Source organism: Lathyrus oleraceus, chromosome 5, assembly GCF_024323335.1.
Source record: "Lathyrus oleraceus cultivar Zhongwan6 chromosome 5, CAAS_Psat_ZW6_1.0, whole genome shotgun sequence".
In the NCBI taxonomy this organism is placed as follows: domain Eukaryota; kingdom Viridiplantae; phylum Streptophyta; class Magnoliopsida; order Fabales; family Fabaceae; genus Lathyrus; species Lathyrus oleraceus.
This window is the reverse complement of record NC_066583.1, coordinates 246369250-246441338: the sequence shown is the minus strand read 5'-3', so window position 1 is coordinate 246441338 and position 72089 is coordinate 246369250. Positions and strand designations below refer to the sequence as shown.

The window sequence follows — 72089 nt, the reverse complement described above, 5'->3', positions numbered from 1 at the left end:
GAGATATACTCAAAAGGGTGAAGGAATATCAATACCAAATATTAGATAAAGATAACCAACAAAGAGGGGATTACATCTATCGGTTACTGGGTAGAAAACCACAGAAGAGAGTAACCGTCATCAGTTAGGATGAACAAAGTCAAAGGTTAACTCTGCAAGGGGATAAAGTGGGGTTTACAACTACCGGTTACTGGGTAGTAAACCACAGAAATAGGACTTACAACTACCGGTTACTGGGTAGAAGGCCACACAAACTCCAGCAGGGAAAAGATGGACAATTACTGGTTACTAAGCAATCATTCCTCTAAAGTGCAGGGGAAGTGCAGGGGAAATAACAAGAGGAGTCAATCTAGGAACAAACTAGAGAGATACAACGAAACAAGACTCAACCCAATGAGGATATAACTCAGGGGAGTAATTCCATCCCAATACATGTTTTGGAAGGAAACAGAAATAATAGTCATCCACGAGGACATAACTCAGTGGGGATGTGGAAGAAAAGATAGACACTTTCTGCCTAGGGGGCTGACTCTATATGGAGAGATCAGACACAACATCTGCTTGGGGAAATATATATCACCAAATAGCAGGAGACAACAAACAAAGATATATGGCAAAGAATGCAACATGAATATCTGAATGTCATAATTATGCATGTATATGCGCGGTTTATGTATGATTAATGCTGACAAACAGACATGTCTAACACAACCAGGTCCAAGACTCAAATGGACAGACATCCGGTACTACATCTCAAATGAGAAAGTCAGGCCCACTGGAGGAATCCAATCTGATGGGGGTAACAAATACCAGGAAACACCAATCTCTGCAGGGGATAAGGACCAATGCTGACGGTCAGACAGAGTCACTGCCGGGAACAAAGATCACTACTAAGGTAACAAGCAGGGTCACCGGGGATCAGGGATTGCTGTTGGGAATAAGCAAGGGATCACAATCACCAAAGCTGGGGATCTTCCAACAGTATGCAGAGACAAGGATAAGATCAGTCAGAGAAGAACTCTACCGGGGATCTTATTAGGGGGTGATGTGGAATTCTATGGGGAACAACCACCAAACAAAAGCACATCCAACAACATTCACTTTTGAACACGGAAGGAAATATCTCTGCTACGGAGAAGGGGAACCAATCACTCCGCTGGGGAAGGAATCAACACATCTTCCTCGAAGTTCCAACGCTAACTAAAATCAGGCAAAGCCTTAGCCGGGGAGGCTAAGCACGGATAAGATCCGCTGTAGAAGCAACTCTACTGGGAAACTATCAAGGAAAGAGATGAAACTCTGTGGGGAATAACCACCAAACAATAGTTCCAAGAATCATCACATTTCCTCATAAAGCTGGAGAAACAATCTCTGCCGAGGAGAAGGGAAACACCGCTCCACCAGGGGTAGGAAAATAAACATTTCCATCACCCGCTCTGCTAAGGGGAAAGCTGTCCAAGAAGGAGGAAGCAACAAAAGCCAGACCCAGACCAAACAACTCCACTGGGGAACAGTTGTTAAGGACTGAACCAGGAACAAACTATAGGTGTTTGGCTGGAGATAACCTGCTGGCGACCGTACTGGGGAGTTAAATGGGATTAACCCTGCTGAGGATGAACAAGAGCCAAACCTGCTGGAGATAAATATGGGCGAATCTACAAGAGATAAGCTACAAACCAAATGCTCATAAAGGGAATTCCTACTCAATCTGCGGGGGATTTCCATTTTGAATGAGGGAAAACCAACTTCCTCGGTAGCATATCAATTTATCAATCTATAAGGGATTTTAGGTCGATCCACACAAGGGATGACAACCATATAATTGACAACACAGATGCTAGATCCAGCTTCATTGGGGAGCTAGAAGATTAAGACCGGATTCCAGACTCTATGGGGAATCAGATGACTGAGATCAAGTTCCAGATTCTTAGGGGAATTTGGTGATGCATAATCTTTTTCTTCACTCGCGGAGGAGACAACATGAAATATGATGAATAGGATACAAGATATGCTAGGAATATGAACAAATGTCTTACTCTTTCGGAGATCATACTATCCTTGGGAGAGCACTGAAGATGTCCCAATTTATCCTTTTCAGTCCTTTGTGAATGTTCACTTTGTTTAAAAACAGTTTATGAAAATTTTATTTAAAATAATGATATCCATCAATTAAAATATGCAAACATTTGTTGAACAGAAACAAATAAGAGTGCAAAGAATTGGATAAAGGCTCAAATTTATTTGATGGAATGGTAGTCTGCAAATGGCAAGACTCCATGGATCTTTACAAATTTGAAATTGGTGATATATATTTGAAAAAGGGCTATATTGAACATAATGACCATTTCTCCACCAATTCTGAATTCAAAGTATTTGAAGCTTCAGTTGACGATGACTGAGCGAGAGTCTCTGACAGATGACAGTTGTAGAACAAAGTCTTTTCAGGATGCAGTTACTTGCCAAATCCCTAATTTTTGCCTAGATTGCCCCAGGGTGAGGTACTCAATCTAGCGGGATATATATATATATATATATATATATATATATATATATATATATATATATATATATATATATATATATATATATATATATATATATATATATATATATATATATATATATATATATATTTCTGTTATGTCTCTAACTTTTTCCTGGATCCCCCTTTCGGGTTTTCAATCCACCGAGATGCTCATTTTTGTCTAAGCCGCCCTTTCGAGTTTTCAACTTAGCGAGCTATTCTATTTTTATTTTAGGCGAAGTATTTCTTGACTACATCTGAATTCACAGGACGAGTGAAATCCTCTCCATCCATAGTTGTAAGTATCAAAGCACCACCTGAAAAGGCTCTCTTAACAACATATAGGCCTTCATAGTTTGGAGCCCACTTGCCCCTAGAATTGGGCGCGAAAGACAAGACTTTTTTGAGCACGAGGTCACCTTCTCGGAACACCCGAGGCTTGACCTTCTTATCAAAGGCTTTCTTCATCCTTTGTTGATATAACTGACCATCACACATGCCAGTTAATCTCTTCTCTTCAATTAAATTCAGTTGGTCATAACGACTCTGAACCCATTCAACCTCAGTCAACTTGGCTTCCATCAAGACTCTCATTGATGGGATCTCCACCTCTACTGGGAGCACAGCCTCCATGCCATATACAAGGGAGAAAGGGGTTGCCCCTGTTGAAGTGCGAACAGATGTACGATATCCATGCAAAGCAAATGGCAGCATCTCATGCCAATCTTTGTACGTAACAACCATCTTCTGGATAATCTTCTTGATATTCTTATTAGCGGCTTCAACAACCCCATTCATCTTGGGTCTATAAGGAGAAGAATTATGATGTGCAATCTTGAACTCACTATAAAGCTCTTTCATCATCTTGTTGTTCAAGTTAGATCCATTATCAGTAATGATCTTGTCTGGCACACCATAACGGCATATGAGTTGATTCTTGATAAACTTCACAACCACCTGCCTGGTCACGTTTGCATACGACACCGCTTAAACCCACTTGGTGAAGTAATCAATGGCTACGAGAATAAATCTGTGACTATTGGACACTTTTGGCTCTATCATGCCAATCATGTCAATTCCCCACATGGAGAAAGGCCATGGTGATGAAATAACATTCAGAAGTGTCGAGGGGATATGAATCTTATCCGCATAGATCTGACACTTACGGTACTTCTTCACATACTTGCAGCAGTCAGACTCCATTGTTAACCAATAATAGCCTGCTCTCAACATCTTCTTTGCCATGGCATGTCCATTGGAATGAGTACCAAATGAACCCTCATGGACTTCAGTCATCAACAGGTCTGCTTCGTGTCTATCCACGCATCTGAGCAGAACCATGTCAAAATTCCTCTTGTAAAGCACATCGCCATTGAGGTAGAAACTGCCAAATAATCTCCTCAAAGTCTTCTTATCTTTAACAGATGCCTCAGGCGGGTAAATCTGACTCTGAAGAAAACACTTGATGTCATAATACCATGGCTTATCATCTTTCACTTCTTCAACTGCAAATACATGAGCTGGTCTATCCAAGCGCATCATAGTGATATTGGGGACTTCATTCTAGAATTTCACCATAATCATCGAAGCAAGCATAGAAAGTGCATCTGCCATCCGATTCTCATCTCGAGGAATATGATGGAAGTCAACCTCAATAAAGAACGTTGAAATCCTCCTCGCATAATCTCTGTATCGGATGAGGCCAGGCTGATTCGTCTCCCATTCACCCTTAATCTGATTAACAACAAGGGCCGAATCACCATAAACATCAAAATGCTTGATCCTAAGATCATTACACTCTTCTAATCCCATAATACAGGCCTCATACTCCGCCATATTATTCGTGCATTTGAAAGTTAGCCTTGCTGTAAAAGGAAAATGTGTGCCCTGAGGAGTAATAGTCACTGCCCCAATACTATTTCCATATTGATTTACAGCGCCATCAAACACCATGCTCCATCGGGAACCAGGCTTTGGCCCTTCATCGAGCGTAGGCTCATCGCAATCTTTCATCTTCAAATACAGAATGTCCTCATCAGGGAAGTCGTACTGAACTGACTGATAATCCTCGATTGGTTAATGTGCCAAGTGGTCAGCCAAAATACTACCTTTAATAGCTTTCTGAGCTCGATACTCAATATCATACTCAAACAACAACATCTGCCAATGGGAAATCCTCCCAGTTAAAGCAGGCTTCTCAAAGATATACTTGATTGGATCCATTTTGGATATCAACCAAGTCGTATGATTCAACATATACTGGCGTAGGCGCTTAGCAGCCCAAGCCAAAGCACAACAGGTTTTCTCAAGCATTGAGTATCGAGACTCACAATCAGTGAACTTCTTACTTAGATAGTAGATGGCATACTCTTTCTTACCTGATTCATCTTGTTGACCTAGGACACAATCCATAGAGTCTTCAAGAACAGTCAAATACATAATCAAGGGTCTCCCTTCCACAGGCGGAGACAGAATCGGAGGCTCAGACAGATACTCTTTAATACTGTCAAAGGCCTTCTGGCAATCCTCGGTCCAATCATGACGCTGATCTTTCCGGAGGAGCCTGAATATTGTCGCACATGTGGCAGTCATGTGAGATATAAATCTGGAAATATAATTCAAGCGGCCAAGAAAACCTCGGACTTGCTTCTCAGTTTTGGGCGCGGGCATCTCTTGTATTGCTTTGACCTTGGCAGGATCAACTTCAATACCTCTTTCGCTGACAATAAATCCCAATAATTTGCCAGAACGGACCCCAAATGTACACTTGTTAGGATTCAGACGGAGCTTATACTTCCTCAAACACTGAAAAAGCTTCAACAAGTGCTCAACATTTTCAACTTCCATTCTCGACTTTGCAATCATATCATCAACATATACCTCGATCTCCATGTGCATCATACCGTGAAACAAGGTAGTCATAGTTCTTTGATACGTGGCTCCGGCGTTCTTCAAACCGAAGGGCATCACTAGATAACAGAATGTTCCCCAAGGTGTGATGAATGTTGTCTTCTCCATATCCTTGGGTGCCATTTTGATCTGGTTATATCCGGAAAATCCGTTCATAAATGAGAAGACATTGAATTTAACCGTATTATCTACCAACATATCAATATGTGGTAGAGGGGAATCATCTTTCGGACTAGCTTTATTCAAGTCTCTATAGTCCACACACATTCGAACTTTTCCATCTTTCTTAGGCACGGGCACAATATTGGCCACCCATTGAGGATATGTAGAAGTCACCAGAAACTCCGCATCAATTTGCTTCTGAACTTCTTCTTTGATCTTCACTGCCATCTCAGGATGAGTTCTTCTGAGCTTCTACTTCACAGGCACACACTCAGGCTTCAAAGGCAGGAAATGTTGCACGATATCAGTATCCAGACCAGACATGTCTTCATATGACCAGGCAAAGACGTCGGCATATTCTCGTAGCAACTCAATCATCCCCTTCTTTACAAATTCTTCCAGGAGTGCCCCGATCTTTACCTCACGAACACAATCTTCAGACCCCAATTTGATTGTTTCCAGATTCTCAAGATGCGGATGAATGATCTTCTCTTTGTGCTCAAATAGACGGCTAATCTCATCAGGAATCTCTTCAACATCATCTTCTTCGGCCTCAAATATAGGGAACTCAAAGTTGGGAGATGGTGTTGGATCATTATGTTAATGGGTTTGATCAACCTGCATAATGATTTTGGATATAAAAGAGATTTTAGAATTCAAACAAGGCAAATCATTATGCAGATGAAAAGATTAATTTTATTTTATTTTTAGGGTCTTATGTGATCACCAATTTCATGCAAAAAGCAAAAAGTGAAAATAATTTGGAAAAAAACAAACATTTAACATGAATTTATTAAATGAATATCATTGTATTTATGAGCCAACAATGTCATCACTTCACCTTTTGGCATGGGAGAAGGGTTTTTAAACAAAAATGAACACTACGTGGACTTATGGACAGCTTTTGGAACATCAACAGCAACCCAGTTATTGCAGACTCCTCCAGGGATGACAAAGTTTCCAGAATCTTCCTCTGCATCATCTTCCACAACAGCAGCAGCTTCTTGGTCTTCAACGGTGTGGATAAAACCACCACTCTGAAACAGACCGTGCTCGTTGAAAGTGCCCGAACAATACCCTATGCCAGCCCGGGATTTATTGTCTTCCAGCTTGATCATTTGTCCTAAACCAGTAGTTGCGCCATGCTTAATGGCCAACTTCGCATCATTGTAGGACGCAAATGAAGAAGTTCATTTCTTAGAAGGCTCAGCAATAGACAAAGCTTGGAATGGCGTCCCAACTTCGTCCTCAGCATCAATATAAGAAAAGGAAGACATATGGCTTACCAAGAGAGCCTTCTCTCCCCTACCACCACCAACTTTTTGTTCTTCACGAACTTTAACTTTTGGTGTAGGGTGGATGTCACGGCGCCTGCCTCGTGAATCCATGGTCTTCCCAACAGACAGCTATATGATGGGTGGATATCCATGACCTGAAAAGTGATATGGAAATCACTTGGTCCAATCTTGACTGGGAGTTCAACCTCACCAATCACAGTTTTGCGCGATCCATCTAAAGCTTTGACGACCACTCCACTCTGCCTCATGGGACGCCCCTGATATGACAATCTCGCTAGAGTGGATTTTGGCAACACATTTAGTGATGATCCAATGTCTATCAGCATATTAGACATGGCATCATCCTTGCAGCTCATGGAGATGTGAAGTGCCAAATTGTGGTCTCTTCCCTCCTCGGGGAGATCAACATCACAGAAACTCAGATTGTTACAAGCAGTAATATTTGCAACAATACTATCGAATTTCTCTATGGTGACGTCATGATCTACATACGCCAAGTTCAACACCTTCTGTAGAGCTTCACGGTGTGGCTCAGAGTTCATTAACAAAGATAGTACAAATGTCTTTGAAGGAGTTTGTAGAAGCTGATCTACAATGTTGTATTCACTCCTCTTGATGAGCCTCAACATCTCATCGCAATCCTCTTTCATCATGCCACTCTGGCCAGTAGGGACAAGAGTTCTAACAGCGGCGGCAGGTCTATTAACAGCAAGTGCCGGATTCGGAGAATTGGAAGAATTTCCAACCAGACGGGTAGTACTATCAGCAGTATCGGCCCTTCTGGTGTCAGCCTGGGCTTTCGGCGGCGCCGAGAATACACGACCACTACGGGTCAAATCGTTGACGTCAACAATATTCACAACAGAAGTGGAGGGTAGGGGCACCTCCTTCCCATCTTCCAATGCCACAACATTATAACGATAGGGAACAACCTTGTTGGAAGAGTAAGGCACGGGGCCAGCTGGCTTAATTATGAGAGAGGGAAAAGCCTTCTGCTTGCTGCCATCGTATCGGACGACAACAGGCTCAGGTATCCTGAATACAGGTGATATCACATTAACTTCATCATCCTCATCGCGATTCTGAAGCATCTCAATTACACCTTCATCCAGCATTTCTTGGATGTCTTTTCTAACTTGACGATATCCTCTCTCATTGACAGTGCAAACACGACAATTGTCATGGTCATGCTCATAGTGACTGTATTCACACAACAATCTGTGCATCTCGACCAAAGATTGTCGGATATGGCTGACATATCGGACCTTATATTTGCCAAGGAAACCCTGAACCATGTTGACAGCAGACTTCCCATGCTCGGGCAATGGGTTCTTCTTCACGTTAGGACCTACGTCCTCGAAAAACAAGATACCGCTTCTTACAAGGTCTTGAACCTTGGTCTTCAATGGGTAGCAATTCTCCACATCATGTCCGGGAGCACCGGAATGATAAACACAATGAAGCTCAGGCTTATACCACCATTGAGGGTTGGTAGGTATAGCAGGAGGGTCACGTGGAGTGATCAGTTTCCTTTCAATTAAAGAAGGATATAACTCTGCGTAGGTCATGGGAATAGGATCAAAAGTGACCTTTTTCCTATCATAGCTTGTACTGGTCTGATTGTTGTTTCGAGGCTGGTAGGCCTGCTGTTGAGGACGGTGCTGTTATTGCTGATACTGATGATGTTGTTGTTGCTAGTTCTGATTGTGATGCTGACATTGCTGGTTTTCCCTGAAAACAGGTGCTATATGAGCCACTTGGTGCTGATTATCGGCGGGACGCACGGTCTTCCTCTTCACAGAGGGTCTTCTAGATTTAATATGGGAGGTCACAACATGTGCCTCACCATCTTTCTTCTTCGCAAACGCCCCATAACATTTGGCAGAAGAGCCTTCTTCTCTAGTCAGGCGCCCTTCCCTGACTCCTTCTTCTAAACGCATCCCCATATTCACCATCTCGGTAAAGTCAGAAGGAGCACTAGCAATCATCCGCTCATAATAAAATGAACTCAAGGTCTTCAGAAAGATCTTGGTCATCTCCTTCTCTTCTAGCGGAGGCACGATCTATGCAGCCAATTCTCACCACCTCTGGGCGTACTCCTTAAAAGTTTCCTTATCCTTCTGGGACATGGCCCTCAATTGATCCCTATCGGGAGTCATATCAATGTTATATTTGTACTGCTTGACGAAAGCTTCGCCAAGGTCGTTGAAGGAGCGGATGTTCGCACTATCCAGGCACATATACCATCTCAGAGCGGCACCGGACAAACTGTCTTGGAAATAGTGGATTAGGAGCTGATCATTGTCGGTCTGAGTCGACATTTTTCGTGCATACATAACCAAATGGTTGAGCGGGCAAGTGTTTCCTTAGTACTTTTCAAAGTCAGGCACTTTGAATTTGACAGAAATCTTGACATTAGGAACCAGGAAAAGCTCAGCAGCGGATTTGCCAAAGAGGTCCTTCCCTCTGAGAGTTTTGAGTTCCTTGCGAAGCTCAAGGAACTGATTGTTCATAGCATCCATCTTTTCATACACGTCTGGGGCCTCAGATGGCTCAGAGTGGTAAATGGTGTCATCTACTCTCGGCATAGTATGCACGACTGGAGGTGGCACAGCAAGGACCGGGCTAGATGTCGACAAAGAAGCAAACGTTAGGGCGAGACCCTCGGGAACAAAGTTCGCGGGCATCCCCCAGGGAAACCCGACTCGCATAGCAGTAGGCGCGAAATGGGCGCTGGCAGCAGGCACTGTTGAGGAAGCAATCTCAGAAATGACTATCCTCTGGGGAGGAGTTGAAGGCGTTGGAGAAGACTGGCTTTGGGCGGTCAAGAAAGACTCCATCAAAGCAGTCAGTCTTGCCACTTCCTCCTTCAATTCTCTATTTTCTTGTTCTAGGTTATCCATTAGTCTTGACGAGTTGGCTCTGGTGTAGTACCGGTGCGTTAGCTTGTCTTCAAAATAAATGAAGAACACAGAGTTAGACCACTGAACAAGAAGCCCTGAATCAAAACCTGCTTATGCGCATGATGCATGCAATGCTTGTGCTTATGATTTATTTTTCCATCAGAGGAACTTTAGAGTTCTATTTGCAAATATTGGAAAATATTAATCTATTAGACATATATGGAAATATCATATCAATAATATTTGGAAAATATTTTTACACCGAAGAAGTATAGTCTTGGTAACCAAATACAATACAAGAGAGAAGGAAAATGAACATCCTATGGAACCCTAGAAACAATCGTCCAAAGCTCTCGAGACCGGAAGATAAGCTGCGCGAAGCCTCTTCACCTCTCTCTCATAGGCTGCCTCCATATCCGCCTTCTCTTTGGCGAGTCGATTGTACTTCCTCTTCCAAAACCTGGAAGACTGAGGAAGAAGAGAAGTCACCACATCATCAGGCTCGTCGATAACCTGATGCTCCAGAAACTCTATCAATGCATCCTTATCTTTAAGCTGATGAAGTAGCTCCTCTCGTTCACGGATCCAAGCACGCGAACGATCTTCGTCTCTCAACTCCTCTACTCCTTGGTCAGGGAGGGTTGAAGGTCCAGCCACAACCATAGGTGTAGGTCTTGGGTAATCATAAGGCATAAGGTACTAAGAAGCTCTCCTCCTAACCCATGAGGTATAGGTTTCCAAAGCAATACAATTCTTCGGACCAAGCTCTTCCTTCCCTTCCTATGGATCTTGCGCCAAGTGCGGACCATCCTGCCCTTCAAGTTTTGGGGATCTTTACCCTCTTGAAAGAACACACCCTCTAATGAAATGTTATTAGGTTTATCCTTTAAGGGGAACCCAAGCTGACGACGTGCTAAAATGGGGTTGTAGTTAATCCCACCATATGTACCAAGAAGAGGCACATTGGAGAATTCACCACAAGAGTCAATAATCTGCACACCATCATATACACGGTTATACCAAAAGATATCATCATTAGTGAGAGACATAAGCCTCGTGGACCACCATAGACATCCTTTGTTCTCCTTGAAAGCGACCGTCTATGGCAAGTGCGAAATAAACCACTTGTACAACAGAGGCAAACAACACACAATGGTACCACCACCCTTTGCATTCCTCATATGCAAAGAGAAATAAGTGTCACCCAACATAGTATGAATGGGATTAAGAGTAGAGAAAATCCTAATAGCGTTCACATCCACAAACTTGTCGATGTTGGTGAATAACACTAGCCCATAGATGAGAAGTACAAATATGGCCTCAAAGGCGTCCTCACTCATGGCCTTCCCATACAAAGTAGCTTGAGCAATGAGGAAATCAGATGAGAGACCTTGAATTCCACCTTTGGTAGTCATATGAGCACGAATAATAGATTCATCTATATGCAACAGATCAGCAATCTCTTGAGAAGTAGGAACCCTCTCCAAGCCACCGAACGACAACTGATCTAGAATAGGTATGCCCACAAGATAGGCATACTCCTCAAGTGTAGGCAAAAGCTGGAAATCCGGAAATGTGAAGCAACGGTACAAGGGATCATAGAACTGCACCAATACACTCATCAGACCTTCATCCACCTGAGTAGCAAGAATAGACAGAAGCTTCCCATGACGAGCTTTGAACTCCAAGGGATCTAATACATAGGATGTCAAACTCCTTCACTCTTTCAAGTCTGGCTGTCTGAAACTGTACTTCTTCGTATTCCTTCTTTGTCTATACATGTCTGAAAATTTGCAAATATTCTTCTTAAGTTCCTTGAAAATCTTCTCATTGTTGATGATATGGATGTGTATGAATACATGAATGCATGGATGCAACAATCACACTCAATGATCAAGCAAATCACACCATACAAAGGTCATGGGATGGATCAAGTCATCCTTAATATCAATCATCCATTTTGGTGGATTATGGTTTACACCTTATCAACACCCAAGTTCCATTGATATTAAGGATATACAAGAACAGATCAACCATGAATCAAGGGTTTGTTTCAATTCACGAGCATGGAGTCTCGGTTAAGAACCACCCAAAGGGAGTGTACTAGGGTTAAACCTGACAATCATGTTCTACAAGAGGTTCCCATAGTCATCATCCCATCTTTCGGATATTATCGGATAAATGACTACTCGTATTCCAAAAATATTCTTAAGAGAGACTCTTACGAGTGTAGTATCGCGTAACAATCGTATCAAATCTTAGACTTGAACGACCTTCGCACTACGTCCTAAAAATAGGCCAAGATGGGCTTGGTAAACTAAGGTCCTTAGCTTCTAAGGCATATATTGGAAAGAGTAATGCCTAACCACGACTACTCGTGTGACATTATTGATCCCATCATAACCTCCACCAAGTGAATGGGCTTGCAAGTCAACTTGCTAAGGAATAACTCCACACAAGTCAACAAGACTATGCCATTCTCCTATCATAAGTGCACTCGAGTTCGGGTATAGAACTCATCTCACAAGAGACCACCAAGCACACAAGCAATTAATATATCAAGCAATTCATACATTACAAATAATACAGTAATCCCAAATTTGCACAAAAATATGTTACAAAATAATATACAATACAATACAACAAATATGAAAAGTAGGCAAAACCCACTAGGCAAACATAATTCCCCAGCAGAGTCGCCACTTTTCTGTAGCGGGGTATTCGTTACCTTTAGATTTGTTGACTAAATCAAAAGTAAATCATACAATTCGAGTCGCCACCGCTCTTCTATTTATCCAAAGAAAAGGTTAGAAAGCGAACAAAAACCGAGAAGTTTTATCAAATCAAAAACTAATAAAAATGTCAGAGATCTGGGTAAGGGGGTTGGTTATGCAATGGGAAGGTTTTAAGCACCCAAAACATCCTTAGTACTTTAAGGGAGCCCTTTTCACAATAGTTGTAAGGTAGGTTGGTATTTGTGAAAATTATTTGTGCAAACATGATTGGGGAGATGAGAGAAGAATATACAAATTATTTACAATTTTGTGTTTGAATGGATAAACCCATTGCCTACGTACCATCTTAAAAAAGATTAGGATCAAAACCTCGTAGTTCAGGGTAAAAATCTCAAAACAAGTTGGTGAGTTAATTGGTTCAAAAGCCTTAAGGTCTTTTGTTATCAAAGGGAGAAAACTCAACCTAAAACCACAAATCCACCATGTGAGGAGATCTTCAACATGCTAGTGAGGGGTTAACCCTATAATAAGCATGGAAGACTTATTGTCCATCACTAAGGATATAGGTGAGTATTATATCAACCTCAAGGATAACTCAAACCTAATAGCTAATGTTTATGAAAAGCCTTGAAAAGGAGTGGCCATTGAAACCACAAAAACAATTGAGTGAGTTGTATTTACCAATGAAAAGTATTAAGGTCAAAGTTGACTTAGGATTCAATTCAAAATAAGTGTTATGAAAAGAAGTTTGAAAAATCAAAAGCATAATGCTTAGGTTTCTAATTTTGAAAAGAATGTTAACGTTTGCACAAAAAGTTTTGGCTTGGGTTAGAGTGGAGGGAAGAAGAAGATTGGCTAAGGTCCTAAACATGCAAAGATGAAGGAGGAGAAATAAAACCACAAATGGAGTTCCCTTCTTGAGATCATAGTGATGATCTAAGTTGTTCCCTTTCCTTTGGAATTAGCAAGCAATAAGCAAATAACTCAAGCAATCAAGCACACAATCATTCAAGCTCCTAGGAATCTTCCAATGGCTTTTGAATCTCTCACTTTAGATGATCATGACAATGGTTCTTCTACTTGGCAAGTTTGGGATCCCTAGCACATAAGAACACACACATCAAAAAGTTCCACAATGCAAACAAAGAATGGACAAGAGTGAGTTTAGAAATTAAGTCTTCCAAGTCTTCTTCAAGATTAAGCATTCTAAAGGCATGAGGCCTAGTTTCTCTTTGACATTTTCTTCTTTTATAGCATTCTAAAGGCATGAAGCCTAGTTGCTCTTTGACTCCCTTTAGCATAGGGAATGTCCTAAAGTCTAAGTCCTTTTGTCCATTTTGCATTTGGTTCACACAAATAGAAAAACAACACAAGCACAATAGTATATACACAATTATGTGCTCAAGTGAGCAAAAGGCAAATGGCATTAACATAAACATGAGCTCAAGTGAGCAAAAGGGAAAATCAAATGAATAATGAACAAGATATTAAATTGCATTAAAGTAAATTGCAAGAATTAAATGACTTGAATTAAAAGTTAATGGTCAATAGTTAGTGTTAGTGTGCCATAAGGCAATTTAGCGCTATGTTAAGCAATCGTAAGTGGACTAATGTAGTAGTCACACCTATCTGAGGCCGGTCAATAAAACTATAGGCAACAAACACAAATTAGAGACCATGACTAGTAAGCCAAGCTCCTACAACTTGCCATGCCAAAAGAAAAGAAGAATGATCTTGTATTGATTTAGGTTTTTTGCTTAACCAAGAAGCAACCTATCCTTAATGCAAAGCCATTCACTTGATCTTTGATCAAGATAAATTAGATTAATCAAGGAAGGTTAAGCCTCCCATATGTCAAGGCTAACCACCATCTTTAACTCATTGATCAAAAAAGAAAAAGGTGAAGAAGAAGATGAATAAGAATGTACGTAAATGGAATTTAAATGAAATAAGCAAAGTACATTGACCAAAGATGAATGGAATCAAAGTCAATCAATGGTAAACAGAAGCAAAATGAAGCTTAAAGGTCAAGAAACAAATAAAATATTTTTGGTATTTTTGAGAATTAAAATAATACTTGAATTAAAATAAACAATTAAAGGTCAAACTTCAAATCAATTTCAAATCAACTTTGAAAAAGTCCAAATGGATCATCCTAAGTTCGACAAGGTCAAACAAAGTTTGACAAAATTTTCAAGCATTTTTAGAAACCAGGAACTATTTTTAAACAATTAAAAATGAATAAAAAATAACCTAATTGAACTAAAATCTCAAATAAATCTCAAATCAATTAATAAACTGATGAGAATATTTTTCATAGATTCATCATCATTCAAAGAGGTTAAGAAAATATTTTTGTATTTTTTGAATATTGGAAACTATTTAAAATGAATTAAAAATAACCAGAAAAGAGAAAATTCACAAAAAAATATCAAATGACAAAATAAAAAATATTAAAAATCATTTTCAGAAACTAGAATTAAAAAGGGAAATAATGCAATTGGTCCCATATTTTTTGGAATTAAAATGAAAGAGTTGTGAGTTTTTGAAATAAAATGGAATTAAGAAAATAAAGTGGATAAATCAGAAAATAGCAAAATTCCTAGCGCGTTGGATCAACCTCATTAAATGAGGTGGCACATCAAAGGATGGAGAAACGCGCGCGCACCATGGGTCCAAGTCAACTGAGCAACACAATGAATTAATGAAAGTCATAATAATTGATGGCTATGATTAGATCTGGAAACATGATCACACGGCCTAGAATCAATCTCGCAACGGGGACGGTGGTGTACCCCACCGTCTTCTCCGGCGAGCTGGTCATCTCCGGTGAAAGTTGCAGGTATGGAAAACTCAACCAAAACAAGCGATCCTCATATCATTGGAAAGATGGGGTGATGTACATCACCCCTGTACCATTGGTTCCTCCTCTAGACTCTCATAGGAAGAGAAATCAGAGAGAGAAAATCATGGAGTTCAAACTGAACTTAATGGATTCGTGAAATTAAATGCACAATTCAAATGCCTCTTATGAGAGGACTTCAGAGGAGCCAACCAACACAAGAAATGAGCTATAATCAATGAGTTTTGAAGGAAAAAAGTTTGATCATCAACCTTTGAAATGCAGATCTATGAAGCACGATCTCTCCCAATTCTTGATAGCAGCTTGTTCTTGAGATGGAGGGCTATACTAAGGAATTAGAGTCCAATAATCAACCAAGGAAGTTAAAAATTGGATCTGAAAAACTGAAATGAAAGTGCAAAATTCCTTTGATAGGGTGTGGGGATTCACTTCAGTAGCATATAAGGCGCCTTAAGGTTGGGAAATGGTGAAGCTGAACACCTCTATTTATAGCAAAGCAAGCTGCAAGGCATGGGAAATTCATGTGTGCATGAAGTGAGGGCCTCCATGCATGGGCCTGTACAGGCGCATGGGAGGCCCAAATGCAAATGGTTTGGCATGCTGAAGTCATAACAAGCTGAAATGGACATGCAGATATGATGGAATTGGATTGTGCATGAAGTTTCATCATTGTTTCCGTAATTGCACCTAAACTTTCTCCTCTTCGAAAATGCATTTTATCAAAATGAAACATGGCCTTGTGGGTAATGGTTGGAAAGGTCTTGACATGAGGAACAATTGTCATGTTGAACAAATATCCATTTGGAGTTGAGAAATGAATGAAAACTAATCATAAAGTTCAATGTACAAAACATACTCATGTGAATTTTGCCAAAATGGACCAATTTCAAGCCCTTCTGTTTCAATGATGAAAGCTCTAAATGACAAAACCTTAAACATAAAAGTTGTATATATTTTCAAGACAATTAATTTGGACTTAAATTTTGCATCATTTGGATTTTTGATGAGAAAGTTATGGGCACTTGAAGTTGGACTTTTTCACATTTCAATGGTTTTGGTCCAAAGTGACCTATAATGTTTTGTATTATTACATGTGCTTCTTTTAGGATTATGAAAAATTGTTCAACATAACAAATTAGGTAGACATCTTAAACTTTCCAATTCATTTGATCCCACCTCAAAAGCAGGAAAAATGAATGAGTTATGTCCTTGGGAAGTTGACCTAAAATTAGGATTTCAGTCAAAATGATCTATAATGTTTTGAAATAAATAATGACCTTCAAAGCTTCAAATCAATTTTTTATGAACATGAAAGTTGTTCATATGGTTCTTAAGAACATTGTAGCTCTTGGGGTCATCTTCATTTGACAAACACATCAAAAGTTAGGTCTCAGTGGGTTTCAAAATAGTAAGATGAATTGACTGATCAACTTCTCAAGTCCAAACTTCAAATCTTAATGAATTAATGATTGAGGACACTCACATAAGCTAAAATATTCATGAAATGATGAATGAAAAAACTTCACTTTATTTTATTTGATCATGGGTTGAGGTTGCTTCATGAGCAAGGCACAGTTGATGCACAGTTGAATTAGGGTTTCCTTGGGAAACAATCCTCAAGCCCTTTGGTTTGCTTTGATCAAATTGACAAATAGAGATACTTGGGAGGCATATATGATGATTGAGAGCTTTGTGAACCATTTTCATGCTTGGTTTCACCTTCATCTGGCCATATTAATGCATAGGGGCCTCCTAGGAGCCTTGGATCTTGTGATTGCTCAAGCTACAAAACAAACAAAGTTAGTGACATATTTTTGTGATTTTGGTTAGTAAAAAAATAATAAAAGCAATAATATACAATTCAAGCATGTTGGGTGGTCTCAAACCAACTCACACAAGTTCCCACCCTAGGGTTAAGGAGCCAAGATGCTATGATCCTTGAGGCAAAATGCAAAATACAATGATATGATGCCATGAGGGATCTTAGGGTCAAAATTAGGGTCTTACACATACAATTAAGTGGGATTTTTAGATTACAGCCCACTCAAGTGGTTCTATAAATAGAACCTTTGTGTAGAAGCATTAGTGCAGTTGAAATTTTGTCTCTCTCTCTCTCTCTCTCTCTCTCTCTCTCTCTCTCTCTCACTCACTCAAAGCCTTCATTCGTAGCAGCTAGCGCTGAGATTGAAGGAATCCGTTTGTGTGGACTGAGTAGAGGCGTCGTCACCATTCAGCATTCGTGATCACTCCTTAGATCTATATCAAAGGTTTCAATCGCCACAAGCGGTAACGATTCTATCACTGATCATGCCTATTCGTAAGGATCACTAAAGGAGAAACTTTTTAATTTCCGTTGCGTTTTGGATCGCTATTCTCCTTCAATGTGTCCCGAGCATCCAAAGTCCAGGTACCATGATTGGTGTTTTAACTCTGCAACACAGGTTATATGCAACATATACTATTTTATCTTTTGGTACCCAAAATCTTTTAGGTCCTTTATGATTAGTTCTCACCAAGTTTCTGGAAACTTTGGGTTTTCTGGCATTATTAAATCTTTGTCTCTGTGCATGTGTGTAATGATATGAAAAAGGAGATTTAGAATTATCCTATGCAGAAGGTATTTGCTCATCTTCCTCAGAGTCATATCCAATTCCTCTTTTCTTATTGTGACTAACACCGTAAATCATAGAAGCCATTTTGCTTCTTTCAAGTCCATTTTTCAGAAATTTCTGAAATGCCTTTTCATATTTATATATGATGGTGTCAGAAGTTGGTGGAGCATTGGAAAGAATTTCTTCAAGTTTTAAACATTTTTTGGTTGAAAATTCATTCTTTTTCTAGGACAAAAATGTTGCCTTTAAGTTCAGAAACTTCTATCTCAAGCTTATCACATTCTTCACCAATTTCTTCATGGACCCTTTTTAGGATCTTGAATTTTTGTCGAAGCTTCTGATAGGAGCTTAGAGATTCTGATAAACAGGCTTTTAGATCAGAGCGAGAGAGATATGAAAATACCTCTTCAGAGTCAGATTCTCTTTCTGATGAACTTCCAGATGAGGCAGCCATGAATACAACATTTTCCTCTTCTATTTCGGAGTATGATTCTGAGGCGTCAGATTCAGAGTCATCCCAGGTAGCCATGATCCCCTTCTTAGTTTTGAAGGAGTTTTTCTTGAATCCTTATTTTCTAGAACTATCTTTCTTGAGCTTTGGACATTCGTTTCTGTAGTGTCCTGGTTCTTTACATTCATAGCAAGTTACCTCTTTGTTTGGTCTACTTCTGGAGGTTGATTCTGAACGCTCCCCCTTCTGTCTGGGCCTTCTGAAGTTGTTATTCCTTTTTCTCCATAGTTGTTGGAATCTTTTGGATAAAAGAGATAACTCTTCTTCATCATCAGACTCGTCCTTTTCAGAATCATCGTCGTCTTCTTCTTCAACTTGAAAGACCTTGTTCCTTTCTGGCTTTCGTGTTTCTGATCTGGACTTCAGAGCCACTGATTTGCTTTTCTTTTGAGGTTTGTCTTCCTCTAGCTCTATCGCATGACTCCTGAGGGAGCTGATGAGTTCTTCCAGGCTTATGTTGTTCAGATCTTTTGATAACTTCAAGGAAGTGACCACAGGTCTCCATTTCTTTGGCAGACTTCTGATAATCTTTTTGACATGATTTGCAGTTGTGTATCCTTTGCCCAAAACCTTGAGTCCTGCAATTAAAGTTCAAAATCTAGAAAACATTACCTCTACAACTTCATCATCCTCAATTCTGAAGGCTTCATATTTTTGGATTCAGGCCAGAGCCTTAGTCTCTTTGATTTGATTATTGCCTTCGTGAGTCATCTCTAGGGAATCAAATATTTCTTTAGTTGTTTCCCTATTGGTGATCTTTTCATATTCATTGTAGGATATAGCATTCAATAGAATCCTTCTGGCTTTATGATGATTTTTGAAGTCACGCTTCTGATCATCACTCATTTTGTTTCTAGTAATGACAACCCAAGAGCAGATACATGTGGTTCATAACCATTTGTAACAGTGTCCCATAGGTCAGCATCATAGCCTAGGAAGAAGCTTTCGATTCTGTCCTTTCAATAATCAAACTTCTCTCCATCGAAAACTGGAGGTTTAGCGTTGTAGCTGTCTCTTTCATTGGAGTTGGCCATTATGTTTTTCTCACACTGGATCTCTCTACACTGTTAAGTGTTTGATTTGAAAATCAATAACAGAGCCGAAGCTCTGATACCAATTGAAGGTAGAGAAAAACAAGAAAGGGGGTTTGAATTGGTTTTACAGACAATAAAAACTTTTGGAGTTTTCTACACACAAACACACACAAATCAAAGATAAATAACACATAAGCTATCCTGGTTCGCTTGAAATTCAAAGCTACTCCAGTCCATCCTAGGTGATTTCGCCTTCAATAAGGACTTAATCCAATAATCTAGAAATATTACAACAACCTTCTAAGAGTACAATGATCTCTTAGCCATCTCAAGTCTACAAACTTCACAAGTCACTTGAGGAACTTTATAATAATTATTTTAGAAATACAATAAGGTGTTTAGTGCTTCTAGATAAGCAAAGTGAACACAGTAAGAACAACAGAAAATCACACTAAGAAAAACAACTCGTGTGATAACGTAAAACAAGAATTTGATGAATGATTGAATTTTGATGTTCAAAATTCTTGTAGGGTAGCTTTGTGTCTTGGTATGATGATAGTTAGACCTTTTTATAGTGCTTGGAGATGATACCATTGAATGTAGCATTGATGCTGATATTTTGCCAATAATGGGACTTAATGACATTAATTTTGTTGTCCTTTCTATAGAAGTTTATGAGAGCATTCAATGTTTATCCATATTGAGATTCATACCATATTTGAAATACTTCACTATTAAGTTCTTGATTCTATTCTGTTGAGCGTGATTCAGAGTGTACGGAATCCAGATTCTTTTCTTAGATCTTGTATTCTTCAGATAGTTGATTGTAGTGTCTTCTTCAGAAGTTCTTGACTTATCTCTGATTTGACATCCTTCTGATGTAAGGATCAACAAAGTTTTCATATGTGAGATCCTTCAGATGCAGAGTTCCAAAGTCTTCAGATGACAGATGTTATGGACATCGTTGTGTTCAGAGTCAGAGCGAATACCTTTAACTCTAAGTCAGTTGTTCCGGACTTTTGTGACGTCAGATGTTGTTTCATCAGATTCATTTTTTCGTTAGGGTCCTGCACACTTAGAGAAAATTATTAGGGTACCAAAATGTTTCATCCTTTGTTATCATCAAAAGTTAGAGAGAAATTGCAGAACCAAAATCTTGTTCCAACATAATAAACATGGAGACAAATGAACATCACAATATTCTCAGACAACTTTGTGCATACACACTTGTAACAAGAATTAGATGAAGAAGGTTTTTAGATAATCATGCATGATGATGCAAGAAGGTTTTAGATGAAGTGAGAGATGAAGTCATGAGAAATTTAAAATAGTATAATATAAATTGCAATGAGCACCTTAGTTATGTTCACTTATCTCAAATTATCACTTGGATTTCTATGTTAAACCTTCTTGATCGACTTCATCGTTGATGTGTATGACACTTCTCGTCCTTTTATTCATTGATAATCGTTGTCTTCATCAAAACTGAACTAGATATAAGATATATTCCTCACAATCTCCTCATTTTTTATGATGACCAACTCTTTGAATTCTCATTTTGATAATTATTGAAAAGTCTCCCCTTAAGTTATGTGTCTCCCCATTAATTGGTGAATCTTACAATGACAAAGTCAAGCTTTTAATGTCATTGCGTCGGTGCTTGTTTTAATCCATAAAAGGATTTAACAAGGTTTCACACCATTTGTTCATTACTAGGAAGTACATAACCTTCCAATTGCTCCATATAAATCTACTCACCGAGATCTCTATTTAGGAATATTATTTTGACATCTATTTGATAAATTATAAGGTCATCCAAAAAAGCTAATGCAAACAATACTCTAATTTTCGTCGTGCTTGCTACTAACACATATGTGTCGAAATGATGAACACCTTCATTTTGTCTAAAATCCTTGGTCATTCTTCATTCTAAACACTCACTTGCATCCAATAGACCTTGATCCTTTAGGTAGATCGACAAGTTTTCAAGTATGATTTGACATTGTTAAATCCATTTCGTCTTGGATTGCATCCTTCCAAAAAACAGATTCTTTTGAAGCTATTACTTCCTTAATTTCACAAATACACAAACAACTATGGTGAACTTTGAATCAAACCAATTTAAAGGACCTTTCTCCAATAATCACCAACATTATGATGATTATGACATGCACTTAGAAAGCACACCACTTTCTATTTACAAATAATTGTCACCACACACTTCGTGATCAAGTTACAACAAGAGGATACTTTTGAATAAAATATATTTTTGGATAATTTCCAAGAATAAATAACTCTTCTCCCCATTCGATATACAATTCAACAAATAATATACATAAACCTTAAGTGCCCAGAATATATAATGAAACTTTTTGAATGATTTTAAATTTATTCACAAAGTTTTAATATTTTTGAAAAAGAATGAACACTTAGAAAATTATTTGAATTGATGTGAAAAATTAATAACAAAAGAGGTAATTTGAAAACTAATGTATTTTATCTTAAAAACATTCTAAGAAACCTCTATGAATTAATTCAAAAGCTTGAGACATTTCTATGAAGGTTTGCAAAAGTTTAGAATGACAATGGTTCATAAAAAGACATAATTTTGAATTTTGTTCAGGACTTGTCAAGTCGTTTAAATTGACAATTGACTTAACAAGTGCATGGTGAATTTTGAATTTCAAATCATTTTTCAAATTTTGAAACAACAACAGGTTTTGTTAAATCACTTAACCATATCTGAATTAAAAAAAGCAACAGACCTGATTTAAAAAGTGCTTACAACGTTTTTTAAAATAAGCTTTTTATGCAAGATAGTTTGAGAATTTTATAGATGAATATGAGTATAATTTTTGAAACTTTTAATTGTATGAAATATATAACATATATGTATATGCATTTCATATTAAATTGGATTTCTACATAATATAAGAATATAAGAGTATTTTTAAAGTTTTTCAAAATCCTTTTGTCTCGAAGAGTAACATTCGTAATCCATATGTTTGAGTAATTCATGTATTATACAGTAGAACAAAAGTAATGTAAATTACGAGAATCACAATTATCAATCAAATAAAACAATAAACAATATATATATATATATATATATATATATATATATATATATATATATATATATATATATATATATATATATATATATATATATATATATATATATATATATATATATATATATATATATATATATATATATATATATTAAAGTTGGAATAATATATATTTACTGCATATATAATATATCATAAATCGTAAATGAATAGAGAAAGAAGTAATTCATTAATTATATATGTTACTGTTTAAAATACTATTATTGGAATATATGTGAAAGTTTATTTTCAATTATATATATAAATTGTTGTTACAATGCGTTAGAAAATAATTCAAACATGCTGCAATAATGTTGAATCAAATTAGTGCACATGTTTTTTTACACAATTATTCTCACATAGAATGGAGTGATGGTATTGTTGTATGTAATATGTATTGCACATTATCTAGTTTTTCTATTTAAAATGAAAATGATATGAATACCACAAAGTATGTTAAATAATTACTTACTATAAAATATAATTAATTGATATACTGTGAATAATCAAAAAAATTATGACTATTTCTTATTAATTATTATGCATCTCAATTAATCAATAATTATCAAAAAAATAATGATATCGATAATCATTTACTTTGATGTCAACGGTAAGTAAAATTTAATTTTGGATCTTGATTTTATGATTTTCACATTGTTCTAATTTCTATGAGAAACCATAAAAACGTATCCGGATCGATAATGACGATTTCTTCTTGTACTCTTTCTTCTGGTGTTCTTGATTTGTTACTTTGATACTTGAAACGAATGTCTCGGTTGCCATTATTTGCAAAACTTATAAATTGTTAGAAAATTAACTTAATCAAATGGATATAGCTAGAATCATGAACAAAGTCGCTTTTCTTATAAGTATTTCAAGCACTCTCAAATGTCTTAGAGTTGTGACGAATGAATATCCAGGATAATTGAGCATATACTTGAGTTTCTACAAGACCGATGAAAACTCAAATGTAGGGAAGAGTATCTGAAATTTTAGTGAAGAGGATGTTTGTTTTTGTTGTGTTTTTTTTTAATTCGGAATAAAGTATTTGTAGGTCATATAAGTGTTGTTGCAGAAGGTTGCGACCATTGGTGAAACAACTTCCTTTTACCAAGAGTTACAAGTTTTTGCCAAAAGTTACGTACTTTTACCAAACGTTATATTGTTTCGCATACTGCAACATTCTTCAAGAGTTGCATACTTTCATTATGTAATACTTCACGAAGTGTTGACTATTTTCAAATTCAAACCTACTGCAACACTTTACAAGTGTTGTCTATTTTTGAATTCAAACCTACTCCAACACTTCACAAGTGTTGCGTATTTCTGAATTCAAAATTATTCATCACTTGCATATTTTTTTGTCATTTTGGAACACACTTAAGATTATTAACTCTTAATGATTTACAACAATAGCCAGATCCATTAGCGTATTGCATACAACTTTTGTACACAAACGTCGACATGCATGACACTTGCATATAGGTCATGCCACTACTATGTACAAAAGTTGTATGCATGTGCCATAGGTAGGAGGGGTGTTCAAATCCAAAACAATTTAAATAAAAACCGCAAACCGATATAGAAAAACCAAAAATCGCAAAAATAGAATATTTTGAATGTGCTTGAATGTCATTTTATAAAAATCATTTGATTTGGATCGGATTTCAGATTGATTTTTTAAAACTGATCCAAACCAAACCAAACCCCATGTATATATTTTTATACTTATTTATTTTTTTATTAATATAATATATTGTGTTATTTTATTATTAGATGATACTTATTTTCATAAATACTATTTATTAGTTCAAATTAATTAATTTAATTTTATTATTTTATTTGTTTCAACCATAAGCGATCATTGCTATTTTGTATATTAATTTTTAATATAGTATATATTATATATTATATCAAATTTATCATTTATTAGTATTTTTATAATATTAATAAAAAAATATAATTTGTAATTTGGATATCCAAAAACCCATCCAAATCAAAATTCATGGAATTTTATCGGATCAACTCAAATTTTTAAAACCAATCTTCTAAAATAGAACCGACACGTGAGTAAACTTATCTTTGAATCAAATGATTATTTGCCTCAAAATCCACCCAAACCACAACGCAAACATCCCTAATAGGCATTGACTACTGTGTACAAAAGTTGTATGCATACGTCAATTGGTCTGACTACACCTTTTGTCAGTGAATTTTATTTCATTTGAAAGATAGTTGATTTGATATTTTTTAAAAATATGATTATTTTAATATTTATTTTAAAAAACATGATTATTTTAAAAAAAAAATCAAAATTTTGTAGTTAATTTAATTGAATTAGAATGACTTCAAGTACAAAACTACATTATAAAGTGATGGTTGTTTAACTTATAAACACGCATTTAGCTAATATATTATTTGATGGCAAACTCTGCACTATCTCCCTCAATATGTTCGAGATTAGACATTTAGATTGAAGAAATAAATAATAAGTGATCTGATAACAAAACTTTGATAAAAAGTAATACATCATATCTTAAATCAAACTCTCTATACTATATTAAGAATCATATTCGGCTCTAATTCAATTTAATAAAATCTATTTATAATGTGAGACATTCTCACTTATAAATCATATTATATATTGTAATACTTTTAACAAACCTGTTCACGCTCATATCCGATGAAAAGTGGTGAATTAGCCTCTATACCATGTTAAAAAATATTATTGAAATTAATTTAATAATTTAAAATCAGCTTTGAATGATTGAGTTAAATTCAACTATATATTTATTTCGTGAATTTTTTTTTTAATTCAATTAACAATTTTAAATTAATTCAAATACATAAATTAATTATGTTTTAAAACATAGTTAATTAAATCATAAGTGATCATAAGAGATTAAAAAAGAAGTGGACATCAAACCTTTGAATTATTTGGTATGTTTTGTTCAAACACCTTAAATTCTGGAGGGGCCAGACAGTGCCTCAGCCTCTTATTCTTGATCACTTTTTGAAGAATAATATCCTCATTGCAATTACTCCAAAAACAAGAAAAGTTCAACCCAACAAAAAAGTAAAGCAGAAAATGAGCAACTTTGCTGTTTCTCCTTCATCTTCATCAACGATGCTGTCTCCCAAAAAATACGATGTTTTTCTTAGCTTTCGAGGCGAAGATACTCGTAACAACATCACAAGCCATCTTTATGAAGCACTGAACCAAAAGAAAGTTGAAACCTATATAGACTACAAGCTAGAAAAAGGAGAGGGAATTGGACCATCACTCATCACAGCCATTGAAGAGTCACATGTTTCTGTTGTCATCTTCTCAGAAAACTATGCTTCCTCCAAGTGGTGTTTGGATGAAATTGTGAAGATCATGGAATGCAAGAAGGACCGAGGACAGATTGTGATACCTGTGTTCTACAAAACAGATCCATCGCATGTGAGAAACCAGAGAGGAACATATGAGAAATGGTTTAAGAAACATGAGTTAGATCATAGGTTGTTCAATTGGAGAAGTGCTCTCACAGAAGCAGCTAATTTGTCTGGTTGGGATTTTCAAACATATAGGTATTTATATAATTCATTCATTTTTATCTATTTATATTCATTCAATTTTCATATATATCAAATGTTTTTAATCTTTTATAGATTCATATATCAAATTTATGAACTACTCCTATATTATGTTTTATTTGAACAAGATCACTAATTAACTATTAATTAATTAATACTACGCAGATATTTATTTATTTTAAAATAAAATCTGTCTAACTTACAAACCAAATAAAGTCTTTTATTTTACTTAGAGTTGGAAGAATGGAGAACCTATGGATTTGGATCCTTTCTGTCAATTATTCACTTAACTTCCTGCACACTTTCAATTTATGAAATTAAAAGAATAAAATGGAAAGTATAATTGACTATTTTTCATTTTTTTTAATTAATCACACTTGAAAATTATTGTATGTTATATTTTTAAAAAGAATTATTTTATTATATATATTTTTTTCTATAAATTATTTTAAGAATTTGTTCAAAAGTAATAAAACAATTTTTAGTTCGATTGTTATAAATTTAATTTATTAAAGTAATTTTGATATTTAATAATTTAGATATAATTTTTTAAAAGATTTAACATAATAATATCACATATAAATTTTCAAAAAAATATTTCTTTACAATTACCTTTATGAAAAAATTAGTTAACTTTTTTTGATAAATAAATTTATTGATTTAGAGTAATGAATACTCTTGCTATAAATTCAATAAATCAAGTAAAACCCCTCAAACAAATCCAAAAAATGGGTTGGTCGGATTATTGGATGAACATGGTTTTTAAAAATGAAAAATCATTTAACATAATTGGATTATGGGTAAACTCACATTGAATCCACAAAGTTTATGGGTTATTGAGCGACTATTTTTTGTAATCTAATGAGTGATAACTTTGATGTCTTTAATCTTAACTCTTTCCATCACTAGGATAATACCGACTCGAATTTCGTTGATCACATGGTCCATAAGTATTATTTGCTTCTAACTGGCGTCGAAAATAAAATAATTTCAAAATCCGACACCCGGTCGTCCGATATCTACTTTCCGGACCACAATTCCAACTACTTCTAGTAGAAAGGGTCCATTCCGACAGACTCTTTCCATCATTGGGATAACATCTACTCGAATTTCGCCAATCACACGGTCCACAAGTTGTATTTACTTTTAACTAACGCGGAAAATAAAAAAAATTCAAAATCCGACACCGAAGGTCTGATATCTACTTATCATACCACAATTCTCATTACTACCAATAAAATGGTAATTTTCGACGGACTCTTTACATCAATGGGATAACATCGACTCAAATTTCAATGATCACAAGGTCCATAAGTTGTATTCTCTTCTAATTGGCATGCAAAATCATAAATTTCTTAAATTTGACATCCGGAGGTCCGATATCTACTTCTCATACCACAATTCCCATTACTTCCGGTAGAAAGCGTACTTTTTGATTGACTCTTTCCATCACTAAGATAACACCGACTCAAATTTCGACGATCACACGGTCCACAAGTTGTATTTGCTTATAACTAGCATGGAAAATAAAAAAAATTCAAAATCCGACTCCCAAAGGTCCTATATCTATTTCGCATACCACAATTCTCATTACTTCTAGTAGAAAGGGTCCTTTGTGATGGACTCTTTCCATCACTGAGATAAAAATGACTCGAATTTTGACGATCTCATACGATCCATAAGTTGTATTTGCTTTTAACTGGCATGTAAAATCAGAAATTTCAAAAATCCATCACCCGGATGTCGGATATCTACTTCCCAAGCCACAATTTCATTACTTCTAATAGAAGTGGTCATTTCCGACTGACTTTTACCATTACGGGGATAACACCCTTTCGACGATTACACGGTCCACAAGTTGTATTTACTTCTAACTGACATGGAAAATCAAAATTTTCCAAAATTTGACACCCGGAGGTCTGATATCTACTTCTTAGACCACATTTCTCATTATTTCCATTAGAAAGGGTGCTTTCCGACTGACTCTTTCCATCAATGGGATAACATCGATTCAAATTTCGACGATCACATGGTCCAAAAGTTTTATTTTCTTTTAACTGGTGTGCAAAAATTAAAAAAAAATATAAAAATCCCACACTCGAAGGTCTGACATCTACTTTTCATACCACAATTCACATTACTTCCAATAGAAAGAGTCTTTTTCGACAATCTCTTTCCATCATTGGAATAACACCGACTCAGAGTTCGACGATCACATGGTCCACGAGTTCTATTTGCTTCTAGCTGGCGTGAAAAATCAAAAATTTTAAAAATCCGATATCCGGATACCCGGAGGTTCGATATCTACTTCCTAGACCACAATTCTCATTACTTCCGATACAAATAGTCATTTTCCCACGGATTTTTTCCATCCTGAGATAACACCGACTCGAATTTCGACGACCACAAATCTCTTATTTTCACTTTAAGTGGTAATTCCATTTCAGCAAATGATGTTTTCTTTATGTCATATTTAGAGCAAAATAGTCATATGATATTTGTGATGTTAAAGAAATATACACTTGGTTCCATATTAAATGTCACATATATCATTGCATACGTAGAAATAAACAATATATGAAATGTTTATAAATCTATTTTTTGTTTACCATATGATTTGGATCTATTTTGTGTCACATCAAATATCCAATACATTGGAAATTTCAAAAACCATGGTAGTTTATAAAAGATTTCAAAATTTCAGGATGTATAAGAAAAAAAATTCACATTTTTTTTTGAAAATTCTGGTATTTTTTCATATATATTTTTTAAATTCTAGTATTTTTTGATATATTTTTTTCAGAAATCATTGATTTTTTATCAAAATTTTTGAAAAATTTCAGTATTTTTTCAAATTTTTTGATAAAGGCAATAAAAAATCCCAAAAATAATTAATAAAGAGATAAAGATAATAACATACACACGATGTCGTATTTAATTGAAGAGAGACAAGTTAAATATTCCCCCTATAACAACTTTTCTTTAACTTCTCTTGTCTTTATTATTTATACTTTTGGTGCATGAGCACCGATAGTGCTTATATAGAGAGATATTAGCTGTTATGCATTATTGGTGTAAAAATTTTAAACGGTCAATGTATCGCAGTCATCCGTTTGTATTGCTTTTTAAGTGATTAAAATAAAAGTCAAGAATTTTAAATAAATCAATGGTTATAATTAACTTACAGTGTAAAATATCTTTACACTGTCAGTGTATATCAATTAAATATATATATATATATATATCAATTAAATATATATATATATATATATATATATATATATATATATATATATATATATATATATATATATATATATATATATATATATATATATATATATATATATATATATATATATATATATATATATATATATATATATATATATATATATATATATATATATATATATATATATATATATATATATATATATATATATATATATATATATATATATCATTAAAAGGTAAAATTTATTTTTTGAAACATTATAATAATATAAACTATATTTTATGAATCTTCTTAAACTATTCAAAATTCTTCAAACCCTTTTTCTAATATTTGAGTTCTCTAAATTCACACATTTTGTACTATTAATTAAAATAAACTTCTCCAAATCATTTGTTTTGTCGAATTTTTTAATTATTATTAAAGTGCTAGTTACCTTTCACGCGTCCAAACAAAGTCTAATGTGGAATAGAAAGAGTATATGACATTTTTATAACTTAATAGCACTTTATTCCTTTTTATGTATTTATTTAGGATAACGTTAACTTGTGTCCTACGGGTATAACATAAGAACTAAAAAAAATAATTTTGTGTTGAAAATTGTGTATTGATTTTAATAAAGGTATAAAATTAATTTTATAATTAATTTTTTCAATATAAACTTTATATAAATGGGTGTCTTATCTTGTGTCACTAGGGCACAAGTTAACGTTACCCATTTATTTATTTATTTATTTATTGAATGGCTATTCATTTGGCTTCTCTCTTTTGTTTTTACCATTTTTATGCTAGGTCTGAATCTCAATTCATAAAAGACATTGTTAAAGATATTTTGCAACGACTGAATTTGGTACACCCAATTGAATTAAAGGGAGTAGTTGGAATAGAGGAAAACTATGAACGAGTTAAATCATTATTGGAAATGGACACAAAAGAAGTTCAAGTGATTGGTATATGGGGCATGGGAGGCATTGGAAAAACCACTCTAGCAATTGCTTTACATGCCAAACTCTCTTCTCAATTTGAAGGTCATTGTTTCTTAGCAAATGTTAGAGAACAAACAGAAAAAAATAGTATCGATTTCATGCGCAACAAACTTTTTTCAGAGCTCTTAGAGGAAGAAAATCTCCATGTCAATGTACCTAAAGTTGAATATCATTATGTTACCAATAGGCTTCGACGTAAAAAGGTTCTTATTGTGTTGGATGATGTAGCTAACTCTGAGCAATTAGATGATTTACTCAGTGCCTATGATTGTTTAGGACTTGGAAGTAGAGTGATTGTAACAACTAGAGATAAACATATTATTAGCATTGTTGATAAAATTTATGAGGTGAAGGAATTGAACAAACACAACTCTCTTGAGCTTTTTTGTTTGAATGCATTCAAAGCAAAGCACCCTAAAAGTGGATATGAAGAGCTCTCAAAAAATGTTGTCGCCAATTGCAAAGGTAATCCTTTGGCTTTAAAAGTTTTAGGTGCACGGTTTCGTTCGAGAAGTAAGGAAGCATGGGAAAGTGAATCGGAAAAGCTTAAGAAGATTCCGGACATGAAAATTCAAAATGTGTTGAAATCGAGTTATGATGACTTGGATGACGATCAAAGGAATATATTCCTAGACATAGCATGCTTCGTCAAAGAAGAATCTAAAGATCGTGTAATAAGTTTGTTTAAAGCTTATAATTTTTTCCCAGATATTGGGATAGATGACCTTGTAGAAAAGTCTCTTGTAACCATTTCAAATAAGGGTACAATACAAATGCATGATTTAATACAAGAAATGGGTTGGAATATTGTTCATCAAGAATCCCCCAAAGATCCTGGAAGTAGAAGTAGATTGTGGAATCCAAACGAAGTGTATGATGTACTGAAATATAATAAGGTTAGTAAAATACTATTTTTTGTAGCTCTATGATATAGTTGTATGCACCAAAGTCGTCTATAAGAGTGTGCATAGAAGCCTATAACACAGAGTCTCACGTTTTGTCAGGATTAATATGTTGAATTTTGTCGTAGTCCAAATGTGACTAACGTTTTTTACTAATATTGATGAATTTTTATTTGTCAGGGAACTAAAGTTGTAGAAGGCATAACTTTGGATGTGTCTAAAATTGAGGATCTACATTTGAGCTCTGATTCCTTTACAAAAATGTATGAAATGAGATATCTTAAGTTCTATTATGGGAAGTGGAATGAGACAAGTAATATATATCTTCCCAACGGTCTGGATTCATTGTCTGACAAATTGAGGTACCTTGAATGGCATAGATACTGTCTGAAGTCTTTGCCATCGAAATTTAGTGCAAGTTTGCTTGTAGAGCTTTGCATGCCTTTCAGCAAACTTCAAAAGCTTTGGGATGGAGTTCAGGTAATTAAAGTATGGTATATATTATATACATGAATGTGTTTGGATACTATTTATGTTCATATTCAGTTATTAATTCTTCATTTATCTTTTTTTTTTAGGATCTTGCGAATTTGAAGGAAATTGACCTTCGATTCTGCAAAGAGTTGGTTGAGGTTCCAGACTTGTCTAAGGCTAGGAATTTGGAATGGTTATCACTTTCTCAGTGTAGAAATTTGCGGGAAATCCATCCCTCCATTTTGTCACTCGACAATCTTAAAGATCTCGAATTAGAAGGTTGTACAAAGATTGAAAGCCTAATTCAAATGGACAACAACCATTTAGAATCTCTCCAAAACATCCAACTTAGCAATTGCTCATCATTGAAAGAGTTTTCAATCACTTCAAACAATCTCGAAAATTTGTTGTTAGATGGTACTATTGCTATTCTTATTAGAAATCATTGACGATAATTGTTACTATAAGACTTACTGTACAAGAAATTTGACTTGTTGTGACAGACATAATATTCCCTTAGCTAATTAGTGTAACTAATATTTTACAGGTACTTCTATCCAAGAACTGTCATCGTCGATTTGGTGCTGCGAGAAACTGAAGATGGTTGATCTACACAACTGTGATAATCTTGTGGGTTTTGGGGAAAATATTAAAAACTATATGGGAATTGGATCTCTTAATACTATAGTCCTTTCAGGGTGCAAAGGACTGAATGCATCAAATCTCGGTTTCAACCTAAAATCATGGCAAGCAACTTTAACATCACTGAATTTGGAAAATTGTTGCAACTTAGAGACACTCCCTGATAGCATTGGTTTATTATCATCGCTACAATGCTTAAAACTAAGCGGAAGCAATGTTGAGTGTCTGTCACCAAACATCAAAAGCCTTAACAACCTTAAAGAGCTAAGGTTAGACAACTGCAAGAAACTAGTGTCTGTCCCGGAGCTTCCTTCGTCGCTGCGATTATTTAGTGCTATCAACTGCATTTCTCTAATCACAGACCTTACTACATTGGACATAGCCTTTGAGCATCGACCTAAACCTCAACCGTATCCTCAGTCAGTGTTGTTTCCTGGATCTCATGTTCCTAAGAGATTTAGCTATCAACATCATCACAATGGTTCAGCTTCTGAAGTAACTATTAAGTATCTTCCAGAATCTGGTTTATATGGTTTAGTTTTTTGTCTTGTTCTTTCAGTGTCAAATGATAAGTATGGAATGGTTCAATTTTCTGTTAACCAAAATTCCAAAAAGATAGGTGGAAAAGCTACCTCATTGCGTAATCTGCATTTGGTTATGGATCATGTGTTTCTTTGGTATTTTGACGTTAAGACTGGTGCTAAACACATTTCTTTGCATAGCCAAATAGAAGAAAGTGGAGCATGGGATAACCCTTATGATATATCATTTCAATTTTCACTTGAAAATGAGGAGGGAGAATGGTCAACAAAGAGGATAAAAGGGTGTGGGATCTTCCCACTTTATCACTTACAAGAAGAATCCAACAACCATAAAGAATCTTGGGAGACTAACAATTTGCACCTCGAGCCTAAACCCGAACTAGAGCTAGATTCTTGCGATCTAATTTCCGAGCTAGAAAGTTTGTTATGTGATAGTTATATGTTTTCTCCCATGTGCACTGACTCAACAACTCTTTCAATACTTCTTGAAAATTTAGAGACCCTTTTGGAGACACCACTTGAAATTCTCTCTTCAGATAATGAAGTGAAGCAAAAGTTCTATCAAATTTTGGAGCAACTTGGCCAGTTTGAAAACCAAATTCCTGTTAAGCTTCATCATGTTATTTGCAAGCTAAGAACTTTCATTGAAGGGGTTGATGTAAGATTTGTGAGTGCTCAGAAAACTATCCAAGATTATAATCTTCTGCTTCAATCAAGGACTGATATATCAAAGCAATTGGTAAGCGTCAAAGCCCGAGAATACGAAAATAAATCTGAAATCTCTCGTGGTAAAATAGAATTTGAAAGAATCAATTCTGAGATTGTTGAATTAGAACAAAAATTAAGTGGTCTTGTTGTGATTAGAGACAAGTTGAAGAGAGAATTGGAGCATTGTGATGTGATAGATAAAAACCTTAAGACAGAAGTTGCACAGTGCAAGAATGTCTTAATAAATTTGAAAAAGTCTGAGGTTTCTTACAAAGAGGCCTTAACTAATAAGAAGAAAGTTGAAGATGAATGGACTGATTTGAAAAAGAATTATGCTACCAATAAGATTTGATATCTCAATTCATGCATATCTTAATATTTGGTTATTTCGTCACACTTTTTGTGGAGACACAATGAACATTTGGTCATTTGTGTGTTGGATTGTAATAATTGATGCTATTCATCAACTTGATTAGTTAGTATACACTTCATTATCAAATTTTGTTGACATTTTAGTTAGTTTTATTTCTAACAATTTCACTGATATCTTTTTGACAAGATTTTTTATCATGTGATTTTGTTTTCACAATATAAGTGTTTTTCTACCCTTATATTACAACCAAATATCACAAAATACTTCAAATAAGAAAGTCTAAAAATTACTCTCTTTTTCTATTTAAATTTATCTCTTTAAAAAAACTAAAAATACTTGAAAAATGAAAAAAAAAATACCGTTAAAGAATGACATAGGAATTAAGAAATCTACATGCGCATGTGAAACCCTCCACACATCTTCCTCCATCGTAAACCATCCACCTTGCGTCCCTCCTAGATGAGATGAGACAAAAATGAATGATCTCAACTTCAATTTCTCACCCGTCTCACAATCCTTGTGGAACACCTCGCTGGCGAGGTATAATATCTCTTATTCTCTTAAATTATGTTTTATTCTTTGTCAGTTGAGACAAATTGAATTTTTATATGCTCTATTCCTTATCAATTGAGACAAATAGAATAGTTAATGAACTCAGATGAGACTAATTAGTACTCAACTTGATTGACATTTACTAATTGGTAAAAAAAGACATTTTGTTAACATTGATAAATATAAAATATTCATTAGATATTTTCCATCCCTTTTGATTCCCTCTTATTCTATCTCACCTTGCCATTTTGTTGGTAAGAAAAGAGAAAACGGAGAGAGAGGAAGGAAAAGAGGAGAAAATATGAAAGCTTAGAAGAAAAAGAAAGAAGTTTGCATCAACAAGGATTTCAACTAAATTTCATCATCATCTTCTTGATTTAAGGTGGGTTGCTAGATTGTCATAGCCTTGGGGGAGAAATTCATGAAAATGAGAATTATGATTTTTGTGTGAATCTGCATGCATGAAATAGATGTTGATTCTTGAGATTGTTGTGTGATGCATGTATTTATTGATAAACTTTGATGTTTGATGTTGCATATGTGTGATATATTACATGATATGATGTGTGGTCATCCTCTCTTCCCTGCTTCGTTTTCCTGGTATGGTTGTTCTACATTTCTCGCTAAGCGAGAGAATGGCTCGATGAGCCAGCAATCATGCTTTCCCATAAGTGGTGTTCAGTTAACCTCTCTAGGCGAGGGTACTGCTCGCTAAGAGAGCATATTAGTTATAATACAAAAGTTGTTATGCAATTATCTCTATGCGAGGACAAGTCTCGCTAAGCTAGACATGCGATTTTGAAGGAAATTGACATTATGTTTCCTCTTGCTTGAGCCTCGTCGGGAGCTCCCTAGGACACCTCGCTTAAGATCACTGAGCGAGGAAGAGGAAATATGTAGGTTTGAGCATTCTGCTTCTCCCGCTTGGAGCTCACTAAGGGAGGGTTCTGAAATGTTGTTTCCCTATTTCCACCATGAAATGGAATTCGTACCTCTCATTGATGTGAAACTGGATGCGTTAGAAAGTTATTTTAATGCTCTATTAGATGGTGAAGTAAAAAATGATTTTATACCAATTATTGATTGGTTAGTTATGATAAACTATCATGTACGCAAATGACTTGTTTCTCTATCTCCACCATAAGACGGGTTTCGTGACTCCGATTGTGGTGAGGTGGATGCATTGGAAACGAGTACAATGCCCTAACTTTTGATAAAGAGAAACCATACTTGTATTACAATTATAGGTTGGATATTTAGTGAGGAATATTTTTTCTAAAAGTCCTAATTGATGATGAACTATTATGTATGTTTCATGGATAATGTTATGATATGCATGCATTGAATGAATAATGAATAAATCATGTGATCATTATGAAATATAGTATGACACGTTGTGATGAATGAATGTATAATAATTGATTAAATACTATGAAGATGAGTGAGGATAAACATAGGATTGTGTCTAGGTGAATGAATTAGTAAAGATAACTTAGGTTGTAGTAATTAACTTAAGATGCGATACTCGAAAGTAAGTGGTACCTCGGTGCGTACCTGTGGACAAGTAGTCACGTGAGATGAGTCGTCTCCTCTATGGACTGTTGAAGGCATGGATTGTGAACGATGTCATAATTACGATACAATGAGCTCATATGGAAACATGTTATGATATATTGTGATTGTGATATAATCATACGGTAATTATGATGTAATCCCATGATGAATGTGATATATCACATGGAGATTGATGAGAATAAATTAAGTTGTGAAAAATAAGAATAACCCATCTTCATGCTTGTCCCGTATCCAAGGCTTATATAAAGTAGTGATTGAGATAGACAAATTACTATGACTTTGTAAGCATATTCCACATAGTGGAGGTCGGGATTCTTGACAATATCTAGTGGCTAGTGAGCTTCAGGAAGTGGATGTCTAGTATCCATTGACCATATCTAGTAGGAAGGAATTTAGTGCTTCCATGCAGTGTAGGTATGATATCCATTGACCATATATGATGGGGAGTGTAACCAATGCATTGGAAGTCTGGTATCCATTAACCATATATGATGGATAATGTGATCTATAAAGTGGATGCCTTGATTCCATCGACAATATCTGATGGTAAGAGTAATCCATGTAGTGGATGTCTAGTATCTATTGACCATATCTCGTAGACAACATGTTCCATGAAGTGGAGGTATGGTATTTCCATCGACCTATCTGACAGATTAGTTAGTAGATATTTGTGACCGATTTTGGGCTAATCACCCATGTGTTACATGATAATACGAGAATAATGATTTATTGAGTTATGAGAGATCACGGCGTGTGTTTCCATACGAAGCGTAAATTCCCCTAGATACTTAAGTCCTTATTCTATTGCGGAAGTGTACACAAGTAGGACAAAGTTGAATAACTAAGTTAAGAAATCGGTAAGAATACCCTTTAGAGCCAAGTAGATCCATAAGATATGGGAACTCACTAAGATTATTATCTCATCCCACTATTATCATTTTTTTAAGGTAACTCAAGACATGATAAAGGTAAAGGCAATATCGTCCAAAGAAGAATCGAAGACTTTAGTGTTTCAAGATAGTTTTCACAGTTCATATCGTATTATTTTGCTAGGAACTTTTATATATCATGTTCCATATGATGTATTTTGTTTTCTCTTGGACATGCATATAAATGATGTCGTTATAAACTTATGTTGTATCAGTACATATTAACATTTGTATGATGTTATTCTAGATTTATATTATATGCGGTGTTACACGAGACATAATGGAAAGAATGAAGTTTACTAAGATTTTAAAGCATGCTTTAGAGCTTTCTACTTTGCCTTCAAATAAATGTTGGTGACAATTTACTCATCAACTACTTTGTTTGATGATTTTCCTGACTTGAATCACTTTTCAACAAAGTTGATGAAGTTTAAGTAGGGGTGGAAAATAGGCATGCTCATTCCGTTTAGACTCGTCCCGCAAAAGTATGCAAAAAGAATCGGTGCGAAATGAGCATAGTTGAGGGTGCATGCACCTTTTAAGGCTAAAAACGAAAATATTTAAGTTAATTCCCACGTCTGCAAAAGCCCAAAAAAAAAATGGGGTGGCCACATTAGAGGATGCATCACTAAAACCTTGACCCTCCCTGCAAAAAAAGTGTGGGAAAAATAGGCATCCCCGGTGGGCCATATCCATTTTGCCACCCCTAAGTCTAAGCAAACAACATTTTAACCTTGAATTTGGTAAATATTTGGTGAACACACCCATCATGTTGTCTTTTGAAATCACCTTTTCAACCACAATATATTTTAATTCAATCATGTCTCGATTGAAGTGAAAACTAAAATCATTGAGCTTCCTGTATTAAGAAAATAAAAATTTTGATAAATCATTCTTAAAATCATAAAAACTATTGAATGGTCTTTAAAACTCAACATATCCTTGTGGAGATGATAAAAATGTACTTACTTTTGTTCTACAACATTGGTCTGTATTATCTAAAATTAGTGAAGGAATTTGTTGTTAATCTGCCTAGTGGTTTCAATGATGTTGGAAGTAGTGATTAAAGTAAGTTTTATAAGAGAGAGGCCACTCTTTTGCTTTTTCTATTGCGATAACCAATGAGTATCTTTGGCGAGGAAGAAGGATCACAATTGACCGTCTTCCTCTTTTGAAGACCATTACTAGAGAGATTATAGGGAATGTACGTGAAGATTGGACTTCTAAAGGCTTGTTGGTTGCATCAAATCTAAGTGTGAAATGTGTCATTCTCTACAAGATTGGATTTTCTAAATGGGCTCCCTCTTCACATGGTTCGAGTATCACTCCCAATCTTGTCGGTCTTGTATATTAGATAGGGGCTGGGATTACATTTGATTTTTGCAAATATGTTTTTGAACAATTTTTTAAACATGTTGAGTCATATGCAGTAAAACTTCCCATTGGATTCTCTTCCTTAATTTGTGGAATATTGAGTTCCCAAAAGAATGATATTATTACAAATGAGGTTGAAGTTGGTGTTTCTTCTACTGTGCTAAATTTTAATTACAAATTGTTTATGGGGAAACATGTCCCTAACATTACTCTTCCCAATATTTTTGCTATTGATAAACTTCAGTGTTGATGAAGATATGTTTGATGTGGCTCCTCTAGTATGGTCTTGTGAGAAGTCATATTTTCAAGGCACTGATTCATGAAGCCAAGGTTTTGCACGAAATTATTGTCACATCCATTACTACGAAAAGTGTTTGGGAAGGACTTATCAAAATGCTGAACCCTCAAACTATTGAAGCTTCCTCGTCTCATCCTGTTGTTGAAAAAAAGTTTTGTATATGGATCAGACATAATATTTGTCTAGTTCTATAGAGGAATATAGTGATGACTTGGATGAAGTCGCCTCAGATAATGATTATAATGCTCATTCTTTGTGATTTTCCTTGTTGTTTTATTGTTTGGTTGCATTTGTCTCTCTTTATTGTTTTTTTACTTTGGGTTCTCTTGACCTTGACTCTTTTTAGGAAAATAGGGGGAGAAATTGGCACTCTTATGATTATGCACTCATGGTTTTGGTTTATGTAGATTCACAAATATTATTGTTTTTGTTTATCTGCTATGTTTTGCGTGCTCTAATTTTGATGATATGCTTAAATCTTTGTAATATTATTTTGCCTAAAAATAGCCAATGGGGAGTTTTTGTAATACAATTGATTGACATATTTTTGTAGGCAACTTGTTTAGCAAGATGTCTTGACTTGTTATGAGGCATCATGTCTCTAGTTGTCACTTGTGCATGTTGCTCATACTATTATGTGATCGCTTCAACATTTATAAGAATATTTGTTTTAGATTAAGTTCAACAAAAAGTTTTCAAACATTTTGTTTAGAAGAAGTTTTATATATTTAAATTAGTTTGAAATATATTTTATTACATGAACGGAGATTTCAAAGGATTTGATTTAATTAGATAATTTTAATTTATTTAAAAAAAATGGTTTGCTGAATATTGTTTCATTAGATTTCTGAAGTGCTATCGATTGGACTTTTTGTATGGTTCGTATCTCCTATATAAGGAGATGATTCTCTTTGTTTGAAGATTCAAGCTTTTGAAGAAAGGTTGTGTGGGTTCCATAATAGGTTTTCTTTGAGTCTTTGTATTTAGTTTTTTGTGTGTGTAATACTCCATCTCAGAGAGTCTTTTATATTTTAGAAAGATATAGTATTTGGTATGTAATTGTAATTTTAATCATACTACAAATAATTGATTATTGCAAACACTTGGGAGAATGTTTGAGTGAAAGTGAGGGGATCTTAAATTCAAGGAAATTCAGAGAATGTTTGAGTGAAAGTGAGGGAATCTTAAATTCAAGGAAAATCTGAGTTAAAACTCACTAATAATATTAGGAAAAGGGTATTGAATAGGAAGAGTTCAGATGAAACTATCTTATACTATTGACTATTAGGATTGGTGAATTTCTTTTTCTTTGGGTGACAACCCTCCAGACTTAAGTGACATTACACTTAATTGAATTACAAATGTTTTGCCTTAATTATTTATTAATTGTTTAAATTGTTCATTTCTAATTCAAATCATCTTGTCTATCACATCGTTGCAATGTGTAATTCTGACCAAACAAAATTTCATTGTGGATATATACTCTAGAATATATAATAGTATTCTTTATCAGATGTAAACATTTTATTTTTATCAAAACTTCATGTTCCATTCTTCATCAAATTTTATTAATATCAATCATATTGGAATTGATTAAGTTTGAAACTTTATTAAGAATATATATATATATATATATATATATATATATATATATATATATATATATATATATATATATATATATATATATATATTTATTTATTTATTTATTTATTTATTTATTTATTTATTTTGCATAAACCATAATAAAATTATCAAAAAAATTATTTTATTTTAACATCAATATTTCGAGCTAGCAATCATAATAAAATAAATACAAAATAGAAATACTTAAAATAAAAATAATATAACATAAATATTGCATCTAACCAAAACACAATTCATATATTAGACTAATATTTGAAACTCAAATAATATTGTGATGAAGAACCTTCTTGATTAACTTGTGAAAATTATTGTATGATGATCCTTCCAAATCAATAGCTTTTGTAGCTTTGTTCCTCCATTCCAAGCATGCGTGTCTCATTTCTTTTCCCTTTTCTCCTTCCATCATCTCCATCACAATTTTCGTTATATCATCCCTTTTTACATCGTAGTTAATTTCCATCCCAATTCTCCAAGTGTTACATAAATATCTGCAGTTTGTTTGTTGCTCAGCAAAAAAAGGCCAGCAAATAGTAGGTACACTTGAAGAAATAGCTTCAAGTGTAGAATTCCAACCACAATGAGTTAAAAATCCTCCAACTGATGGATGAGCAAGAACTTGATCTTGAAAGCACCAACTAGTTATGTATCCTCTATCCTTTACCTCATCTAAAAATTCTTGTGGTAAAGATATAATTTCTTCACCCATTACTGTATCAGGCCTCATTATCCATAAGAATGGTAGTTTGCTATTTGCTATTCCCCAAGCAAATTCTTTCAAGTGTTGATTTGTCATAACAGTCACACTTCCATAGTTAACATATAGGACAGATAAAGGTTTCCATTTATTCAGCCATTTTATGCATTCTGGATCAGTTTTCCATAAACTTGAACCACTCTCCTTAAAACCATGTTCCTTTTCTGGAAAGTTCCTACCAAGCATGTGAAGGGGACCAATGCTATATATGTTTGGGTTTTTGGCCTTAAGCGTGTCGAGAGCTTCACCTTCCAATTCTTCGAATGTGTTAATTATAATTGTTGATGATCTCAAACAATTCTGTGCTTCAGACCCTTGAAAATCAAACATAATATCATTTAGATCGGTGATTCTAATGAAGCTTGGAAGATCTTTTAGTCTGATATCTTTCATTCCTGAAGTCCAATCTAAACTTGTGTCCAAGGTACCATCCACACTAAAATTTTCGTCTACAAATTTGACAAAAAATGAGTTGCCATTAATAAATTAGTTTATTAAATATACTTTGATTAAAATTTAATAATATTTTATTAAATAGTAAAATAATATTAAAATTTAAAGATCAAAGAATATAACATGCATCAGGAATAATTTAAATCAAACATAAATAAAGAATGAAAAAGTTAAAAACAAAAGCAATATACAAACGAAAACAAAGAAATTGATCAACACAAATTCGTACCAAAACAAAACACGAGGAATCAAACACCTCTAATGTCATTTTTGTTAGTATTTAGTTACCCTTTCTCTCGAGACAAATAAATGAATTCTAAATAAGGAAAATTGTGTAGACAATGAAAAACAAGTGATATGTAAGCAAATTCAAAGGTTTTTTCTTCTTCCAAAATATATCAATTGTTGCATGGGCCTCTTAGTGGAGAGGAACAACCAAGAACAATTTAAAAAAAAAATGCTTCAGGCTCTCTGAAAACATTCTGAAACAACTAATAATTTGCACCAAATTAATCAAGCCTTGACCTTGCGTCTGGTTCGTCGAACTACGCCGCACTCTAAAAATATGGAAGAAATGGGACAAAGAGGGATTTTCCATGATATTCAAACCAATATTAGAATACTTTAATATACACAAACCTCGCAGGATGCATTTGAAAAGGAGCAATCATCATATGGTTTAAGACTATGGAACCTTGCTTTGCATGTGATATTCTTTTAACAAGGACGACTATTTTACTTTTGATGATGAAAAGTCAAGCATATACTGTTAGGCGCATAAAGATGAAAACAAAATAATTAGGGCTTTTTGAACTTGACTATCTGATGATAGAAATCTAATGGAAGTTAAACTCAAGCCCCATCTCGAATAAATTCAAGCAAGTGTCTACACAAAGGAAAGTATCTGAAAAAGTCTTAAAGTACAAGGCAACCATACCTTAAGTAACCTGAGTGAAATCTATGTAATGTTGAAAGAGCGTCTTTCATAAAAGTGCTTGGATAGAATCACATACACACACGAAAACATTTTAAAAAATGATTTTACTAAAAAAAAATACTTTCAAAAATATCTTGAACTTATACTAGATGAGTTGGAAGTCAGTTGAAAAGATTTAAGCAAGTTTTTGTCTTTTCCAATCAATTGACACTCTATTCCAATCGATTGGGAGTTTTCAAAAATGCGCCCTAATCGATTAGGAAAACATATTAATGATGGTAATGGCAAGAACTTTTTATTTCCATTTTTAACTTGGTAATCTATTGTAAAGGAGTTAATCAATCGATTGGGACATGTTGCCAATCGATTGACAGGTCTTTAAACGCATTAAAGCGATTTCCTTTTGTGCCAACCTATAGCCTATAAATAGATGTCCCTTCCCTCATATCAAAATATTCAGAACTGAGTTTCATTTCATACCTCTCTCTCTCTCTCTCTCTCTCTCTCTCTCTCTCATTTTCTTTTACTTTCTCTCACTAAGTTTTTAACCTAAGTGGTTTTTGAGAAAATTCTTTTTGCAAGTTAGAAGTTGTATTTATGGAAGGGTAGTGTTGTAAGTTCACCAAGGGACAGTTCATCAAATTATGAATTTTTTGGGTTATAAGTTAAACCCGCAAAAGCTTTGGTTTGAAGATTGTGTAATAAAACCCTTGTTTAGGTTCGAAAGCACAACCCGTGATAAAAACTTTTATAGGTCTTTGGTTAGCCCATGGTAAACCTAAGTCAAGGTTAAAGCTTAGTCCATGACAAAAGCTTGTTAAGATTCGAGATTAGTCCGGTAGTAAAATCTCTCAAGTTATTGGTTATCCCGTCGTAAGACCAAGGTTTAAGGTTCGTAAGTTCAACTTGGTGTTAAAATCTCACAAAGTTTTTTTAGAAGCTTGAAGACTAACCGCTCCATGATTCTCGTAGAAAGGAGACTTACCGCTTTGGTTTTCCATTTAGAAGGAAGACTCGCCGCTTCACTTCGTTATTTACTGCTTAGTTGGAAGTCAAACTAAATTTTTTTCTTGTATAAGGAGGGTTCGTGAGTATAACCTACTAAAAACTCTCAAGTTTATTGGATACTCTCAAGATCAATTCTTGGGGACATGACTAAGTTGTTTCTTGACTGAACATATATAACTCTTGATTTTCATCTCTTCCCCTAACTTTTTACATTTTTTCAATTTAATTATATTTTTCTAATATATTTTCTATTGCTTAAATATTAAAACAAATTTTAAAATAGTTTTAAGCACTGAATCTAAATTGAAAAGTTTTTTAAAACCATGTTTTTCAGAACCATACAATTCACCACTTTTGTGCGGAAAGTTACATGTCCAACAAAGACCTTTATCTCAAAGCTATTAAAGAGCAGACAAAAAATCATAATCGAGAAGGTGCACTCATAGAAGGGAATGACACATTCGTCATATTCGCTACAAATCTTTTTGCTTTTATCACGGGTCAACACACCCCAATCTAAAGAAGGACATATATCCAAAAAGGTTATAACAAGATTACCATATCCAGTAAAGATAGAAACAGTTGACAAAGCGACGCAATAAAGTAAAGGTAAATTCTCAAGAACCCGCAAAACTAACTCTTTAGAAATAGCATGGTGACTTGGAAAAAATCAACAAACCTTATCAACGCTCCAGATCACCTTAGTAAAACATTTGAGTATTTCGATTTCCAAAGATCATTATGGTAGAACCCGTAAAAAGAAATTTGTAGCATAAGGCACATTTAAGGCGCAAATTATCAAGAATTAATGTCACCTCTTGACTTTCCATTCAAGTTGGGATGTGATCGGTACAAAAGGGAAAACACAAAAAAACTCGCACTTCCAAGCAGAGACAAAGGTTTAGGGACAACTGTTCTAAGACGACCTAAAGAGATAACGACCCCGACCTAGAGGAAGCAATAATTCGTTAAATGCTTGCAGCATAGGGGATTACTCTATGGAAGAGCATATGAAATCAAGATCCATCATAGATCCAATGGCTTCCCGCATCCTATGCTTGAAGAATAATAAAGTCGTTATAAGCGCTCTACTCTATAGAGTACACGCATGCGAATTTCAAGTATATACTTTCAAATTTTAAATTCATTCACTCATCGCAATCACATACAAATTTGAGCATCAGAGTGTTAACCTTGCAGATCATCCTCTCTTCCACTGCATGAGAAGTTTCAATCTACCGTTGCATCTCACAAACCCTATTCTCCGATCAATTCTGATTCTATAACGAAACACTAATATATATTTATTGAGATTAAATGATTAATGTTATTGTTGTTATTAGAGGTTTAATGTTATTATTGTTGTGTTATCCTAATTGTTTTTAAATGTCGTTCCTACTATATGAATTTACCGACCGAATACCATTTACAAATGAATACTTTATGATGTCCATTCAAGAATTTGCACATTGATTTTTACCTTTGATGGTTAATCATTTATATATGTTTTAATTTTGTTATAAAAAAAAGTGTGTGCGCTATTTTAACTTTGATATAAATAAATTATAATTTTAGTACATAAGAGTCATTTCTTCTGTTTAGGTTATGTTTAAAAAAAACATTTGTTCTGTTTAAGTTAATTTAGATTCTGTTTTGTTTAAAAAATATATAGATTAAAATGGAAATTTTATAAAATTATAAATAAAAAAACATAAAAGTAAGAGTTTTTTTCTCGATTGTTTTTCCAAGCCGACGTAAAAAAGTCTATATATATTATCTCTGTTGAAAGATAATGCAAAGGGAAAGGTGGGACGCACTTTCTAGTTTGAAAAATAATTGTTGTTTTGAATTTATTAATAATTTCATACTCCCCTCGATTGTCATCTATAAGAGAGAAATTTTATTATATAGTTTTTTTCTTTGATGATTTCTTTATTGCAAACTAAATAAATGGTATAATTAGTAGGCCTCATCTATTATCCAAAAAAAAAAGCCAAGAAAAATGATCCAAATATAATTTTATGAACACTTCATAAAATAGATATGAAACAAGTGTGCAGCAATCAAAACAAAAACGTATCAGTGTATGGTGTTGGTTGTCAACACGTGTGTCGGCAAAATCTTTCTGGTTGAATATTAAAACATGAACATAATAATATATAGTTTAATCATCAGAATACTTTTCATATAGCCGACCTATTGGACTTCTCATTTTCTTTGCTAACCTATTGACTAATTTGCATGTTTTTGCTTCCATCCTCCATAATTTATCAACCAATTTGCAAGATTTTGAAAATTAACACACGTTTTAGTTTAACTTAATTTGTTTCAATGATAAATTTCGATTAAATTAAATGCAGTTTGAGTCATACCTTTGAATGGAAGAATTCCTCTTTTGACAAGTTCATCAAAATACAAATATCCCAGAAATCCACAAGCTGAAGCTGTCCAAAACTGCAACTCTTGAATACCCAAATCTTTTGCTACTCTTCCAGCAAATCCAGAAAGCCCATCAGCAATTATGCATGTAACTGGATATGGTGATGAAGTGTTGAGCTTCATCACAAGCTCTTTGAATGGAGCATAACAGTTTTTTCTAACTGCTTCACACAACGGTTCAACGTCTTGTGTTGCATCTTTATCTGATTCTGGTAAACCATCATGTATGGTTTCGAATTGAAAATCTGGGAGACCTTTCACAAACTCTTCTCCAAGAGATTTAATCAAACGTTTGTGGTTGAACTCAGTGTTGACGAAGGTTATGTGAAAACCATTGCAACGGAAGAGTTTGGCTAGTTGCATCATTGGGTTGATATGACCCTGTGCTGGAAATGGAACAAATACAGCATGAGGCTTTTGATTAGGATGATAAGGAGGATTAGACTCCATTGAAATTATTTCAAATACATCAATTCTCTCAAAACTATACTTTTGTGAATTTATAGGTGGAGAAGAAGAACTGGTCAATGGCGGCTGGTTTAGTTTTTCCTAGTCGATGATATGTTATGTAATGTTATAGATAAGTTTCTTTTTTAAAGGATAAATATTAGAGACTCTTCAAATGTGCAATAATCGTTTTTTTTCCCAAGATATTCTAGTTCATTTCATTCATCAATAAACTATTAATTATTATGAGAGGATCAAAGAAAATTTGGAAACATACCTAAGAAGTTGAGGATGTGATTGTAACTGAATTTTTTTTAGTAAGGGGAGGATTAAAAGCCCATAGTTTAAAAGGAGAAGGAGAGAGGACACCAATCAAATCAGTATTTAAAAAAGAAATAATCTCTAAAGGTCAACTATCATAAAACAAAGTATACATAGTCCAAGATTTTATTAAAAAATATATTATAGTATTTTAGAAAAATAAAATTATATTATTAATATCATATTCAAGATTTTTTTTTAAAAATAATTTAGTTTTTTAATTAAAATTTTAAAATAACCATTATTTAAAAATATTTATCAAAATAATCATTTTTTCAAAAACATCTGACATAGACGTCAGGTGCATTGGCGCATCCAATGAAAATTCATTGGCGTCACATGCACTGGACATCCATGTCATGGTGCCACTAGGAGTGACACATGCATGTGTAGGTGTCACATGCAATGGCGCATGCATAATTCACTATATGTGTGTGCAAGTGCATGTGGCTACTGCTTTACCACTCCATCTATAAACGCAACCTATCATGATTTTTCACAGATCTTCTTACCATCTCCGACTTTGGAATGTAGATACGTTCGAACATCTTAACAGGACCTTGAACTGTTGGTTAGATGGAGAAATTGCAGATGGTGAAAGGATCAGAAGAACTCAATTGCTTGGTACGACGTTCAACCAAAATGGAGAAGTTCGTTTCTGGGTCATTGTTAAAACTGACAGAGACGTTCACATGATGATGTATACTTCTAACAAAATTATTTTGATGATTGTAATCGCATATTTATGTTGCTTATGTATTGTATTTGTTTGTGATGTTAGTTTATTTGTTGTAGTTGCTTGTGTTGTTGTTTAATTATTGTATTTGTTCTGCTTATCATATGAAATGAATGTTGTTTTTAATATAAAGCAAAAGAGCTAAAATTAAAATTATGTTGTTGTGCTTGGTCCAACACTGAGACAATTTGTACGAGTATGACCGGTCTAGCATTATGAACTACATAATCTAACCATTTTGTTTGTCGTATCCATTATGGTTCGAATACGGGTGCTGTTTGGGCAACCCTTTTTTCTTTCTTCGCATTATTTCATTGTGTCAGAGAATGTCCCCTTGATATACAGGCCAGTAATATTCTTTTGCTACCACCGAAAAGCTAATTTTGTAAACATTGCAAAGATTTATAACTTTGTAAACGTCGAATAGTAAGTTGGAAGGATCTTGTTGAACCATTGAACATGTTGCTATGACATGGGAGTGGGGCATACAAAATGCTTGGAACTTTCCACAGTCGCACCAACCTCTATCTAGTTCCACTCGATAGTGTCCCCTCGACATGCCTTCATTGTGATCCATTTACTCAACAACACTATACCAATCTTTAGTACGGTCAAACATCGTGACCACATGTGTGTTAGCTTTGGCAGCTTTCTCTTTAATGAATATCATTGAAGTATCGTTGAACAACTACCTAGATTGTAATGCTGAACTCCATTTGGAATGTATGATCTCAAATAGCGCCCCTAGCCTAAAATAGGTTGCTTGCACTAAAGCGGTTATCGATAGGTTTTGGATGCCTTTGAAGACAAAGTTCATTTATTCCACAAGATTTGTTGTCATGTGGCCCCATCGTTGATTGTTGTCGTATGCCCTAGTCCACTTCTCCAATGGAATATTATCCATCTACCTTACTGCATCTGCGTTTGACAATCTGATGTCTTTGTAGTAGTGTTTGAGAGAAGGTTCTATTAATGCATACCATGCATTGACAACCTTCTTCCGCAACATTTTATCTTTGATCTCCCACATGGAATTTTGATTGATATGTCTAATGCAATAGACATGCGTCGAAGGAGGATCCTGTCAGCCATTATCAATGTTTTTATATGAACTCACAATTGAAGTGTGTCTGTCTGAGATCAAACATAAGTTAGGTTGAGGAGCAATGTGCAATCGAAGATTTTTTAGGAAAAAACTCCATCCCCCAGCAGTCTCCCTTTCAACTAGTGCAAAGGCGATTGGAAAAATGTTGTTGTTGCCACCTGAATACACTACAATTTCTTTTCTATTCTTTTTTTCAAATGTGAAAACTTTGATCGTCTAATTATTGTAAACCGAGTTACTTATGTGTTACCAAAACAAAAACCGAATAACGCACACTCAAATATTTCACCACTGGTATGGACATTGATCATGTAATGTGGTGATGAAGACATTTTTGTAAGATGCAAGTTTAGTGTTTGGTGGTGAGTGCATTTATCACGTATTACCATGCAGTTAAATATGATTAATGGTGAATATCCATAAATGAAGGTATGCACCAAATGGTGTGGCACATGCTATATGGTTTTAACTTAGGTGCTACTTGTAGTGGCTTATACGAAGAATCTTGCATGCATAAGCCTAGGGTTCAGACTACAACGAATCTCTACCATGATTCCATTTTCACTGTCCAACGCATGTGCCCTTACCAATGGCACATGGTCTTAGAAAATAATGCATGCGTCATAACAAGACAAGGCATTCACCCTACATGATTCCCCTACCCTAAAAGGACAAACACGTGCGCCCTTACCAATGTCGCGTGCCCTAAAAAGACATTTATATGCCCTTACCAATGGCGCATTTTCAAATACATCACATGTAAAAGAAAATTTCACGTGAATGCAACTTACCCTCAACCTACTTTCACATCGATAAATACTGATGTTTATCAGTCTTTATGTAAAACTCAACCTATCAGCAAGAGATACTCAAACGCATTCAACAAAATGTCTCTATTGACCATGGGTGATAAACATCGAGGAACAATCGAAAATATTGTGACATTTGTATGTTATTACTTATTCTTATTTCCTAACAAAATGTCTATATTATTTATAACTTATTCTTACTTATTTCTTAATTATCTTTTGTTAGGACCCAAAGAGATTTCGATGTCGTGTACATGAATATGTACCACGTGATCCTTTGGTAGAACCATATCTTTGAGGATGTAGTTTTGGTAATTTACTCAACATAGTATCATACTCAGTTGACTATAAATTTATTCTTGCTTTGTTCGAAATATGGAGACCCGGGACCCACACATTTCACCTTCCTTCAGGTGAGTGTATCGTCACACTTGAGGATGTCTAATTGTTGTTAGGTCTATCTATCGATGGTAAGGCCGTAAATGGTACGGTTAACCAAGATAACTCTATATGCGGGAAATTTTTGGTGCCCCTTTGTGTGAAGACACAACTACGGGACTGACTTCGGGTCAACCTAGGGGTCAAGGTATTAATTTAAAATATCTTAAACATGATTATTCAAGTATAACATTAAACGAAGAAATTACTGAGTATGAAAAGATAATTAAAGCTCGTTGTTATATTATGATTCTATTTGATAATTTTTTTTCTTCATGAAAGTACTGGTAATACGGTAAACATTATGTATTTACCATTGTTACGAAACATAAATAAAGTAGGCAAATATAGTTGGGGTTCAACTGTTTTGTCCCATCTATATAGTTCGTTGTGTAAAAATGTCAAAAAAAATTATACGTTTTATTCTCGAACCTATTTACTACAACCATGAGGTTGGTCAAGAATACTGTCACTCACCCCAGTCAACGAGAAGCCATTCACATTCCCCTACGCAACAAACTAAGTTTATCTTAAATCTTCTAATTTGTTAGACTTTATTTTAAACTGATTGTAACTAATATATTTTCAATCTTTTCGATCTAAGTTGTCAGTTAAGAGGATGAACTACAACAGGTGTCCTAAACACGCTACAGTAGTCTATCACAATCTTTTAGACTACATTAGACCAGACGATGTATTACTATTAAACAAATCTACTTTTGATTTTAAAAAATTATCGAATTACATATCTGTAAGACCCTAATTTTGACCCCAAGATCCCTCATGCTATCTCATCATATGCATTGGCTTTGGGATCACACCTTGGCATCCTCCTTACCCCTCATTCATTGGGTCTGCATTGAGAGAGATCACCAAACACATTTGATTGTATCATACTTTGTTTCTTATTATTTACTAACAAAAATGCCAAAAATATGTCAATATATAATTTATTGCTTTTGTAGGTAGTGTGTGTATTCTCCCATGCTCCATCAAGCTCATATCTAGGGTTTGAGACCCTCAATACAAGGAGACTAATCAAGAGATGATTCACATTGACTCTAGACATCATATATGGCTTGCCACAAAACTAGACGTATTAAGGTTTTCAAACTTATACTTCTAGTTGTCCTGTCTCGTTCCATTTTAAACTGGTTAATAAAAGAGCGGGCTAAAATGAGACGGGTTGATTATTTTTTTATTCCAATGCAGATCTCTCACAAAATAATCTTATTAAGCTATGAGGTTAATCTCAAACTTGCAAACCCTAATCGTTTGTGCCATAGCTATTGCTTTTCATTCATTTGACAAGAGATATTTTACACGTTGTTTTTGCACACACAAAAAATCAACTTGATTTTATAGATGTTATTTTTTCTCACATTTTACATAACTTTTAATTAAAAACTACATGATCAATAACACAATCTATCTATAACACAATTTATTTTACATATTTTTATCCATTAGTTTTCTCTTTTAATATTTTCTTGCATGCAATTTTTTAGTTTAATAGTTTAAACTCTAAAATTTGAAGAAATTTTTTTTTTATTAAAAGTTATTTGCCGGTACTTTTGCTGACTTTCTAGTTCAACAACAACCTCGTGTACTTTCTCTTTTAGTAATAACTCGTTTGTGATATTAATATCAATCTTGAAAGAACTTCTATTAATGGAACCATACTTTCTTCCCTAAAACAATCCAAGCATTTAAGAAAAATAAAAATCGTGCATTATTTCTAAATTTATGAAAACTTTAATACAATTATAAAAATAAAAATAAAAAATAAACTAAAAAGTCTTTATGATCACCCTTGTTAATACATGAATCGCAATATTTTATTTTATCTTCGTTAATACAATTGTAACATTTAGAAGAAAAAGAGGCAATAATTTCCTACATTGGTATAGGATAACACAATTCAAAATAATAAGCATATAGTGATTGAAGCTCATTAAGAGTTCCATTAACAAAAATTAATAACACAATATATATATAAGGTAACACTAGTTATTATATGATCAAATGAGTAGCATTGTGGTGAAGAACCTCTTTCATTAATTTATAAAAATTGTCATACGAAGATCCTCCTGAATCAGTAGACTCTATAGCTTTCTTCTTCCACTCCAAACTCTTTTGTCTCATTTCTTTCCCTTCTTCTCCTTTCATCATTTTCATAACAAGTTTCGTTATCTCATCCCTTTTCACATCATGGTTAATTTCCATTCCTATTTTCCAAGTGTTGCATAAATACCTACAATTAGTTTGTTGCTCAGCAAAGAAAGGCCAACAAATTGTAGGCACACTTGAAGAAATTGCTTCAAGTGTAGAATTCCAACCACAATGAGTTAGAAATCCCCCAATTGAAGGGTGATCAAGAACTTGATCTTGAAAACACCAATTAGTTATGTATCCCCTATCCTTAACTTCATCTAAAAAATCTTGTGGCAAAGTTGAAGTCTCTTCTCCCATTACTACATCTGGTCTCATTATCCATAAAAATGGTAATTTGCTATTTGCTATTCCCCAAGCAAACTCTTTCAAATGATAATTTGTCATAACAGTTATACTTCCATAATTAATGTATAGGACTGAACAAGATTCCCATTTATTCAACCATTGTATGCATTCTGAGTCATTTTTCCATAAACTTGAACCCCTTAGCATGAAACCATTTTCATACTCAGGAAACTTCGTACAAAGCAAGTGAATTGGGCCAATAGTATATATGTTTGGGTTTTTGGCTCTAAGAGTGTCAAGGGCATCACCTTCCAATTCTTCAAATGTGTTAATGATGATTGTTGATGATGTCAAGCAATTTCGTGCCTCAGAACCCAAAAAATCAAACATAATATTATTAAGATCAGTGACTCTGAGGAAGCTTGGAAGATCCTTTAGTCTAATATCTTTCATTCCAGAGATCCAATCTAAACTTGAATCCAAAGTCCCATCGGAAATAAAATTCTCATCTAAAAAATTGACAAAAATATTATATTAAATTTTCTCAATATGAATATGAAATAATGTCTAACCCTAGACACATAATTGTACTTTTAGAATTTTAGATTTTTCCCCCTTTTCCCCCAGAAATTTGTCACAGTAAAAGCAGCAAAAAATTACGACAAATTAAAATCTTCTAGATCTGAAACATTTAGAAATATATTTAATTATCTTTATTTTTAAAACTTTTGAAGTGTCAATCCATTTTATGATGCATGGTGTAGATAACCAGCTACATATGACCAATAAAGATAAAATAAATAAATAAGAGTTAAAAGTGTTGGAATTAACACTAGTACAAAAAGAATAATATAATTTGTAAATTTACACCCGTTTTACAAAAAACGGGTGTAAAAGGCAAATGCGGTGGCAGTTTTGTAAATAAAGTCTTATTTTGAATTTTAGTACGTAACAATAGACACCCTATTTTTAAATAACGGGTGTAAATTCAAATATTATTTATTATCAACTCTATATTACACCTGATATTCAAAAAAAGGGTGTAAATTTAAAAATAAAAATAAAATATTCGTGCCTTAAACAATAACTTTTATTATTCTTATTTGTTTAATCTTAAATTTTCTTAAAAAAATAATAAATTTTAATATTAATATATAACAATAGACACCCTATATATAAAAATAGGGTGTATAATTATAACAATATAAATGACTAAATTTATATTAAACCCGTTATATTAAAATAGAGTGTAAATTTTGGAATATTAATATAACAATAGACACCCTATATTTAAAAATAGGGTGTATAATTATAACAATATAAATGACTAAATTTATATTAAACCCGTTATATTAAAATAGGGTGTAAATTTAGGAATCCCTAAGTACAATTTATCATTACCGCCTAAAATATAACCCTGACTTCTCATGTTCCAAAACAATAGTAATAATGGGAGACGAGTCACACACACAGAAAAAAGATGGTGTTTGACGGAGAAGCCGCGTCGTCGCTGGTGAAGGAACTGAGGGTGAGTTTCAGTTCCGGTAAGACGCGAAGTTACGAATGGAGAATATCGCAGGTGAAGGCTCTTTTGAAAATGATGGCTGAACGAGAGGATGAAATCGTTGATGCTCTTCGTTCTGACCTTGCTAAACCGCCACTCGAAACGGTCGTCTACGAGGTAATGTTATCTTCATGCTTAAGTTAATTCAAATCATGAAAGTTATCTTCCTCAATTACAGAGTAAGTGTTGTTCAACTCTTAATTAACCGATGCGATTTTGTTTTGCAGATTGGTATGTTTAAAAACTCATGTGAACTCGTGCTCAGGGAATTGAAACAATGGATGACACCAGAAAAGGTTATTTTTTACTTTAATTTCTACATTTATATTGCTTATATATATTGTTAGTTTATTTGATATATCATATGAAGTTTCTTTAATTATTTCAGGCTAAAACTTCAATCACAACTTTTCCGTCTTCGGCTGAAATCATACCTGAACCACTTGGTGTTGTGTTAGTCATCTCCGCGTGGAACTATCCATTTTGTAAGTCGACTTGAGCCGATTGGATTGACTTATTTGAATTTATCTGTAATTATACAAACAACATATAGATAATTTATATGATAATAATCTATATGTTAGTATTAAAATGTTTTTTAGTTGATATTTTCAGCTTATTGTTTCTTTGATGATGATCTATGAAGAATATAATATTAGTATTATTCTTTGTCTTTCTAGTGTTGTCCCTTGATCCAGTTGTCGGAGCTATAGCAGCTGGTAATGCTGTGGTTCTAAAACCATCAGAAATTGCTCCGGCTTCATCTTCACTGCTGGCGAAATTGTTAGGGGAGTACTTGGATAACTCGTCTATAAGAGTTGTGGAAGGAGCGGTGGATGAAACTACTGCCTTGTTGCAACAAAAGTGGGACAAAATTTTCTACACAGGTTTGTCTTGTTTGTTATTATTGATCTGTTTTTCATGGATGGCTGCGAGTTTTGAACAAAAAATGGTACTAGCATAAGTAATTCTTGAATATATCAGGTAATGGAAAAGTGGGACGGATAGTGATGGCTGCTGCTGCAAAACACCTTACACCAGTTGTTCTTGAACTTGGAGGAAAATCTCCAACTGTTGTTGATTCAAATGTCAATTTAGAGGTATTGAGTAAGGCCGAGTTTGTGTTGATTAGTTTGAGTTTATCTATTGACTAAAACCGTGTTTGTATTCACAAGGTTGCTGCAAGACGGATCATTTCTGGCAAATGGGGCTGTAACAATGGACAAGCCTGCATTTCTCCTGATTATCTTATAACAACAAAAGAATTTGCTCCGAAATTGGTATGAAATTTTCTTTGTGTAATCAAGAGTTGTAAATCTTTGTCTGTGTGTATCTAATGGTTGGTGCTTCTCATTTCCAGGTAGACGCGTTAAAGACTGAATTGGAAAACTGTTTTGGAAAGAACCCAATAGAATCCAACGATTTGTCGCGCATTGTGAACTCTAACCACTTTGCTCGCTTGTTAAAGTTCTTGGACGACGATAAGGTTTCTGGCAAGATTGTTTATGGAGGTGAAAAGGATGAAAGCAAATTGTAAGCTCTCATCTTGTTTCTTATTTTGAGTTTAAGATAGTGAAATTCAATGGATTTTGACACAAGCAAATTACAGGAGGATTGCTCCAACTATTTTATTAGACGTTCCACAAGATTCTCTGATAATGAGTGAGGAAATCTTTGGTCCATTGCTTCCGATAGTCACGGTAAGAATAAAAGCACACAAAAAAGAACTCATTTTATGTCATTTAGTTCAAATTTCATCTGTCTTCTTTGGTTATTTTTTACAGTAAAACTTCCAATGCCTGATATGAAGCTAGAGTTTTATTGTTATAAGTTTGTAACCATTTTGATTTCCAGTAATGAGTTGATGAAACTTGAAATTTTAATCATGAAGTACTGCTTATAGCTTGTAAGTAGTTGTTTGGCAAATTGCTCTTTCATGAACTTTCTATTTCAAAACCATGCTGTAGTGTTACTCTCTAAATTTGCTGTGGGTAAATAGTCTTCTACCTCTTACTTGCTTTCAATATTACTTGATGAGCATAGGTTTTCATGTTGTATCTTACCATTTCACTTTAGATAAATATTATTACATTAAGACCTCATTTGGTTTATAAACTTGTATTATAACTGCAGATTTGGTTCTGCCAGAGCCGTAAACCGGCGCTACATCAGTGATTGTGTGCCTTTGAAAATCCGCATACAAGCATCGGCAGGTTTTGTTAGTGCCAGCGCTCTTGGAATGGCCTGTGGTCCTGCATTAGCTGGCTTACTGCAGACGAATTTTAAGATTTACAATGTTACATTTAATCAAGATACTTTGCCAGGGTGGGTTATGACTATTGCTTGGCTTATTTATTCAATATGGCTGTGGATCTCTTTTGTGGAACCTTCTCGTGAATTTGAAGAGGACCGTAAAACAGATAAATCTCAGAAATCTAATGCTGGTACCTCTACTGATGACTTTTACTTTTTCTATTGTGATCTATCAAGATAGTTAATCTGTATCATGCCATCTCATTGTTAATCATTATAGAAAATCATCTATGACTGCAATATATCCTTGCACTATTTTCATTCTGTAAAGCTCCAGAGGAATCTCGTCAGCCAGCCACTTCAATTGGATCGGCATATAGACTCCTTACACCTTCTGTAAAGGTTTGTGAGCAACTCTAAATGTCATACTATCAATCCACTAGATGTTTTGCAAGTTATTTATGTTCTAATTGTTTGATCTTGCAATTCACAAAGTTCCAATTGAATTCAAGATAAACGGTCCTGACCAAGTTTACTTAACATCTTCAGGTTCAATTATTGATATATTTCATGCTCAAATATGTGATGGAGATTTTACTAGCAGAATCTAGTGTCATCACAACATACTACTTTAAGTGGTCAACTGGCACAGTTGCCATTTTTCTTGCTGGCCTTGGTTTGACAGTTCTTCCTATAAACATTATTGTTGGAAGCTATGTAAGCAACTGGGTTGACGACAGGTAACATATAAGAAAAACTCATGTCTCATTTGATTGCACCCTTAGAAGCTTATCTAGATTTTGTAGTAAGATGCATGATAGTAAATTTTGAACTTCAATAGACAAAGCAATATAAAGATCCAAGTGATTATGATTTTCAATATAGATTTCTTTTGCAAGATCAATTTAGAACCTTAAATTTGTTGAAAATTGAAATATTATCCTTAAGAAGCTAAAGATATAACAGCTTTCTATTGATCTATTTGTAGGCAAATTTTGTTGGCATCAGAAATCATGGTTTTAATTGGCATAGTCTCGGCCTTTCATGTAATCATTCCATACTCTGAGCTGCAGTACATCTGTTCAGGTCTTCTCATGTTTGTTTCTGCTGAAGTACTTGAAGGTAACATTTTACTAGTAATTTTCTTTTCTATTTTTGGTAACTGCCGAAATTGAAAAAGAAAATTCCGATTTTATAATTGCAAGTGATATATTTGTAAGTTATCATTATAAACATGTAGTATATTTATTACTGAATTGCACTTATGGTGATAAAATTATAGTTGTACATGCTCTGAACCAACTAAAATTGTATGTGTTTCTATGTCGAGTGAAGAAAGTTAGTGTTGGTACAAATTTTGTGAAAAAGGAAAAAAGTTTGTGATGTTGTTGTTTTTGGTGGCTTTAATGTAACTAGGAGTTTATATGCAGGGGCATCAACAAGATAACGGATGGGCATGTGGATATTATGTCATGAAAAATATGTTTGACATTATTGATGCTTGTATTGTTGAAAGATTCAATGAGGTATTTTATATTACATATATTTAATGAAAAACATGTAAATTATTGTTTTAACATGTAGTTGTTTAATTTATTATATGTTTGAACTTGCAGATATTCACAGACACCTCATCATATGAAAAAGAGTCAATTGATCACATCCGACAACTTTGGGCTCAATTCTTTTTGCAAAAGGTTGAAGAGCAAGAGAACCAGGAAAAGAAAGATTTAATGACAAAACAGAAGCGATTAAAAAAAACTTATATATAGATATATTTTTGTTCCATGAATGATTTATTGGTACAAGTTACATGAACAAAGTGGTTGAATTTTTTTCTTACATGAATACAATTTTTGTTGATGTATGACTTGGTGCAAGATTCTAAAGATTAGAGAAATGTTTGTTTTGGTTATTTTTGTTTTTTATTGAATATCCAGGAATATATAAAAATATTTGGTTTAATGAAATTTCAAATAAAATATTTTTAAAAAAATTGAGATATTTTACACCCTTCATACACAAAATAGGGTGTAAATGTGTTAAAATTAAATGTAATTATAAGATATTTTACATTTGATATATCAAAAATAGGGTGTAAATATTTGTCATTTTACACCCGTTTGAATTATAATAGGGTGTAAATTCGTTTAACTTCAATGTATGTAGGTGACAATTTACACCCGTTTTATATTAAATAGGGTGTAAATGTCCTAAAATTCAATGTATATATCTACCAATTACACCTTTTTTTATCTAAAACAGGGTGTAATAGGTGACAATTTACACCCGTTTTATATTAAATAGGGTGTAAATGTCTTAAAATTTAATGTATATATCTACCAATTACACCCTTTTTTTAAATCTAAAATAGGGTGTAATATATTCTCTTTTTACACCCGTTTTAAAACGGGTGTAAATTCTTCATACATATCTCACCCTTTGAATTTACACCCTATCATAACGGGTGTAATATGTATAAAAAACGGGTGTAAAATCTTCTTTCTGCACTAGTGTAACCCCACTCTTGGAGATAATCCGAATCAATCTTGACTGAATAAGAATCAATCTTTCTGATTGATCGTTCTTCTCGTTCATCACTCTTCACTTGAGTGATTCAACCGCACCTTGGTTGCAAGATGATTATGCCGCACAATAATTTGAGAAGAAAAGAAATTCATGAAAGAGAATTGGGTAAGAAAACAGAAATTAGGATTTTGGGAGAAAATAAAGATGGACCAAACTCTGTAGAGTTTCTCTATATGTTTATTCTAACTAACTTTCTCTTGTTCAATTTTTTTTACAATGGTAGGGTATCTCTCTATTTGTAGATGATATTACTTGCACACTAAATAATCTCTAGCTAATTCAACTAAAAAAGGCTAAGTTTAACTTTGTCGAGATTAACTCCTTCAAAAATTATCTACTTCGACTATTATCGAATAAATTTGTTTCGACTCTGTCGAGTCTTACAGACATGCTTAACACAAAGAAATACATATTTAATACACAACCTAATCCATTGTGTCTAAGCTATCTACATTCATTATTTTTCTTAATCTCTTGAACAATTCGACCTCCACAACATGCGTCATGATATCTGCAATCTGACTCTTAGTTTTGTAGTGTTTTAAGTTTAGCTTCAGATTTGCTACTTGCTCTCGAAGATAATGGAACCTCATTTCGATGTGTTTGCTTCTTCCATGTTCTATCGGGTTCTTTGCCAGATTGATAGCAAACATGTTCACGATCTTCATGGTCATTACTCCATCGTTTTCTCCTGAAATCTCCTCGATCAGGTTCACAATCCACGTTGCTTGACACGCACAAAGGAAGACAACTATGTACTCAGTCTCACATTATGACAACGCTACCATTGGTTCCTTTCTTGAACTTGAAATGACTGGTGCACCACCTAACATAAACCCAATCCCAGTTATGGATTATCTATCCTCAACATCACCACACCAACTTGAGTCGGTGTATCCCACTAGTTTGCATTTTTTCCTCCATCTTCTGCAGGAAACAAAATTCCATAGTCGAGAGTTCCTCTACGATACCTTAGTATCCTTTTTGTGGCTGATAGGTGTGATACCTTTGGATTCTGCATGAATCTACTCACAATACTTGCACTATATGCTAGATTGGGCCTTCTGAGACAAATGTATCTTAATGATCCAATGAGTCTTTTATACTTAGTTAGATCAACATCATCTTCATCTGAGTCTTTCGACGGTTGCAGCCTTGGTTCAGTAGGTGTCAAAGTTTCATTGCATTCTTCCATCTCAAATCTTTTGAGTAATTCACTTGCATATCTTCTTTGAAGCATCATTGGGCCTTTACTACTCTTGTAGAATTCAATACACAAGAAGTATGAAATATTTCCCAAGTGAGCCATTTCTAACTCCTTTCTCAAATCACCTTTGAAGTCTTTGATCTCCTTCTTGCAGCTGCCAGTTATCAAGAGGTCATCGATATAGAGACATAGTATAAGAAATTCACTCATCCTTCTTCTGACATATACCCCATGCTCAGTTGTGCATTTCACAAATTATTTCTCTCTTAGGAAGCCATTTGTCTTCTTATTTCATGCTATTAGAGCTTGCTTAAGTCCATATAAGGCTTGATGCAGCATGTATACCTTATTTTCCTTGCCTTACTTCACAAACCCAATCAGTTATGCTACATAAACCTCTTTAACTAGACGACCATTCAGGTATGCACATTTCACGTCCATCTGATACACATACCATTTGTTCATGTTTGTTAGGCCAACAATCAACCTGATTATTTTGACCCTCGCAACTGGCGCAAAGGATTCATCAAATTCAATGCCTTATCTCTGGGGAAATCCTTTAGCTACTAGTCTTTCTTTGTGTCTGATTACTTCTCCTTTTGGATTCATCTTCACTTTATATACCCACTTCATATCAATTTCCTTCTTGCCTTGTGGAAATTCGACTAGTGACTAGGTATTGTTAACTTCTATAGACTTCAGTTCTTCATTCATCTCATGCATCTATTTTAAGTCCTTCAATGCCTCAGTTATATTTACTGGCTCACTATCTGCATGGAAAGCATAATGGATAATTTAGCCTTCATCATCGACCACATCATCTGATATAATCACACATTCTTGCAACCTGACAGACATGTTTCTTGTTCTTTGAGGTCTGCTTATGCCTGCTTGACCTCTGACTTGTTTTTTTCAAACTTCTCTATCAGCTTCATTAGATGATTCATCATATAGAATCCTATTGAATCCTTCTTGACATCGTCTTTCCAATCTTACCCCTTTAGCTCATATATGATCACGTCTCTTCTGATCATAACTTGCTTGTTTCAGGATTAAAATATTTTGTATCCTATGTAAGTATCACTTAGCTATACTTGTCATCAAGCTTCCTTCTAAAATGATTAGGCACATGTTTATGTGGTATAGATCCAAACACCTTCATATGTTTTAAGCTAGGCTTGACACCAGACTAACATTCTTCTGGCATCATTCCTTCTAGCTTCTTAGTTGGACATATGTTCAGGATGTATGTTGCAGTCGACACACCCTCACCCCATAACTTATTAGGCAAGTGCTTGCCTCTTAGAATACGCCTCACCATGTTCATGATGGTTCTATTCTTCCTATCTATAATTCCATTTTTTGTGGAGTATGGGATGGAACCAACTCATGCACAATCCCTTCTTTCTCACACAATTCATTGAAATATTTTGACACATATTCTCTTCCACCATCGGTTTCAGAGTCTTGAGCTTTCGACTGCTTTGTCTTTCCACCATATATTTAAACTTTGTGAACACCTCAAGTACATCATTTTTCTTCCTGATTAGGTATGTCCACAATTTTCGATTGAAATCATTTATGAATGTGACAAAGTATTTATTGCCTTCAACCTAATCTACCAGGATAGGGCCACACACATTTAAATATATGACTTCAAGAATTTCCTTCGACTTGCTTCCTGCATCTTTGCTGAAGTTATTCTTGTGTTGCTTTTCCTAAACACATTTTTCACACGCTTCATTTGGAATGTCAATTTCTGGTAATCCTGAAACCATGTTTCTTCTCTTCAAATTTTTTATGTCTTTGATGTTGAGATGGCCAAGTCTGTAGTGCCACAACCATTCATCTCTTCTTGCTGTAGTTGATAAAAACTTGTGCTCCATCACATTGAGTTCAATCTTGAAGGTTATGTTATGAGACATAGGTTCCTTCAAGATTAACCTACCTCATGAGTCGAGAAGTCTCATCATCTTATCTTCGATCAACACTTTGTAATTTTTCTCGAGCAGTTGCCATATGCTGAGCAAACTGCTTTTCATGCTTGGTATATATAGTACATTGGAAATTACTGACCTTTTTCCGTTTTTCCTCATAATTAGAACATCACTAATACCTTCAGTGGTCAGGGTATTATCATTTATGAATTTCACCTTGTTCTTCATCAAGCGAATCATGTTGACAAACTAGTCTTTCGTTCCAGTCATATGTGATGAGAAGCCTAAGTCCAAGTACCATTGGTCCTTGAGTCTTTCTTCATATTTCATTATGATCATTAGCAACATCTCTTCTTCTTTTTATTCTTTGTGTTTTGTAAGTCTTGTATCACTTTCTTGATTTTCTTTCTTGCCTCCTTGACATTGACTTGCATAATGTCCACACTTCTGGCAATTATAACACTGAATATGTCACTACTTACAACACCACCTATGTGATTACTTTGGTTTGAATATTGTCACTGATTTGAGGAACTAACTTCTTGTTGGTTTCCTCTATCATTTGAATTGTTGTATCTTCCTCTACCTTTGTTACCATTCCATACTCCTCTGTCTTTCTTTTCCTTTGCTGAATGCACCTGCGCAGCTAGATAACTGTTTGTCTTACTTACAGATCTTCCATCTATTATTTATTCATGAGATTCAAGCATCCCTTGAAGCTCTTCTTTTGTCATGCTTGACAAATCCTTCGATTCTTCTATGACTACTAAAACATGATCTAATTTGGGAGCAAATGACCTCAAGATCTTTGTAACTACTGATCTTGATGTTAACACTTCTCCACACATCTAGATTTAATTCCCCTGTCTTATTATCCTAGTGAAGAAATCAACGATGTTTTCACTTTCTTCCATATGAAGCAATTCATACGTTCTTTCTTGAGTTTGTAACCTCACCACTTTCACCTTCTCAACGCCTCTAAATGAATTCTCCAGGATGTCTCATGCTTCCTTTGTTGAGTATAGATCACCAGCTTTCTCAAGGTTGTCTAGATCAACATATGGATGGATTATAAAGAGAGATTTTTAATCTTTCTTCGTTAAATCTTTGTGTGAAGCCTTTTGTTCATCTGTAGGATTCTCTCCAATTGGTGTTACTCCATTATTCATAAGATCCCAAAGATCTTGATAACATAAAACAACCTTCATCCGCTTACACCAATTCTCATAATTATTTCCATTCATGATTGGAAGATTCGCTGGAAAATGCCCGTTCAAATGAGAAGTCATTGCGTTATGCTTCCCAAGAATCACATTCAGTGCTCTAGATACCAGATGTTGGAATTAACCCCAATCTTGGAATAATCTGAATCAATCTTGATTGAATAAGAATCAATATTTCTGATTTATCATTCTTCTCGTTCATCACTATTCACTTTAGTGATTCAACCACACATTTGTTGCAAGATGATTCTGCCGCACAATGATTTGAGAAGAAAAGAAATTCGTGAAAGTGAATTGGGTAAGAAAAGAGAAAAAGGATTTTGGGAGAAAAGAAAGAAGGTGAATAAAATTCCGCAAAGTTTCTCTCTATGTTTATTCTAACTCACTTACTCTTGTTCAACTCTTAATTTTAGAATGGTAGGATACATCCCTATTTATAGATGGGATTACTTGCACACCAAGTAGTCTCTAACTTATTCAACTAATAACTGCTAAGTTTAACACTATCAAAATTAACTCCTTCGATATCTATCTACTTCGACTAATATCGAATATATTTGACTTCGACTCTATCAAATCTTACAAGCATGTTTAGCACAAAAAAATATGTATTTAAGAAAAAGTATTTTTGTTCCTTACCAAACTTGGGTTTTATCACAATAGTTTTTTTTGCCTAACTTTATAGTGTTGTTTTTTTTAAAAAATGTTTACATGTAAGTATAAATTTGCCCAGTCATTTGAGCAAGTTATGATTTTACCACATTCAACATCATTTAATTTGTATACTGAAGTGTAAAACTACATTACAAAAGTGAAATCATAAATTATTTTTGATTTTTTTTACTTAATATAAATTTTAATCACTTCACTTTTTTACTTTTTTTATAATTTGTATTTTTATGTTATTTATGTTATTTTTTTTAATTTTTGTTATATATTCGATTCTATTATTTATATTAAATTTAAACCATATACTTTATTTTTTGTTTATTCATTTTATTAAAAAACTTAAATTATTAATATTTAATAATAAGTTATTTATGTATTTGTTTTGTTAGATGATTCATCATGATTTAAAAGTTATTATCAACATACATTTTAATTTGTGTCGGAGAGTTGTAATCTGAATCTAATGTACTCAATTAAAATTCTAAAATAACCATTATTTGAAAATATTTACCAAAATAACCACTTTTCCAAAAACATCTAACATAGGCGCCAGGTGCATTGCCTCATCCAATGAAAATACTATTCATTAGCGCCACATGCACTGGCGCATCCATGGCCATGGTGTCACTAGGCGTGGCGCATGCATGTGTAGGTGCCACATGCAATGGTGCATGCATAGTCCACTCTATGTATGCGCCAATGAATGTGGCTACTGCTCCACCACTCGATCTATAAATACACATCATCACCCTCCCATAATTTTTCACACATCTTCTTACTATCTCATTCCACTTTCCTTCATTCTCCTTCCATTTTATTTAAAATGTCTTCATATCCTTATATGTGTCTGAAATTCTAGTTATCAGACTTTGGATGTCACACTGGTTGTTATGACATCCAATTCTGCACAGACAGGGATTATGCAGAACTTAACAGTAAGTGCAGTAAATAACACAAGTAATTGTTCACCCAGTTCAGTCCAACATGACCTACATCTGGGGGCTACCAAGCCAGGGAGGAAATCCACTATTAGTAGTATCAATTCAAAGCTAAACTCACCCGTTTACAACTTCTCACTTAATCCCTACCCAATGCAATTTCAATCTTAACCTAAGATCAGAGTTCCTACTCACTCCCCCTCAATCACCTCAGTGATATTAAAGACACTTTGAAGTCACACTTCAAAAACAACTCTTGATTATGCTTCACAGCTTAAATCAAGATACACAGCACTCACGCTTAAAAGCTTTGAGTGACACAACACTTACAACTCAATGAACACCCTATGCCAAAGCTATCATCTACTTGATAATGGCTTGGCTTACAAGATACGTCTAATACTAAACTCACAAAATACAGCAGTGAAGTATGATGGACACACTAAATCTTCACGCCTCAAAATCCCCGAAACTGAATGAAGGAATGCCTTCCTTTTTATATTGCAGCACCTGGGCTTTTGCACCCGTATTTTCCTGAATTTTAGGTCACACAAGTTCCCTCAAATTCAACATTTAGGTTGCTAACAAATAGGCTATTTGTTAGGTTCATTGAATGTAGCTTGGTTGTTGATTTCCTGGATTTTCTCTCAGCTGTTGAATCCCTAAAGAATAGCCTGAGAAAAAGCTGAAACAGAAAACTGAACAACCTACAATTTAGCATATGCTGTCAGGAATGAATGTCACGACATTCAGCTTGACATCAAGGTCCATATGCTGAGTCTGTTTTTCCAGAAAACAAACTGTACAAATTTGCTGACCTGTACATGATCAAAATGACCATACTACAGTAACAGCTTACATTAATAAATGTCAAAGTGTCCAACTTAACATTTACACAATTGGCCTTAAGTTAGTTCTGTTATTCTCTTGAAGCACAAACTAAGTAATATGCTGAAGTATAGCAGAACACCACTCTGCCTAATCTTCAGTAGCTGGTGTCAATGATGAATGTCACAACATCCAGTTTGACATTCAGTCAGTAGGCCTTATGCCAGGTCTGGTTCTTCCTTGATAACCAGACTGCAAATGAATACTAAGTTCTAACAGAACTTCTGTTCCTTAGTATCTGTTGACAGGTATGAATGTCACAGCATTCAATAATCCTGTGTTAGCTAGTCCTGCAGTAACTACAATGTAGTCACACATACATGTCATGACATCAGTCAAGACATTAGTGTTTTACCATATAATGCAGCCAATTAAACACCTACAAACTCCCCCTTTGGCAAATTTTTGGCTAAAACACTTTGATCCCCATAACAGAGTTCATAGCAGCGGAATAATACTAGCTAATACACTCAGAGTGGCAGCACACTCACACACATGGAAGTTAAGAAAAAACTTCACATAGCAGCACACACATATGAGAAGTTGCACCTAAACTTCAACATCAGTTGCAGGGGGGAATCTTCAGATCTGTCATGAGAGTCTGTTGTAGAGACCCACTCTGTTTGTCAGGGGTATTGGTGGTTATTACTCCCCCTTTTTGTCACAAATGTTGCCAAAGCCAACAGCATAGCCAGAGCACAATGACAGAGTTCCAGACTTGGTTTTACTTCACAGTTTCAACCAAGTTAACATCCACTTGATCTTGCTTCACAACTTCGATCAAGTGATCACTCACTTTTGCTTTACAGTAGGTACCACCATATCAGATGCCATGATTTTGTTTCTGACATCCAGAACCACTCCTGCATGAACAGCATCCTTGAACTCCTGCAGGTACATTGGTCTTCTCTCTGTAGGGTGTCTCCTTACCCTCTTGTATCCACCCTTGTTGTAAGCAGCATAGCTATGATCTGTTGACCCATCATAGCCTAGTACAAATTGTTTAATAGGCAGAGATATTAAACAATTTATCCCAAACATCAGTGGTTGCTATAAGGTCTCAGAGAGACATATTCCCAGTTTGCTCCTTAAGTTTTCAAACTGAGTAGCATCCAGAGCCTTTGTAAATATGTCAGCCAGTTGAAGATCCGTGGCTACATGTTCCAAAGTGATCACCTTGTCTTCCACCAGATCTCTGATGAAGTGGTGCCTAATGTCAATATGTTTGGTCCTGCTGTGTTGGATGGGATTCTTGGAGATATTGATGGCACTGAGATTATCACAGAACAATGTCATGACATTTTGAGAGACATTGTACTCAGTGAGCATCTGTTTCATCCAGACCAGTTGGGAGCAACTGCTTCCTGCAGCTATGTATTCAGCCTCTGCAGTGGACAGAGAGACACAATTCTGCTTCTTGCTGAACCACGATATGAGGTTTTCTCCTAAGAAGAAACATCCACCTGATGTGCTTTTTCTGTCATCAGCACTTCCAGCCCAATCAGCATCACAGTACCCAGATAGGACAGGCTCAGACCCATGTGAATACAGCATCCCATAGTCACACGTCCCATTGATGTACTTGAGAATCCTTTTGACTTGATTCAAGTGGCTCACCTTGGGCTCTGCTTGGTATCTGGCACATACTCCAACTGCATAAGAAATATCAGGTCTACTTGCAGTTAGATACAGTAGACTACCTATCATGCTTCTGTACAGGCATTGATCGACACTAGGCCCTCCATCATCTTTGGTTAACTTCAGATGAGTAGGAGCAGGAGTCCTCTTGTGCCTGGCATTATCCATACCAAACTTCTTAACTATGTTCTTGGCATACTTGCTTTGGGAGAGAAACATAGAGTCCTCCATTTGGTTTACTTGCATTCCAAGGAAATAGGTCAGTTCTCCCACTAGACTCATTTCAAACTCAGACTGCATCTGGTGAACAAATTGTTTAACCATTTGTTCTGACATTCCACCAAAGACTATATCATCAACATAGATTTGAGCTATCATGATTTTGCCTTCTTCATCCTTTACAAACAAGGTTTTATCAATGCCACCCTTTCTGTATCCATTTGAGGTCAGAAATTCAGTTAACCTTTCATACCAAGCTCTGAGTGCTTGCTTCAACCCATACAAGGCTTTCTTCAACTTGTATACATGCTCAGGTTGGTTAGGATCACAGAACCCTTTGGGTTGTTCCACATAAACTTCTTCATTCAGGTAGCCATTCAAGAATGCACTCTTCACATCCATTTGGAATAGCTTAAACTTCAGGATGCATGCTACCCCCAACAGCAATCTGATGGACTCAAGTCTAGCCACAGGAGCAAATGTGTCATCAAAGTCTACCCCTTCTACTTGAGTGTATCCTTGAGTTACTAGTCTTGCTTTATTTCTAGTAATTACTCCTTTCTCATCATATTTGTTTTTGTAGATCCACTTGGTACCAATGATGTTGGACCCTTCAGGTCTTGGAACTAGCTCCCATACTTCATGCCTTGTGAACTGCTCGAGTTCCTCTTGCATGGCAATGATCCAGTATTCATCAGTCAGGGCTTCTTTCACATTCTTTGGTTTAACCTTGGAAACAAAGCAGGAATTTGAGTTTATTCCTCTTGACCTGGTAGTTACACCACTGGTGGGATCCCCTATGATAAGATCCTTAGGGTGGTCTTTCTGAATCCTGATAGATGGCACTTTGGAGGGTGCCTCTACTTCACATTCAGGAGGAGGTTCCTGTACTTCTTCAGACTTGACTGGACTGTCAGTTGGACTGTCAAGGAATGTTTCAACATCCTCCATGACATCGGTTCCTTCCTCTTTATCATCCACAATGACATTTATGGATTCCATCAGGACATTGGTCCTGTAGTTGAACACTCTGTAGGCTCTGCTGTTAGTGGAGTATCCCAGAAATATGCCTTCATCACTTTTGGGATCTAGCTTCCTTCTCTGTTCACGATCTGTGAGAATGTAGCATTTACTTCCAAAAATATGAAAGTACTTCACAGTGGGTTTTCTGCCCTTCCATATTTCATACAGAGTGGAGGAGGTTCCTTTTCTCAAGGTGACTCTGTTGTGAACATAGCACACGGTATTCATTGCTTCAGCCCAAAAGTGCCTAGGGAGCTTCTTTGCATGAATCATTGCTCTGGCAGATTCTTGGATAGTTCTATTTTTTCTTTCAACTATTCCATTCTGCTGAGGAGTTATAGGAGAGGAGAACTCATGGCTTATTCCTTCAGATGAGCAAAACTCATCAAACTTGGAATTCTTGAATTCAGTACCATGATCACTTCTAATCCGGACCACACAACTGTTCTTTTCCCTTTGAAGTCTTATGCACAGATCTTTGAAGACATCAAATGTATCTGACTTCTCTCTGATGAAGCTTATCCACGTGTATCTGGAATGGTCATCAACCACCACGTAAGCATACTTCTTCCCACCAAGACTTTCAACCTGCATAGGTCCCATTAGGTCCATGTGCAACAGTTCCAGAACTCTGGAGGTTGTGGAATGTCCCAGCTTCGGGTGTGACATCTTGGTTTGCTTGCCCACCTGGCATTCTCCACAGACTCTTCCTTCATCAATCAGAAGCTTTGGAATTCCTATGACTGCTTCCTTGGATATGATCTTCTTCATTCCCCGTAAGTGGAGATGTCCAAGTCTTCTATGCCACAGCTTCACCTCCTGTTCTTCCTTGGCTGAGGAGCATGTTGTGGAAAAGTTAGAGAGTTCAGGTTCCCACAGGTAGCAGTTGTCTTTGGACCTGGTTCCTCTCATAACTTCCTGATTGTCACCATTTGTCACAATGCACAGCTCCTTAGTAAACTGAACATGAAAACCTTGATCACACAGCTGACTTATGCTGATGAGGTTTGCAGTTAGTCCTCTTACTAACAGCACATTGTTCAGTTTTGGCACTCCAGAACAGTCCAGTTTGCCCACACCTCTTATTTTTCCTTTGGCACCATCACCAAAAGTCACATAGCTGGTAGTGTGAGGTTGAATATCTACCAGTAGATTTTCCATACCAGTCATATGTCTTGAGCATCCACTGTCAAAGTACCAGTCTTCTCTGGAAGAAGCCCTTAGGGCAGTGTGTGCTATCCTAGCATACCATTGTTGCTTCTTAATGGGAACACATCGCTTACGTGTTTTATGCTTAGGTCTGACATGTGAGGCTCTGTTAGGGAAACCATGAATCTAGTAGCAGAAGGCTTTTATATGTCCAAGCCTACCACAGTGATGACACCTCCAATCCTGGTATTTCCTCTTCTGATGATCATTCATCCTAGTTCCTCGATGTTGAGACATTGGCTTTGACATCCGCTTGAACTTCTGAACTCTAGCCTTTGGGCGTTTGTGTTCAGCTCTTTTTCCAAATCCTAGCCCAGATTTGGTTCCAGACTGCTGTCCCACCTTTAGAATCTCTTCCAAGGTGTCAGTTCCCTTATTCATCATTCTGATGGATTTGGTCATCTGGTTCAGCTTGGAGGTCAGCAGGGCTATCTCACCATTTAGCCCCTCTATGGCAGACAGTTGCTTCTGTCTCTCATCTTCCAGTTCCTTGATGAGTTTCTTCTGCTTTTCTCCTTGTGCACGCACTTCTGCACTGGTGGTACACAGCTTCTTATATGCTGCAGCAAGTTCATCAAATGTCAGCTCATCTGCACTTGTGTCATCTTCAGAGACACAAACACTGGTTAGTGCAGTGACATGTTTGGCAGATTCTCCTTCAGATTCACTTTCAGAATCTCCTTCAGACCATGTGATAGCTAGCCCCTTATTTTGCAATTTGAGGTAAGTAGGACATTCAGCTCTGACGTGTCCATACCCTTCACAACCATGACACTGGATTCCCTTCCCATGGTTGAACTTCTCCTTAGAAGTTGATCTTTTCTTAATGTCAGACGGGATGTTCTTGACATTAGGTCTACCTCTTTGATCAAATCTTCTTCATGAACTTGTTGAATTGCCTCCCAAGCATGGCTAAGGCTTCTGATATACTTTCATCACCTCCAGTATATCCTTCTTCTGACTCCTCTTCAGCATTAGATATAAAGGCTATGCTTTTCTTCTTCTCAGCATACTCACCTAAGCCCATTTCAAAGGTTTGGAGAGAACCAATGAGCTCATCTACCTTCATATTGCTGATGTCCTGAGCCTCCTCTATGGCTGTGACCTTCATAGCAAACCTCTTAGGCAAGGACCTGAGAATCTTTCTTACAAGTTTCTCTTCAGTCATTTTCTCACCTAGTCCACCAGAGGTGTTTGCAATTTCAAGAATATTCATGTGAAAGTCATGAATAGTCTCATCCTCTTTCATCCTCAGATTTCAAACTTGGTTGTCAACATCTGAAGTTTGGACATCTTCACCTTGGAAGTACCTTCATGAGTTACCTTGAGGGTATCCCAGACTTCCTTAGCTAGTTCACAATAGTGCACCAGCCTGAAGATGTTCTTAGTGATTCCATTGAACAGTGCATTCAAGGCTTTGGAATTTCCAAGAGCTAATGCCTATTGTTCCTTGTCCCAATCTTCTTCAGGAATCTGCACACTGACTCCATCTTCATCTGTCCTCGTTGGATGTTCTCATCCCTTGTTGACAGCTCTCCAGACTTTGCTGTCTAGAGACTTTAAAAAGGCTATCATACGAGGCTTCCAGTCATCATAATTAGATCCATCCAACATGGGTGGTCTGTTTGAGTGTCCTAAATCCTTGTCCATGGTACTAGAAAGTAACTTCCCTAGATCTCACCCAGAACTTCACAGGCAGGGTGCCTGCTCTGATACCAATTGAAATTCTAGTTATCAGACTTTGGATGTCACACTGGTTGTTATGACATCCAATTCTGCACAGACAGTGATTATGCAGAACTTAACAGTAAGTGCAGTAAATAACACAAGTAATTGTTCACCCAGTTCAGTCCAACATGACCTACATCTGGGGGCTACCAAGCCAGGGAGGAAATCCACTATTAGTAGTATCAATTCAAAGCTAAACTCACCCGTTTACAACTTCTCACTTAATCCCTACCCAATGCAATTTCAATCTTAACCTAAGATCAGAGTTCCTACTCACTCCCCCTCAATCACCTCAGTGATATTAAAGACACTTTGAAGTCACACTTCAAAAACAACTCTTGATTATGCTTCACAGCTTAAATCAAGATACACAACACTCACGCTTAAAAGCTTTGAGTGACACAACACTTACAACTCAATGAACACCCTATGCCAAAGCTATCATCTACTTGATAATGGCTTGGCTTACAAGATACGTCTAATACTAGACTCACAAAATACAGCAGTGAAGTATGATGGACACACTAAATCTTCACGCCTCAAAATCCCCGAAACTGAATGAAGGAATGCCTTCCTTTTTATATTGCAGCACCTGGGCTTTTGCACCTGTATTTTC

At 35.1% G+C, this 72089-nt stretch overlaps 5 protein-coding genes across 5 annotated transcripts; 2 read left to right on the top strand and 3 right to left on the bottom strand.

Moving 5' to 3' along the window:
* Positions 1-25615: 25615 nt before the first annotated feature.
* LOC127083514 (disease resistance protein RML1A) lies at positions 25616-34243 on the top strand. Its single transcript, XM_051023820.1, has 5 exons — positions 25616-26238; positions 30272-31361; positions 31548-31847; positions 31946-32258; positions 32389-34243. The coding sequence occupies exons 1-5, from the start codon at positions 25754-25756 to the stop codon at positions 34083-34085; spliced, it is 3885 nt and encodes a 1294-aa protein (XP_050879777.1). The 5' UTR covers positions 25616-25753; the 3' UTR covers positions 34086-34243.
* A 6421-nt stretch (positions 34244-40664) lies between these two features.
* Positions 40665-46716, bottom strand: LOC127083512 (linamarin synthase 1). Its single transcript, XM_051023817.1, has 2 exons — positions 46006-46716; positions 40665-41684 (listed from the first exon to the last, which is right to left on the bottom strand). Exons 1-2 carry the CDS (start codon positions 46520-46522, stop codon positions 40741-40743), a joined length of 1461 nt encoding a protein of 486 aa, XP_050879774.1. The 5' UTR covers positions 46523-46716; the 3' UTR covers positions 40665-40740.
* A 5225-nt stretch (positions 46717-51941) lies between these two features.
* LOC127080004 (linamarin synthase 1) lies at positions 51942-52841 on the bottom strand. The gene has a single exon (XM_051020343.1). The coding sequence runs from the start codon at positions 52839-52841 to the stop codon at positions 51942-51944; it is 900 nt and encodes a 299-aa protein (XP_050876300.1).
* Positions 52842-53862: 1021 nt separating this feature from the next.
* Positions 53863-57977, top strand: LOC127080002 (betaine aldehyde dehydrogenase, chloroplastic). Its single transcript, XM_051020342.1, has 15 exons — positions 53863-54069; positions 54180-54248; positions 54341-54437; positions 54633-54839; positions 54937-55052; positions 55128-55232; positions 55313-55485; positions 55562-55735; positions 56086-56396; positions 56537-56607; positions 56755-56945; positions 57194-57327; positions 57446-57543; positions 57636-57731; positions 57822-57977. Exons 1-15 carry the CDS (start codon positions 53869-53871, stop codon positions 57975-57977), a joined length of 2199 nt encoding a protein of 732 aa, XP_050876299.1. The 5' UTR covers positions 53863-53868.
* Positions 57978-59695: 1718 nt separating this feature from the next.
* Positions 59696-60211, bottom strand: LOC127080001 (uncharacterized mitochondrial protein AtMg00810-like). The gene has a single exon (XM_051020340.1). The coding sequence runs from the start codon at positions 60209-60211 to the stop codon at positions 59696-59698; it is 516 nt and encodes a 171-aa protein (XP_050876297.1).
* Positions 60212-72089: the final 11878 nt, after the last annotated feature.

Excerpts from the sequence above, each read along its gene's own strand:
- LOC127083514 (XM_051023820.1), top strand. The coding sequence starts at position 25,754 with ATGAGCAACTTTGCTGTTTCTCCTTCATCTTCATCAACGATGCTGTCT. Across the intron at positions 26,239-30,271 it reads TGGGATTTTCAAACATATAG|GTCTGAATCTCAATTCATAA; the intron begins GTATTTATATAA and ends TTTTTATGCTAG. Across the intron at positions 32,259-32,388 it reads CGAAAATTTGTTGTTAGATG|GTACTTCTATCCAAGAACTG; the intron begins GTACTATTGCTA and ends AATATTTTACAG.
- LOC127083512 (XM_051023817.1), bottom strand. The coding sequence starts at position 46,522 with ATGGAGTCTAATCCTCCTTATCATCCTAATCAAAAGCCTCATGCTGTA. Across the intron at positions 41,685-46,005 it reads AGGAATTCTTCCATTCAAAG|ACGAAAATTTTAGTGTGGAT; the intron begins GTATGACTCAAA and ends TCAAATTTGTAG.
- LOC127080004 (XM_051020343.1), bottom strand. The coding sequence starts at position 52,841 with ATGAAAGATATTAGACTAAAGGATCTTCCAAGCTTCCTCAGAGTCACT.
- LOC127080002 (XM_051020342.1), top strand. The coding sequence starts at position 53,869 with ATGGTGTTTGACGGAGAAGCCGCGTCGTCGCTGGTGAAGGAACTGAGG. Across the intron at positions 56,946-57,193 it reads AGCAACTGGGTTGACGACAG|GCAAATTTTGTTGGCATCAG; the intron begins GTAACATATAAG and ends ATCTATTTGTAG. Across the intron at positions 57,328-57,445 it reads TTCTGCTGAAGTACTTGAAG|TATATTTATTACTGAATTGC; the intron begins GTAACATTTTAC and ends ATAAACATGTAG.
- LOC127080001 (XM_051020340.1), bottom strand. The coding sequence starts at position 60,211 with ATGAGTGAATTTCTTATACTATGTCTCTATATCGATGACCTCTTGATA.